This window comes from Anopheles coluzzii, chromosome 2 (assembly GCF_943734685.1).
Source record: "Anopheles coluzzii chromosome 2, AcolN3, whole genome shotgun sequence".
NCBI lineage: Eukaryota > Metazoa > Arthropoda > Insecta > Diptera > Culicidae > Anopheles > Anopheles coluzzii.
In genome coordinates, this window is record NC_064670.1 from 57,117,534 (window position 1) to 57,177,045 (window position 59,512).

Consider the following 59,512-nt stretch of genomic DNA (forward strand, 5'->3'; position numbering starts at 1 on the left):
AAAAAAAACAATAACAGATGTGAAAGATCTTCTCGTCCGACATTCTCTTTGCGTTGAAAATTATAGTTGGCTATATTCAGCTTTTAAACTTTTTTTTAAACTTTTATTTTAAAATTACTTTTCGGTTAAATTAATAATAAATTGTTAAAAAAATTAAAACAGAATAATATTTGATTTTAATTTTTTTCTTGAGTAGCATAAGCTAAAGATACTAATCAGCTAACGGATGAGCATCGGCTTTTAGTCGCGATCTCGTGTGCTGACGAACGTACGAACAAGTAAACGAACGAATAACGAAAGAACGATGGAAGGTAACGATCAGCGCAGTGAGGTGGAGGCGACACGTAGTAGCTGCATTTGGAGCTTATATAAAGATCAGAACATTTGCTCTGATCCTATTTGCACTATTACTCTCCAGCGTACAAGATCTTCTGTTGCAGGGGTTTGTAATAACACCACTATCAGCAAAGATCTCTAGCTCGTTGAACATGATGCAAAAGTAATTTTTGAATCATTACAAAAACTAAGATAATTTCCAGAAGCGTTAATCGTATGTGCATTGATATATTGATAAAAAGTGTATCCAATGATGTTTAATGTGCTTCAAATGTAGTCCATTATCTAATGAGTAGAAGTGGTGTTGAGTGATAGTTGAGTTCAAGTGAAATGTGTATTAGACCTTCATATAAACTTTGAAAACTGTGTAAAAAATTGATCTTAATTTATAGTGAATGTTAAAAGTGATAAAGTGAAAGGTGCAAAGTGAGTCCCTAATAGTAGCTAAGTACTCAAGTAATAGCAGTAATGCAACTTCCAGCCTTGGCAGCAATTAATTATTTTTCATTAGTATTCAATATATTTCAATGATTAAACACAAAATATTGTTATTAGTAATATTTAAAAGTTAGAATAATATGTTCTATTTGCCTGAACAGCGAACGAAACTCATAAAAATATAGCATAACAAACAAAAAAACAAATTCTTTTTCTTTTTATGCAATCTAGCAATATTTAAGATTTTTTTTTTAATATTTCTTTAACTATGACCAGATCAATCAAAACACAAAAACAAAAACTTTTTTTTTACAAAAATTAGTAGATGGGTTACATACTACTACAAGAATTCATTACACTACAGTTGAACTGTTGGTTCGATTTCAAAATTCTTGGTGATTTTTCTTAGAATGCGAAAATATGGAAACCCCATTGGAAACGTGTGGGTAATTACATTTAAATTAATGATATGATAATTATTGATAAAAAAACTCTGATATAATTTCTGATCCAAAACATAATTTATTAACGGTTTAAGTTTGGTTATAGCAAAACTGGTACATTGTTGAGTGCATGCCTATTTTCTTTGTTTTTTTTTTATTTAAGAAAAACATTGCAATTGTTAAATGGTTTAAATACGACAATCTCCATTGGAAAACGATTCAAAATGACAACAACGCCAGCATTCGCGATCGTCTCGAAAAAAAAACGTAAGTAACTTTTTCTGTGTTTTTTTGTTTCACGTGCCTTATTCAGTTAAAAATGTAATGGGTGACATTTTTTTATTCAAAGTCTAGTGTAAAATGTTGAAAGGGTGTATAGTTAGATTAAAAACGGTTCACCTTATTTTAAAGCACTTACATATTTAACGTGAAGTTATTTTTTTGCACTGAATAGTCCGCTAAAAAATCCTCAGTGTTTATAGTAAGTACAGCGAAAGACGTTACGTATGTTAATCGTGTGTGTTTATTACCCTGTGTTTCTTCTGAGTATCTGACCTCTGAGATTTGGCTCACTTGTGTGATATGCGAGAGCAAAGATAAAGGGATAATTTAGAAAGACTGTTTTAATAAATTTACAAAAACGACCAAACTCAATGTTACTTGAGAATGGTTACAGTGGAGGACGAACCTACATTTACTCACATTGCTATATGTTCTTGGCAATATTAATGATGGTCAAAGGTTAACGAAATGCAAAGCCTTGTCTCCCGGAAAAAAACTAGATATTGTCACATTACTAAACAAAAAGTAAAATTTAATTACACAGTCTACAGTGTTCGCCACAAAGATTTGCAGCTTTGTGTAGTAGTCAAGTTTTGTCTAGTATCAAGTGTTTGATTTACTGTTGTCTTAAACGAGAGGGATAAGAGTAAAGCACATTTCGTTCTATGTTAAGCGATTGTAGAATAGATATTGGACACTCTCCGTAAAGCTTATTGTTAGAATTTGTTTTGAATGATTTGTGGAATAAAACGAATGAGGTGTTTGAATGTTTAATTCATCTATTTTATATTATTCGCAAAGGATTAGATCTTTTTCAGAATTAGTAAAAAGTGTATGAAAATTAGTTTGCTTCATTATTGTTTCCATATTATACTAAGCCAACGATCTCACTTGCATAATGTAAGAAACTTAAAAGTCTAGCATCATGGGACTATATATATCGTTATCGTTAAGTTCAGCTTAGTGTGTATGTCAGTCAGTGCATGTAAGTCTAAAAATCCTTGAAACTCTAGACGCCTTGTCCTTCTGACCGTTGTGCAATACTACACTAACGCCATACACACCTACAGTTATCGATAATAGCTCTGAATGTGTATTATATTGCTTTCGTAAGCATTTTAAATCAGTTCGAGTACGAAAGTTTTATCTCGTGAGATATCAGTACCTCAATTAAATGGGAATGTATGATGAGAATACGGATGCCTAAGAATCATTGAATTTATTACAAGATTTATCTTTTCTCACCGTCTATCTCACAAACTGATATGACTCCACACTCTTATCAATCTTACAAAGAAGGAAGGAGCTAATATCTGAGAATAATCAATTAGTACTATGAAAATCAAGGCAATCATAAGATATGTTTTGTCTCTTTTGTGTTATAATTAGTTCGAAAGTATGGGATATGAAAGTCTTTCAAGATGGATCATTTAAAACTATTTATGATGAAAATACTACTGATGGATATGGTCTTTTAGGTACCTATTGTTTTTAAAAACATTTGTTGAAAAGAATCTGAGCAAGGATTTTTCAAGCCATTTAAAATAATAAGCAAGTGTTATTTTTACTTGATATAGGCAGCAAAATTTCGCACTTCGTGTAAATCTTGATTTAGCGTACGTATCTTGCGCTTTAATCATGAACTGAGTGAAGCTAGCTATTAAAATGTGATATAGTCTAATTAGCATTGTATTTCATACATACAAGAAAATAACAAGAAAGTTGTGCAAAAGGGGCGGATAATAAAACGTGCAAGATATCAGACAATTTGCCATCGATCCAGACCACTGTGAAAGTAACCGGTTTAGTAGTTCATTGTTAACGCCGTACGAAGAGTTTTGTGCTACAGGATATAGGACAAAAGCATGCGATAAATGGTAAACTTATAGTCGTTTAATTCTGTTTCGATTACGGGGTTGATCACTCAAGAGCTATTCACGTGCAAAAACGAGCTATTGCAACGTGTTCGACACCGACAACAACAAGCTTGTATCGTTTGATCACTCATATAAACAAAGAGTTAACCACAATTCATTGAGAAAAACTCAAATAGGTCACATAACTAAACTGATGCTAAGGTCGGGTTCGTCGTCTATGATTAACCGTCATGTGTCAGGTCAGTTGCGGAAGTGAAATGATTATCTAGTTCCTTGTATCTTGATCGGAAGGCATAGTATACGAAACATGTGGTACATTTGAATGCAGGAAATTTTTCTGTTTCGTTGTAGAGTGGCTGTTTCAGTCAGTGTAATGATGTGGTATGGAATACCGGTAGTAATACAATTACAGTTATTTTCAGTCGCATATGTTTACAGGTTTTAAATGTGCAATTTACGATATGAGAAGTTTGATAATTATACTATATTATAAGTTTGAGGGAAACGTGCACTTAAAATGTTTATAGCAGGTAGTTCCTTCAGGAATATCAGTACCAACACAACTCTTTTTGATATTGGATTCATAACGCTTCATGGTAACACTGATTATACATGCAGACAACTGATGCGTTAGATTGATTTGCAGGGAACGTCCTGTTACAGTTCATGGGAATCATATTCCAGCTTGTGGCTGGAAAATATGCAAAAATCATAACCACAGGTTTGCGATGCAGTACTTTTATCTTCAGTACAGTGCTAACATCTTCAGGCAGTTAGTTAAAAAAAAAATTGCAGATCGATATGCTAGTTGTGTGCATAAGTAAATCAATAGTAAATCATAGTAAATCAAATAAAAGTGTAAATGAAAATGTTTACTATTTACCTGATAAATGGAAGATGGGAATATATAATATCAGCATCATTACGTAGACGGAACGTTATGTGAGGTGAAAAGGGTTCATATGGATTGTTTATACGGTTCACTTGGTCTCAAGGGTACGAAACATTCAACTTTATTTTTACAGTAGAAAGCCTTTGACTTACCCGGCTGAAGATGAGGATTGTTCAGTTCAATGAAATTAAAGGCCTCAGTCACTTGTTTGAAACGTGACCAAGATCATCTTGTCCCACTTCGTCATACATTGGTTGACACGCATTCGGTTGATTTCCCATTTCTGCCGGTCTTAGGGCATTAAACCTATGGAGTCAACACAAACAAACACTTGCCTTGAATAATGACATTGAGAAGCTATACTTGTTATTCGGTGAATCAGCAATTGTGTTTTTTTAAGTGGATTGAAATGAGTGCACATTTTGATTAGTTAAATTATTAAAAAGGCTATTGTAATCTTTTTTCTTTTTTCTTTTCTCTTTCCTTGATCGACATTTTTAATAATGTTTCATAGGTGTTGTTAAGCTATGTTGCCTTGGAGTGTTGTTCTTGACACTAGCGTATGCAGTCATTGTGATAGATCCCACCGAAGTAATTGTCGAAGACGTATGTGTTAAAATGTGTAATTTCTAGTACTGAGTCTTACCTTTATTTAATGTTAATATTGCATGTTTCTGTATATACATATCTTTAGAAACTGTCCATGTATGAAGGATCCTATTTAAACCGCTTATGGAAGAAGCCACCGTTAGAGGTTTTCATCAGTATTTACGTGTTCAATGTTACCAACCCGGTGGCCTTCATGCGGGGCGAGGAGCGCTTACGTGTACAGGAAATAGGGCCGTACGTATACCAGGAATTTTTGGAACACCGCAACTCTACCTTCAACCAGAATGGTACGCTTAGCTTTGTACCCGTGCGAAGACAGGTGTTTGTACCGGAACGATCGGTGGGTGATCCGAAGCAAGATCGTATTATGATACCGAACATAGCGTTGTTAGGTGTGTCAAGCGCTGCCTATCGCATGTCTACGTTTGCCGCATTTGCAGTAGCCGCTGCTCTCAAGCCTCTCGGCATGTCGCCTATTCTAAACATTACCACTCATGATCTCCTCTGGGGCTACGATGATCCTCTGGTAAGGATTGCGTCAACCTTGCTGCCAGATATAATTCATTTTCAAAAATTAGGCGTATTAGATCGGGTAAGTTACGCCATTTAATAGAGCCCTATCTTTGATTCTGTATCAAACGGAATATTTAACGCTGATATTGACCTTTTCAAACTATACTTAGGCTTTTCATTCTATGGTTGTAGATGTTTGACGATGGATTCGATACGGTCACCATAAATTTACCCCAATCGGTACATAACCAACGACACGATGCGGAAATCGACATATTACCTGAAGATATCTCGGATGATCTGATCGTAGGCTTAGAAGAAGAATATTATCATGATTTAATATCGCGTTCAACAACCGAAGAACTGATCCGTGACTATTCAATTGACGTTTGGAATGGATCTCCTGGTCTAGCTCATTGGGGTTATGTCGCAAAGGATCATTGGGATGCGAATAGACGGTAAAGCAAACATTTGCTTAAATAAATAGAGCAATTGAATTGTATATATATATATTTTTTTTAGAAACACACCATGTAATACCTTACAAGGTTCATATGATGGCTCAGTTTTTCCTCGAAACATTTCTAAAACAGAAGTATTTAAGGTGTATCGTAAAGCTTTCTGTCGCACCTTACCGATAGCATTCGAACGCGAAGGCGAAGTGGATGGCATCAAGGCATACTGGTTCTCAATTAAGGAAAATGCATTCGAAAGCTCTATGGATGATCCGTACACATCGTGCTACTGTAAAAACAATCGATGTTTACCAAAAGGACTAGGGGATTTGAGTCCCTGCTGGTACAGTGAGTAAATTAATGATATACCATAGAAAGATTAGTTCTATTTAACATGTTGCTTTCAAAATGTTTCAGACATACCCGTAGCGGTCTCCTTACCGCATTTCTACAAAGGGGATCCATCTCTTTCGCAAGCGATTGATGGGTTAAGCCCAAACAAGGAAAAACATGACGCTGTTATCATTATGCAACCGGTTAGTTATAACAATAACAAAATGATGCAACTAAACTCAGCTGTACCTTTTCCACTAACTATTGCACCATCTCTATCATTTGACAGCAACTCGGTATTCCTATGAAAGCAAACATTCGTGTACAGATCAGCCTATTAACAAACGTAAGCTTCAATTCAGAGCTAAGACCATTCCACAATACTGTGATTCCGTTGATATGGGCTGAAATGGTAAGACAGTAGACAAACAAGCTTTGATATATTACATTTAATTTCATTAACCATGTAAATTCATATGTCCTTTCAGTCTTTAGAAAAGCTCACGCCAGAGTTAATACTTCTGCTCAACTTACTATTCGGTATTGCACCTTATTTGCAAACAGGATTCGTTTGCGTACTAGCATTGCTGGGAGCTTCTTTAATTGCAACTGCGGCGTTAGTATTGCTGTGCTCATCTGATGCGACTACATTCGAATATGATCCAAGGAAGTCTATCAGATACTCTACTGTAAATATAATCCCATATCCGTTGAGAAAAGAATTAGAGAAATATGGAGAAACTGAAGTTATACGTCGCGAGCCGCTACTTATTGAAAATGTCGCATGATGTTTTCCATGATTTTGATGTGATCGTGAAGGCTTACTGCTCTGCGATTCTATGTGTAATACGAAATAGTTGTGATGGAAAAGGACTGAATTTCTATTCTTATAGAATAGATTACTACCTGCGCCCACGGTTCTAACAAGGGACAGTAACCAATTCCTCCATATGGTTTAAAGGGTTTTGAGTCAAATAATGTACTAATTAATCTACTCGGTGAAATGATTCAAATAGTTCGGGAAAGTTATCAACGTTGCTATGGAGGTTTGCAAGCATATAGGGGAATATAGCCAACTCTCTCTTACTTGAAAGCCGATGGGATTGTCAAATAAGATGGGTTTTCAAATTAGAGACCTAAGTATATAAAATTGAGAGGTCGATGGATCGCTTGATTTTGGTCCACCATTTTCAAAGCTTGTTTTTGACAGTTATATGAAAAGGTGTTCACAAACGATTCCACATAGCCAAACACTGTTTAGGGCCAATTGTGCATTTTCTCTACAAATCCTAGTGTAACTAAAAATTTCCTTCTCATGTACGTGGCATGAAGTAGTTTTTTAAGTACAAACATTGTGAACAAACATTGTAAAAATGACCAAAAAAGCATTCAAACCACTGTATGCACAACAACTAAAACCTCAATGCATGCTGCGATGAAACTATTGAAGCTTTTCCATCTAGTTGTCAAAACTTTCCCACGCTTTTTGATCATATGTTCTGGATGAATCGACCTCTGTATTAAATAGACTTTGTTAGAGACATTGAAAGTGAAAGACAAGTTCATAAATGCTAGAAATATTTAGGGATAGAATATTTAGTATGCAACCTTGATTGATGCTATAGGAAACTGCGAACACGATTTTCAATAAGAGGATGCAGGTATTCCCCGATATACGCCATACTCGATATACGCAAATTCGTTATACGTGATATTCACAGTTCTTCGAGTAAATTGTACTGATTTGACACATCAATAGCCACATGCAAATCAATAGTCCTATAAATTACCTTTCGGTGGAATTTCAAGAATCATTTTAAAAGGTACAAGAGTGTTATCTTCCGTTAGAATCAAATCTAATAACTAATGTAGTGGCTAAAACCAACTACTTAAAGAAAAATTACACGAAAATTCTCTATAGTTTGACTGCAAACTTCTAAATTCCATGTACCCGAATATTCGAGATACGCGATTGCCTCCGGTCCGCATTTGAAACCCTATACAGTCATTATCCGATAAACGCTATCGTACGGGACCGAGCACAATAGCGTATCTTAAGTTTTCGCGTATAGCGGATTCCTATGGAAAATAGTTTACACTACCGGTTCGAGGGTTGAAATATATCGCCACAGATTTATGGATTAATGTTTTTTGTTGTAAAACAGGTATCTTTTGCACAAATTTAATGCAAAATGCTTTAAGAACATTAAGGAAATCCAAAAAGAGCATAAAATATTTCAATGAATTAAAATAATCGCAAACACACAGAGCTGGCAAATTTAGAGGAATCGCGAACTGCGAATTCGCGTATATCGAGTATCACGTACCGCGGATAATTGCTGTACATCATTCAATGGCAATGGCAGAACCGTTTGTGTATGGTAAGAAAAACACAGATTTCAGAGGTTTTCTAAATTCGATGGGCAAAAATCTACTAAAAATGAAGAGACTATGATGGAATGGGAAATGATCAAATAAGAGGGGGATTTCGAATTGGAGAGGTCTTAGGTTAGAGAGCAAGGATTATGTATTAAGAAGGTGAAGTCTTATCGCGTTTGCCTACCGCATATCATGACGAATGTTATCGTTCTCCTATCCTCCCCGACTCTAATATCCGAGCCCCTAGAATTGTTATGTCAAGTCGTGAATTGTCAATCTGTTCTGAATCTGTTCGTTGTATGCGAAACGCTCTGGAGAAGAGTTCAAAACAGGTATGGAGTTTTGCATCCAACTATCAAGCCAAAATGTATAGCGATTTCATTGGATTGGCGGACTGGTAGATATGGAGTAAGGGTTGCTTCCCAATTTTGTTTGAATCTTTGGATTCCCTAGCTGACAAATGAAGACTTGTCAATGTACACTGAACGGGCCAACTCGTAATAATTTATTGACCTTCATCCAGCTATGGAGCGGTCGGTTCAAGGGCTATAGAATTTATGTTTAAGAATCACGTGATGTATTATGAGTTTAAGGTGTATAAACTCTTGTTTTAGGATCGTAATTAGGAAATCGTAATTAATGCGCAATTACATGTAGTAGGACTAACTATTCACTATGTAAGTATTTCTTACATCCTATCCGATTCTACATCATTTTTTATTATTTCTTCTGAACAACATCTGACGTACTTAAACGAAGGTGTAGATTTATAATAGGGTGTTCAAAGTTTTTGAAGAAATTATTTGACAAACGTCTATCTTTAGTCATTTGAGACAGGTGTTTAGAAATAGATTTAACGAAGAAAATTAAAGACGGAGGGAGGGGTGATTTGATAACAAGGTAGGACTATGAAGGACACTATTAAAATATGTATAGTCAAATATGAGGAGAAATGTTGCTGCAGAGAAGATATAGTAGGGTAGAAGATGTAAAACAAAAAAATGTTTCAATAGCAGGACATTACAATTACATACAGTAGAGCGTCGATTATCCGGGCAGCTCGGGACCGGACGGTTGCCGGTTAATCGATTTGCACGGATAATGGTCCGAGAAATGTCAAACGCATATAAAAATTATGAAATTCACTAGTTTTACAGGGTTTCACACTTTATCTCAAGACCGCGGGACCCCTTCCCGAATCTGTCTTAGTCAAAGCCAAGACTGCGGTATGATGCTTGAAAACGTTGATGATACCTGAATTCATCGGATGCAATGCTGAATCTGCGGCACATTTCTCGAAACACACTGGTCCGCGTCGAGGACATGCGGTCGAATATTTTTTTACACGGATAACCTTTGTGTACATCAGTGTACTGAAAACAGTGAATTATTTTTTCGTGTTTTTACCAGAAAAGATGATTTAAATAGTTCAAACTACTTTCTTAACACTTGTAAATATTTTAATTAAACAAATATGCATTCACTCATTTTATTAAATTGTCTTTTTTTTGTAAAAAAAAAACGAAAAGGATAATTGAGTATTTCTAATAGACTGATGTACACAAAGGTTATCCGTGTAAAAAATATTCGACCGCATGTCCTCGGCGCGGACCAGTGTGTTTCGAGAAATGTGCCGCAGATTCAGCATTGCATCCGATGAATTCAGGTATCATCAACGTTTTCAGGTATCATCAACGATTTCAAGCATCATACCGCAATCTTGGCTTTGGCTAAGACAGATTCGGGAAGGGGTCCCGCGGTCTTGAGATAAAGTGTGAAACCCTGTATGATTAATTCACCTGGAATCAATCGATTAATCGTTAAAAGATTATTATTTTAATCAATAACTACAGGTTTAACAACTGTTCATGAACAAAAATCAATTTCGAAAATACCACTAGACATTACAGAAATGCACAAGAGAACTGGTTACCCACTTGACTATCGCTAAAAACTTTCGCCGTACGTATGAACAGCTGTCACATTTATGCTCACGGTTAAGCCGCCCGCCGGTTAATCCGTCCCCGGATAATCGACGTTCTACTGTATGTGTCATTATTTTGCACTACGACATAAACAACGTGTATGTTATTACCCCGAACTCATAAAACATCACGAGGTTCTTAAAAAAATCAAAGTTTAATTTCTACAGCACTTTTATTGCAAATTACTTGATTTGAAATCCTGTGACACATCGAAGAAGTTCGAACACTCATTATTTAAGAATCATTGTGATACTATTATGATAGTTAGGTAAATATACTCGTTTCAATGAGGATGGTAAATTTTTACAACATATTTTTCAATTGTTACAAAGGAATAATAGTGCTTGATAAATAATGCAGCTTTAGTCAATCAAATTAAAGATTTATGTTAGTAGAATATTTCAATGTAAATGTACAAATAGCGAATATGGTGGTGTAAAAATGGTATATTTTAAAGGAACGTTTTTTTATGGATATGCAGTTATGAAATTGTATGGATGAAAAATAAAACATCGAAAAACATAATACTAATCAATAAAGAAAGAATTATGTTGGACTATCGAAAACAAGGTTAAATATGTTCATTCGAATCGTTCCGAGGTTTTAGTAAGGCTTGAAAGGAAGAGTATGAAATATGAATGAGACGGCTAGTTTATTAGCTAGATGCTGAAAGGGATCAAAAACACATTTCAAGTTTTTCGAGGTTTTACGTCCGTTAGTGATATATGCGAAAATGGACAATACACACACGAACATAAATACAGTTATAAACTTAACACTTTGACCGCCGGCCTGACGTCACAGTTTGCGAGTGAGCACGTAGCGCATGACAAGAGAGCGATGAGAGCGACAATTGTTCGTGCGACTATTATCACTCTTTTGTTTCATTTCGATAAGCGGCGTAGCACATGTCGTTCTCGTTCTCTCTTTCCCTCATTCGTTATCAAGAGAATTGGTGAGCGTCAGATACAGAGCTGAGCGGTGAACAAAGCGGTCGTGCGATTTCATATGACGCGGCGCTTAAAGTGTTAACGGATGCTTTATTGCTAACCCAAGTAGCAACCGAAGCTTTTTTCTCCCAGTTTCAACCCCCTCATGTCCACAAACTGCCTTCGCTTACTATTCCTATCCCGTTTCTACATTCCACAACGTTTGTTGCGTTCTCGCTCATCAGGGTGTTAGTCAATTCTCTCTTGCCACACGAAGAGAATTCTCCTGCACACTTCGTGTGTTGGATTCTACCCATCCCTGTTGAACATACGTCATTTTCTTCCATCGCACTCATCAGGGTGTTTGCTCTTTTCCATCCAAGCCAAAGAGCGACTTCAGTGTGCTCTGAACCGTGGATGTGAGAGTGTGTGTTTGTGTGCTGCGTGAACTATTTTTCCTGCGTGAAACACTTTCCATACTGCGCCATCCGCGGTGTTCTTTCTGCTTCATCGGAGGACGAATTTTTATCATCTAATTGTTTGGGTAAGTGTCCTTTTCTAAGTGTCTAGTGCTATGTGACATTTATTCTAATTCTAATATTATTCTAATATGCAATGTTTTGCACATTACAAGCTTCAGATGTGTGCTGCTACCGCTAGCTGTTCCTCAAACTACTTAAAAAGTGTGACACTGTGTGCACAGGCGTTCAAGTTTCAATTGATCCTCAAGCACAAAGGTAAGTTTGTCACATCTTTAAATGAAGTGTAATCTTTTTAACAAAGTGTGTCTATTAATTGTGTATTTTCATCAACAGCCTTCATACAACACCGCGGTTGAGGCGCGCCAAATCTGATGACATCTTTCCTGAACCAAGCAGGCTGAACACGCGCACCACCACGGGCTCCAGCGCGGTGTGAAGAGGGAAGAAGAAAAGGCAGAATTGGAAACAGCCGCACCAGGCTTCCAACCACCGTGTGTGTGTATGTAAGTATGTGAGAACACATGTGTGAATCCTCTTGTGGGAACTGCAAAAAGAAGAGAATAAAGAGTGTGAAGCAGCTAGACTGCCGCAACCAAATCAAGAGAGTGAATTCTCATTTCAATCCGAAAAACTGGGAGAGAGTGATGACATGCGAGAGAGAATAAAACTAGAAACACGAGAGAGGACACGAAGCGCTTTCGGGTTTTTTTTCGCCTTCGCGCACTTCCCACCGGTCACCAGCACTCAGAGATCCGCTGAGATTGAAGCTGGCTTTGAAGCTGAGTTGGCGAAATTATTCAACCGATCCGTCGGGTCCCGAAGCCGAAGCAAACCCGAAGCCGAAGCAAAACCCGAACCGGGTTCGGTACGACCCTTCGTTAAAATAGCCCCCTCCCCCTTTTTTGCCAGGATTTCTTTCCAAAATGATACAGTGCGGACCATTATATTAACATGATTCGATTTATTGGATATCGAACCAACATAGAATACAAAAAAAAAACACACAACACATGCACAATAATCACTGCACTTAATTCTAAATTAACGCACATAATAAAAAAACACTTTTTACACTCGCACAAAGAAAAATTAAAATCAGCACAGCACTTTCTGCTCCACATCGCTGTCGCGCCTAGTTCTTCTCGCTGCACTGTACGGGCCACCATCTCCAACACCACGACACTGCCACAGGTTTTGTTGTCTCCGTTCGCCGTGAAACACACATGAAATGGAAGAAAAATGATATGAATTAGAAGGGGGGATGTTGGTTGATAATTTTAATCACTTTTACTTACCTTAAATTAGAATGATCTCCATTTTTACGGGGTTTATCCGCTGACCACCAAGCGCTGAAACACCACACAAGCACCAACCTCACTGGACTGAAAGTAAAGCCTACTGCGTGAATGTGTGTATGCGCTTCTGCCAAGCCAACCGCGCCGTACTGCATGTGTAGCCAAGTGCGTGTGTGTGTATATTTGCACCACTGGACACAGAACACAAATCTCACCGCACAGCAGAGCGTGTGTCGCCAAGTGTATGCATGTGTGTATTTGCACCACTGAATTCTGAACGTCCGCCGCACCGCACCACACAGCGTGTATCGCCAAGTGCGTGGCTGTGTGTTGTATCACCGTGGTGTGGCCAAATGTGTGCATGTGTGTACTTGCTCCACTGAAAGCCGGTATCGCACCAGATTTCGGGTGTCGCCTTGTGCGTGTGTGTGTTATTGTCACAGCACACTCGTTCGTCATTTTTTTTTTCGTTTTTTCGCTTGAGCCACTCGATTTCGTTCTTCGCTGCCCAACAGTCAAAAGCCGAAGATTTTATATTGACCTTTCACTTTTTCTATCTGTCTCTCGCTCTAATTTGAGCGATTTTCCCCTGATGAGTGTCCCCGAGCCTCCTCGTGTGGTTGTTGTTGTTGGAAGTTGAAACCGAAACCTCTTCGTGCGCTGCCAAAATCAGCGAAGAACGAAATCGAGTGGCTCAAGCGAAAAAACGAAAAAAAAAATGACGAACGAGTGTGCTGTGACAATAACACACACACGCACAAGGCGACACCCGAAATCTGGTGCGATACCGGCTTTCAGTGGAGCAAGTACACACATGCACACATTTGGCCACACCACGGTGATACAACACACAGCCACGCACTTGGCGATACACGCTGTGTGGTGCGGTGCGGCGGACGTTCAGAATTCAGTGGTGCAAATACACACATGCATACACTTGGCGACACACGCTCTGCTGTGCGGTGAGATTTGTGTTCTGTGTCCAGTGGTGCAAATATACACACACACGCACTTGGCTACACATGCAGTACGGCGCGGTTGGCTTGGCAGAAGCGCATACACACATTCACGCAGTAGGCTTCACTTTCAGTCCAGTGAGGTTGGTGCTTGTGTGGTGTTTCAGCTCTTGGTGGTCAGCGGATAAACCCCGTAAAAATGGAGATCATTCTAATTTAAGGTAAGTAAAAGTGATTAAAATTATCAACCAACATCCCCCCTTCTAATTAATATAATTTTTCTTCCATTTCATGTGTGTTTCACGGCGAACGGAGACAAAAAAACCTGTGGCAGTGTCGTGGTGTTGGAGATGGTGGCCCGTACAGTGCAGCGAGAAGAACTAGGCGCGACAGCGATGTGGAGCAGAAAGTGCTGTGCTGATTTTTCTCTGTGCGAGTGTAAAAAGTGTTTGTTAAATTATGTGCGTTAATTTAGAATTAAGTGCAGTGGTTATTGTGCATGTGTTGTGTTTTTTTTTGTATTTATGTTATATAAAATATTCAATAAATCGAATCATATTGATATAATGGTTCGCACTGTATCATTTCGGAAAGAAATCCTGGCAAAAAAGGGGGAGGGGGCTATTTTAACGAAGGGTCGTGCCGAACCCCGTTCGGGTTTTGCTTCGGCTTCGGGACCCGACGGATCGGTTGAATAATTTCGCCAACTCAGCTTCAAAGCCAGCTTCAATCTCAGCGGATCTCTGAGTGCTGGTGACCGGTGGGTCGGCTTTTGACTGTTGGGGAACGATCCACCCCGACCGATCGCTCTCAGGCGCTCACGGCTCGTCAACTGCAGTAAGAGCGGCTTACTGCAGAGAGAGCACGCGAGCAGCTGGCTGCATTCTTTCATCTAACACGAGGTGACCGCTGTTGTGTGCGACAAAAGAGGTTGCCTACCCCTGGAAGCCGACAGGATGAGGGCCGATCGGGACCACGCAAACAATGAGACCCCAAATTTTGAGTGATTCAGGCCGAGGGGTATGAGGGAGCTTGAGGAAGCACGCAGAAACGTACTGCGATGAGAGTTCGAATTCTGTTTTACACGCGCGCTTCACTAACACCAATACAAATACCGTGCTTTGACGAGCCGTCTGTGAATGTGTGTGTGTGTCTTCTTTCAGCGAGCTCAACTTGGAGCTGCTCGTCACATCGTGTTGTCTCGCTTACACTACAGCATCGAACCATCGCTCCGTATGTCCCCCCTCCTACGCGTACAAAACCACCAGTACAGCGCGACGCTTTGCCGGAGATGGTTGTACGCGTTTGGTTCTAAGTCCCGCGCGCAGTGTTTGTGCGTTGATGCGCATTTCGTTCAGTCTCGTGCGCCGGTGTGTTTTGGTGAAGTGTGCAGTGAATAAACAGTGTGCACAGACGCACATGCAGTGCGGGCATCGACAGGTAAGAATTTGCAAAACAGAGTCAACGAAGATTGTCGACAAGTTACCCGCAGCCTGGCTCGACCCAGCATGACGTCATTCGTGAGTATGAAGGATTCTAAATGTGTACTTTAGTGTGTACTTTATGTTTCAATAAAGTGTTTAATGTAATAAAAAATGACCGTGTTTGTGTTTAGTTTTAGAGTAAGTGCATGAAAGAAAGCGAAAAACAAGAAGCTTTTGATGTGTTGGTAGCATGGCTCGAAAGAACACAAACACATTGAGAACTGCAGAGCGCACCGTGCGTTACGGGTGGGGAGGGGGAGGGCTCGCGCGAGGGTGTAACTCATTCGTCGAAGAGACACTCGGCCTCAGCACCATTTTTCGATCGAAAAAATTCGATAGGCGCTCACGCAAAACTGACAGTCGGGGCGAGTACCGGCTTCGAACGACGAAATCCGTTCGACGCTCATGAGAGAATGAGAGTCATGAGATACAACTGTCAAGCATTTAAAGACGTTTATATCTACGATTCAAGGATGGTCATGTTTTGAATTTTGATTTTTCTGCCGTTGGTATTGGATTTCATTCGTTACATCATTATTGGATGATTTGTTATCAATTAGAAGGCAGCTTGACACACTTTGTTGAAATTTGAATTTAACTTATTTCAAATTTAGAAGGGACGACAGGATTGGATTTACTTTATAAAAATGTATAAAAATACTGATGGAATTTATTTTAAAGAGTTATAAACGTTATTTATATGGTGAAAATGTTTTGCGATATTTTTCTATAAATTTTTCAGACATTTTATATGAAAAACATAAAATTTGACCTTTACATGAATATTCATATATATATATATATATATATATATATATATATATATATATATATATATATATATATATATATATATATATATATATATATATATATATATATATATATATATATATATATATATATATATATATATATATATATATATATATATATATATATATATATATATATATATATATATATATATATATATATATATATATATATATATATATATATATATATATATATATATATATATATATATATATATATATATATATATATATATATATATATATATATATATATATATATATATATATATATATATATATATATATATATATATATATATATATATATATATATATATTTAATTAAATATATATATATATATATATTTATTTATATATATATATATTTATAATATATATTTATTAAATATATTATTTATATTTAATTGTTTATTACTCGTTCAATGGATAACAATGGATCCGTGTGAATGTTCTTAAGTCTAATATTAGTTTAAAATAAGTAGTAAGATCATCTTAATAATTCGCTTCTAAGGCTGTTTTTAAAGGATTGCACTGAGGTTCCAAAATCAAACAAATGACGAACTTCGTTAAACACCCTAATCATGGAGTTGAGGGGGTCTCTAGATCCATATCCAGTTCGACTACGGTTCAGGGCAAGTAACGGACGAGAGCGAAGCTGAACAGCAGGCGCGTAAAAGTTTAACTGCTGGAGTAGGGAAGGACAGTCGATGTTACTTTGCAGTAAACCAGCCACAAATAGTTGTTGTGCGATACGGCGTCGGATGTGGAGCGGTTGCAGTCCGAGGAGCAGAAGTCGCGTTTCATAAGGTGGTAACTGACTGCCAGGTGGCCAAGGTAACAAGCGTGTTGCGTATCGGAATAAGCGACGCTGTATCGATTCCATTCTCTCAGAAAGTCTTTGGGTTGAGGGCTTCCAGACGACACAGGCGTATTCGAGTACCGGGCGGATAATACCACAGTATAACGCTTTGATGCAGACTGGGTCTTTGAAATCTCTTGTTATCCGAAACAACATGCCAAGCAATTGATTACCTCGGGTAATCACCTCCTCTGTTTGCTCAAATCGTGTTGGTCAAATGACAGCTTTGAATCCAGTATGACTCCGAGATCCTTCATAGCATTAGTGCGTTCTATTGGTAAACCGTTAACTGTGTAGCTGGTGTTCTTAATTTCTCGTGCTCGTGTGAATGAAATGACTCGGCATTTTTCAATGCAGAGGCTCAGGCGGTTTCGATTCCACCATTGGTGAAAATCGAGAAGGTATTGTTGTAGCTCGGAGTGGTCTGTGTCATTTTTTATCGTCATGTAGATTTTAATGTCATCTGCATACATTAAATGATTCGCTGCTGGTACTACATACGATAGGTCGTTGATGAACAGTACGAACAGTAGTGGACCCAGGTTGCTACAGTATCGGACATTAAGATAGAACCCTGGTGTTTTCAACGCACCGTGTACTTGTTTTGCCACGTTACTTGTGTTTATGTGTGTGTGTGTGTGTGTGTGTGTGTGTGTGTGTGTGTGTGTGTGTGTGTGTGTGTGTGAGTGCGCGGGTTTTTGTCTGAAAAACGTAGCTTGACATGGTTTCATATTGCGTTGAAAGCATTCTGTTTATGTGTGTTATCATGTGAAACAGCGTGTGTTTACACTTGGATAAAAGCTAAAGTTTGCATCGACAGCAGCGCTTGTTCCTCGGACGAGAACGCAGGTGTGCTGTTTCATGAATGTGAATACGACACCGGTGCGAAATGAAAACGCGCACAATAGCAATGAACTCGGCATTCCCTCACAGGTATTTCACCAGTGCACGCCATTGAAAGGCATGCGTGCATCTCTGCGTTGAACGTTGTGTGCGCATGGGAAACTTTGTGTGTGCATTGAGCAAGCGCGCAGGTGTTCTTTTCAATGGGCGTTTTGTTTCATGAGCGCGGCAGTATTCTGTTCTGGTTTTGAATGGGTAGATGCTCACTCGCTTACTCATTGATAGTTTTTATCAATACGCTTTTTTGCTGCTCGACAACGATGTGATTCATCGCGTATAAAAGCAGAACGCAGGGAGTGCACGGCATCAGTCGTGTCCAAGTTTTTAACCAGTGTGTTCTTGACGGTCTAAGCAAGCAATTTTAGTAACAATGGGTCGAGGTAAACATTGTACCGATTATCAGCGCCATATCATTAAGCGAATGGCGGCTGCTGGCATTAAGCGCAGAACGATCGAGTTCGTGATGGAACGATCGCGCACCTTTGTGGCAAACGCGCTTCGGACAACCAAAACGCGCAAGTCACCCGGACGTCCTCGGAAGACCACGGCGGAGGAAGACCGTAAGATCGTAAACATATCGAAGAAACATCCGTTTAGCTCGGCACCAGAGATCCGAGGCAGACTGAAATTGGCGGTGACGCCGAGAACAGTTTAGCGAAGATTGGTCAGTGCCGGGCTACTCGCGCGAGTGCCACGCAAAGTGCCCAATTTAACACCTGCGCATAAAAACGCACGGGTGTTATTTGCAATTGAGCACATGTTCTTCGATGAGGAGGATTGGCGCAGGGTTTTGTGGTCAGACGAGTCGAAATTCAATCGACAGGGGTCGGACGGACGCAGGTTGGTTCGGCGCCCTGTTAATTGTGCTCTTGATCCGAAGTACTGCTTCAAAACTTTCAAGCATGGCGGTGGTAGTCTCATGGTGTGGGGATGCTTCTCCTACTATGGGATGGGTCCGTTGGTTCGAATCCACGGTAATTTAAATCGTTTTGGGTATCGAGACATTCTTGATACTCATTTGCTATCGCATGCTAGGAAGAACCTTCCTCGGTCTTGGATGTTTATGCAAGACAACGATTCTAAGCATACTTCCGGGACTGTCCAAACTTGGCTTGCTGACTACAATGTCAAAACAATGAAGTGGGATATTCAAGAAGAGGCTGGGTAAAAACATACCGGAAGATCTGGATCACCTCTTCGATCACATGCAAGAGGTGTGGAGCAAAATTCCACCTAAAACGATCCAGAATCTGGTGATGTCGATGCGTCAACGCATGATTAATGTCATCATGGGTGACGGCAATAAGATCAAAAACTGAGCTTATTGCATTTTTGAATAGGGATCGCTGCTCGCGAGGGCGGTGGTCCTGCTAATTACAACAAAAACCTAACCCAAAACACAAAAAAAAACTACTAAAAAATCTATCCGAAACGACATACTTGTGAAACAAACACACACACCAATACACATTTAAACATACATACACACACACACATGCACACACACACACACATGTACACACACACATACACACACATGCACACAAACACAAACACAAACACACAAACCACACATAAACCTGTCAAAACGGGTGCATGCTGCGTTGAAAACACTAGGGTCCTATCATTCTGTCCGATACTGTACCTTGTGGCACACCAGATGATGCAATGAAAGACCTTGAATGGCACCGTGAGAAAGATACAGCATACGATCGATTGACAAGGTACGATTCTAACCAGCATATTAAATTTCGCCCAAGTCCTAACTTATTCATCTTGGCTAAAAGGATGTTGTGATCGATGCTATGCTAAAAGCGGCCTTTAAGGCCGGGCTACATTGATCGTACTCTCTGGTGTAATTTTGATTTTCACTAGCGCACCTGGCGGCGGCTGACCGAAGCATTTTTCCAAACAATTTGGAGCCGCTTCAGAAAATATGTTATTTTTCTATATTTTTTACTTGAACTGGTCTGGAAAAGCTATGCAATTGATAGATAAATATGTTGTGCAAGTATTTCAGCCATTTTCGCATCAAAAAACGATGAAAAAACAACTTAAATTTGGGATCCGGCACGACCATTCCCTCGACGACCAAAAAAAGCTTCCTCCAGCCGCCGCCAGATGCGCTAGTGAAAATTGAAATTACACCAGAGAGTACGATAAATGTAGCCCGGCCTTTAAATCCATATAAACTGCATCTGTTTGCATCCTGCTATCCATGTTACGGAGACATTGTGATGTAAAGTCAACAAGGTTAGTAATCGTCGACCGCTTTGGAACGAAACCGTGTTGTTGAGGGCTAATATAGTGATATGAAGCCGTGAGTAAACTTGTTTGGATCACTTTCTCAAAAACTTTGGCTCCAGCACTGAGTGATGTTATGCCTCTATAGTTGGCTGCATCTTCCTTGTCACCTTTTTTAAATATGGGGACAATCAATGAACTCTTCCAAATAGAGGGGAATTCTCCTTGTTGCAGCGAAAAATTAAAAATTTTGGTGAAGATCGGCGCAATGGACTCACAGCATCGGCTGAGAATGATGGCAGGAATACCATCTGGGCCAGGACTAGCTTTGGGCTTGACTGCTTTGAGCACATTTAGAACAGATTCTTGCGATATATTAGTTAAATTAAGGTCGATGACATCATTAGGAGTATTAATTAAAGCGTTGGTGATAATATTGTCGTCAGTAGTTGAGATTGTGTATGCCTCCTCGAATCTACACGCAAATATATCACAAATATCTGAAGCAGTTGAACCAGCTCGGTCATTGTGGTAAATCGATTTAGGTGTCACATTTGTACTATTGTGTTTCTTACGAAAACTCCAGAGAGCTTTGGGCCTTTTGATGAAATTCTTCTCCAACCGAGACAAGTAGCCACCGTAGCGTATTTTATTGTAACTACGGTACAAGCGAGTTGTTTCGTTTAATATGCTTTTGTTAACAGGTGATCGGTACTTCGTATATTTTTTTAATGCAGCTTCCTTAGCTCTTTTAAGTTTTTTTAGGTGGCGGTCAGACCAAGCAGGGCCGCTCTTTGGTGTGATAATTGGTACACACGAATCAAACGAGGATAAAAGAAAGCGTATAAATATCGATAAAGCTTCATCAACAGAATTAAACTGGCTAATTCTGAACTGGCTATTAAAATTAGTTATGAGCTCATCAAGCCGAGTAAAATTGGTTTTATAAAAATTCATCCTAGGTCTACTTGCTTGAGTCAGTGTAGGATTAGGCATTGTGCTTGGAATTCGAACCGTTAAATCGATGGCTGGATGGTACAGGTCAGGAGAGACTAGTGGTGTTGGGCAGGGGTGCAAATCGATGCAGAAAGTTGCGGCAATAAAATTTGCGAATACTAAGTCGAGCTGCCGGTTAAGCGAGTTTTTGATACAGCTTATTTGATAAAGATCGCTAGCATTAATTTCATCCAAAAACCGGGATCTGACCGAAGATGATGAATTTGCCACATAGTGCGCGAACGATGATGAGTGACCAAATGTTTGTTGTATTAGTGACCACGATACTGCCGAAAAATTAAAATCTCCAAACAAAAATATTAGATCATTAGTTTTTGCATGGTTTACTATTGCACTTACACTTTCAATCACAGATGTAAGAGTATCTGTGTCGTTAGCTCGATTAGGAGGAATGTAAACAGTCCCGATGAATATCGTGCAAGATGATAGGCGAACGGTAACCCACACTTGCTCAAGTGAGTTACGAGGTAGAGTGAGTTCACGGGTGTTCATTAAGGATGAGCATGCGATCAGTGCGCCACCACCACGAGTATGAATACTATTAGACAAGCTACGATCACATCTATACACCGAATAGCCCGGGTCAAACAGTAGCGATGATGGAATTGAATTGTCAAGCCAGGTTTCGGTGAGTATTATTATCTGATATTTAGCGTCCAATGTGTTCAATCCGAATTCTGTGAGTTTGGTACGTAGTCCTCTAACATTTTGGTAGTGAAAATGTATATCACATGGTTTCAAAGCAGTGTCAGTCGGTTTGGCATGTGAAATGTTTTTAATATCGCGAACTGAAAACATTTTCAAGTGAGTTGCTGTGTTAGTGCGTGCGTGGTCATTACATGAAGTGTTAGTGTGCGAATAGCGACTGGCTGATGCTTCTTGTGTGCGTAAGCTTCATGAGCTGTGTTCGTGATGAACGTCATTGTTTTGAGCCGTACGATCAGCTGGGATAGGTGAATGCTCCATATCGTGCACTATTGGGTGTACATTACTAGGTGATGAACTATTTGGCTTTTCATTGATGGTTTGCTCTGCCGGTTTCGGAATATTATCGATAGGCACTACATTGATGCTTTGAAGTGGGGTTTCATGTGCATTCATCGGTGTGAGACAAGCCAAAGTATGGGATGAGGCTGGGCGGTTATCACGTAGTATAAATTCACGTACACGTAGATTAGAAGGCCAAACCGAGAACGATAACACAGTTTCACGAAGGTGAGCCGGGATGCGAACCTTAAACGACATCGGTCTAGCCAAAGTGGTGTCGAAATTTTTGCCCATCAAGCTAAATGCAATGACGTCGGTTGTGGCCAGCCGTCGTTTCACAGATTCCACGACTTGTTCACAGGAAGTGCCAGGAGCAATGTTAGCTAAATGAAGCCACATTTTGGGTACAAAGCGGTTTTGAACGGTTGGAAGGTTTGGAGAATCGTTATCCGTGCCATAAATAGCAATTGGCTGGCGAGAAGTGATGTTATTTGTGGTGTTAATATTGTTGTGCTCAGCAAGTGACGGTACGGCTATGTTATTGTTGATATTGTTATTATTGATGTTTGTTGTTCTTTTGGCGATAGCAGGTGAAGTGTTTGTATCACTGACCAACTCGGAGAATAGTCTCTTCGCTGGTAAAACTCTGCGCAATTTGGCAGGAGGGTGACTGCTCAGTGGTGTTCTCTTCTGCGATTCATTAAGCTGCAATAGACCAGTACGAATTTCTTTTGCTAGAGGTTCAAGTGCAGATTTGAGACTATTGGCGACGGCATCCATTGTTGTTTGTATGCTCGACTGGGCCAAAGCTTGTTTGATGTATTTAGTGCGAGGATTAATAATCACATTGTTGCACGCTAGGCAGCACCAGTGGAGTTGATGGTATTCGTTGGTTAGCTTTAGTGCATTCTCGGGAATGCGCGAACAGCGGATGTGGAACGGTGAGTTGCAAATATAACAGCTAATCAGGTCTTCGGTGATCTCGGTTGCGCAAGAGTTGCAAGTATGCTTCATTTTGAAAAGGAATTCACAGGTCGATGCCTTGACCGGTTAATAGACGCACTACGCGGGTGATGCGACCGACGAGCAATTGAAGAAGAAATAGCACAAATGCTAAAAGTATGTACAATACGTTGTGGGCAAGCTCACTACACAACTTTTTTACTTAGAGAAAACTGATTGTTTGTTAAAATAACCGAAATACGGAAAATAAATCACGGAGCTATACGTAATATATATATATATATATATATATATATATATATATATATATATATATATATATATATATATATATATATATATATATATATATATATATATATATATATATATATATATATATATATATATATATATATATATATATATATATATATATATATATATATATATATATATATTTATAGGTATAATAGATATTTATATCACTTTATTATTTTATTATTCAACATGCCCGTCATGGGTTCAATCCCCAAACAGACCGTGCCGCCATACGTAGGATTGACTATCCTGCTATGGGGGGGAATCAATTAGTCACTGAAAGCCAAGCCCACAAGTGGGTACAGGCAGGCCTTGACCGACATCGGTTGTTGAGCCAGAGAAGAAGAAGAAGAAGAATCACTTTATTATTATAGATATTTGTATGTATATTTATATTCCGATATATTTTATGTTTTTAATATTAATATTAATTTTTAAAACTGATGAAAACTTTTTTTACTGGGAATAGATAACAAAACATTTTCAAAATGTTACATACCTCTAAGTTCAGTTCACTTCAATCATTTAAAGCAAAATTTAAAGCAAAACGTTACATTGAAAACAACTTTCGCGCGCTTCTTACGGTCTCTCAATGGTACGTTATTTTAAAATTGAGCGCCAAGTGAGCGCCTTCTGACAGCCGCGGCGAACGGATCTCGTCGTTCGAAGCCCATAGTCGTCCCGAGTATAACTATTTCTTTCATACTCCTGCATGAAGTCGATTCCCATCGAGTTCAGTACTTAGTGTAGGCAAACCATTTTTTAAAATATTTAATAAATGATTTTTTATCACCCAAAATATTGAAAAAGAATCAGAACAATTACCAACTTGCTTTTACATAACGTTTTTCAAAACCATTAACCTTAATTTATGGCATTTTTCTGATATTCGAAAATTTCCGCAGCTCAATGAGTTGCGGATTTTTCGCCATACAAAGCGGAACGATCGAATTTTTGTAGCATAGTTCATTTTGCTCGTGAGTGTCATGGTATACCAGTTTTCAAAAAGACCAGTAAAATGAACACCTTGGCGGCGAAATGAGTGTCAAATGACACCAAAATGACAGCCGGATCGATCGAATTTTTTCGATCGAAAAATTGTGCTGAGGCCGACTGTATTTGGACAGCGTCACTCAAATCACTCAAAAAATACACTCATTTTGCCGGACGGGCAGTCCCGACAGACAAAGAGAACGAAATTTTCAGGCGAGGGGTAGGTAGAAACATGCGGTGGGGGTCCGGCCCGAAGTCGGATCCAAAGTCCGTTGTTTTGGGCTCGAAATTAAAAATGGCGGATGGAGCGCTACCACGGAGAGAATGCGCTCTCTTGCTTGCCTTTAAAATACACGAGGCGCTCTCGCTGTAAAGAACGCTCGCTCGCGCTGTTTCATCGTATTTTCCTCAAACCCCTTCCTTCCCGTTTCTTTCGGCTTGCGCAGCGCTGAACTGGCACCCCCTTCCACTTGATTCCAGCGAATTGCGCTGCGCTGGACTGACACCCCCTCCCGCTCGTTTCTTTCGTAGCGCGCTGTGCGCTTCCCTTCATTCGGACTTGGTGCACCCGAATCAAAACAAAATCTTGAACACATCAAACTTGGTTTATATTTTATCACTTTTATTGCAAATAAAGGAGCATTTTCACACATAGCTTCACACCATCTTGCCACAAAATCACACAAATTCTTAATATAATAAAAATCGTCGTATTTCAAAGAGCCGTCTAACCGCGTGGATCCCGTTGTTGATGTTCGATACAGCAAAAATAAACATTGAAATAAAGCAGCGCAAATCACACATTTAAGATAAATGGTGAAAGAAAAGCGCAGCTTCATTTCAATGTGCACAACACTTCAACACTTAGCGAAACTTCGATCGCCCGGGACTTAGGCTAACACGTGCGCGGCCTTTCACGGCGAACGCTTGAGCTGAACTGACGATTTCGTGTGGTGGCAAGAAAGGGAGCGCACAGAGGAACACTCGCTGCACTAGTGCGAGCGAGACACCGATACCCGCATGCCGCTGCAAGAAAACCAAACTGAGCGCGCAGGCTGAAAGAGAACGCACACATCCACACATGTGTAATTGTGTGAGTGCAAAAACTGTGTAGAAATCAAAACACGCTCGCGCCGCCGCGTAATTCCGCGTATTTCCAACCGTCTCCCCATGCTTCTACATGCCCTTCGCCTGAAAGTTGCACACTTTTTCATTCTCATTGCTAGTAGGGGTGTCTCTTCGACGAATGAGTTACACCCTCGCGCGAGCCCTCCTCCTCCCCACCCGTAACGCACGGTGCGCTCTGCAGTTCTCAATGTGTTTGTGTTCTTTCGAGCCATGCTACCAACACATCAAAAGCTTCTTGTTTTTCGCTTGCTTTCATGCACTTATTCTAAAACTAAACACAAACACGGTCATTTTTTATTACATTAAACACTTTATTGAAACATAAAGTACACACTAAAGTACACATTTAGAATCCTTAATACTCACGAATGACGTCATACCGGGTCGAGCCAGGCTGCGGGAAACTTGTCGACAATCTGCGTTGCCTCTGTTCATCAAATTCTTACCTGTCGATGCATGCACTGCATGTGCGTCTGTGCACACTGTTTACCCGCTGTGCAAAGCGACGGAAGGCGTTATGGCGTTCTGAGAATTTTATCATGCCTTCCTTTTCTCTCCAACGGCAAATTTGTCGAGCAGCTCGTCGAGCTGCCCGTCCCTGACTCCGCCTCATTCCCCTCGCCTGAGCGCGCTGCCGAAGGTTTGAATGTGTTGGTGCGTCAGACGGCCAATCGCTGTCAGCCATCGTCCGTGCTCTTTCCCTCCCTAGCGCTATCTCATTCTCGCGTGTGGTCAATGCTCGCGAGCTGTTGTGGCGCCTAAAAATGCCGTTAACAAACATTGCGGCGATGAAGTTGTATTTTCACAAATCAAACCACAAAATCGCAACAAGTTCAATCGCTGCAATGTAAAAATGACTAAGGAAACGCCAGCTCAAGCTGGAGGGTTTGCTGTGCAACGCGCAGAACCCTAATTCGCATTAACACATTCAGCCCGGCGCTGATTTTCATCAACTTTTCATTCCGTCGGTATCTAGAGCGCAAGCTAAGCTTTTGCTTTCGTCTGTTGTGGATTAAATAGATATGCTAAGCATCCTGCGCATGTTTGTGAGTGTGCGTGTGTATGCAAAACTGTCGCCAAATGTAATTTCTTCCGGAATGTTATGATCCATCGGTCAAAGAAAGGAGGGTGTTCATGAAAGGCGGAAAGACGAATTGAGGCCCCTGAGGAGGGGGTAGTGGCACACAGCTGTTGGGAGATTGAACAGTATACTTAAATTGCCGGCGAGAAGGGGGGTGGCCATGGGACCCCTACGATCATCGGTCACAGGCCCTAAAATTGTTGTCGCCATGGGGGGAGGGGAGGTGCAAATGGTTCTCCAGCCACGGAGCCCTAACGACCATCTTTCCCGGGGCCCTTGTCGCTAATAATCTGTCCACTTGTAGACATACGGCATACTACAGCCTAGAAATCTTCGGCGACCGCCTAGTCCGCCTACCGTTAGGTCCGCCGCTAGTTCATGACGGTGTTTTTTTTTTATCGTGGAGGTGCATCCTTCCCCCTGCCTGCAGGGCCCGCGACACCGCCATCATTCCGCACATCTGTATGCCCGTCGTGGGTTCTAACCGCGTATGAACCGTTCGTCGTAGCAAGAACTGACTATCCGGCTACGTGGTACTCAAGTCCTGAAAAGGCCAGCATGACCGCGTAGGCCATTACGCCAATAATAATAATAATAATAAGAAGAAGAAGAACTTAGCATAGCAGTCCACACTCGGGGAAGGTTTTTGTTTTGACTTTGGTGCTGCCGGGTCTACTGCTGTGACGCGACAAATGCACGGAATGCACTCGACCAAAACATGAACCTACCGATCCGAACCCATTCCAAGGCATTGCCGGTCAATCGGCGTCATGATAACTACTCCAAACCAACAAGCCACCAGATTCTGGACGGACAGGTGCAGCACCATACGCGCACCGTAATAAACAAATCCAGAACCCTCTTTTGTATGGATTCAATTCAAAATGTTGTTTCCACTTGCGCCCGCTTGCTGAATTGTTGCTGAATGAAGAAATAAATGTGCAACATATCGCACGCACGTTTGCTTAGATCGTGTGTCTTTTTAATACCCCCAACAGCAGAGCCGATCGCAAAGATGTCAATACCAATGGTTGTGTTGTCTCTCAGGTAGCGAGATCGAAAATGCGTGGTATTTTGTAGCCGCAGCGGATGAAAATGTACCCATCAGAATCAAATAGTTTTGGGGTTTCCAAACGCACGCACACACACAAACACACAAACACGCGCGCGCAAACTCACACACAAACACGCACGCGCAAACTAACACACACACACAAGCGCAAACTCACACACACACACACACACATTCGCGCGCGCGCACACATGCATGAACGCGCGCACGCCAGCACGCACGCACGCACACACACACGCACGTACGCGCGCCCGCGAGCATGAAAGCGCACACGCCAGCGCGCACCCACGAAAGCGCGCTCGCGAGCACGCACCCCTGAAGTCGGGCAAGCACGCACTCCTCCCCCCCACTAGACCACCCCCCCCCCCTCCACGCATGATCGATTACGGCTACCTTATCGGTAGAACGGTTGGTTCAGCTTTCTTGTAGCATCCTCATCCTTAGCGCCGGGCGGGGTGGGGGATCGCGACATGATAGAGTGAACGGCCACTTTCCCCGCGCTGTGTGTGTGTGTGTGTGACGAGACCCAAAAACTCGAGAAAGATTTCGGCACATTAAAAAAAAAATTTATAGCCACTATACATTGTGCTACATGATGCTTAGAAGGTCGTTGAAGCATCAAACATGTTCAAATAAAAAAATATTAGATTAGTGTTAGACGTTCTCCTACGCTTGTTTTAAATAGGCTTCTTCACCCTCAATTGGCAGGGGCATCGAATGGTCTCATCAGCAGCGGCACGAAATAAAATAAACCATCAATACACCGATAACACTCTGAATCCCAATCCAACTTCTCCCACAGCGTCTCAAGGTCACACACAAATTAATAAATGCTAACACCCACCAATAACAATACACAACCGCAATGCACATATGAGTATCAACGCATACACCACAACAGCCAATCAGCTGGTGGCGGAAGGCACGGGCTGAAGCGCAAGTAAGGCAAGGCAGGGCGAGGGAGGGAGAAGAAGCGGACGAAAAAATGGGCGCCAATTTTTTAACATTTTTTTGACCGTTTTTTTTTTTTGCTCCGCCGCCATACATAGTTCGTCCATTTCGCCAGAAGATGGCGCTAAACTTGCTCGACCCAGCGCAGAAATCGCTGAAGAACAGCGCGGGAGACCAGGCCAAATCTGCGCTGGCCAGCGCAGATTTTGGTGCATTTTCTGCGCTGGAAACTGCTCGAATTTGCGCAGCGGGTATTCACTGCACACTTCACCAAAACACACCGGCGCACGAGACTTATAACGAAATGCGCATCAACGCACAAACACTGCGCGCGGGACTTAGAACGAAACGCGCACAACCATCTCCGGCAAAGCGTCGCGCTGTACTGGTGGTGTTGTACGCGTAGGAGGGGGGGACATACGGAGCGATGGTTCGATGCTGTAGTGTAAGCGAGACAACACGATGTGACGAGCAGCTCCAAGTTGAGCTCGCTGAAAGAAGACACACACACACATTCACAGACGGCTCGTCAAAGCACGGTATTTGTATTGGTGTTAGTGAAGCGCGCGTGTAAAACAGAATGCGAACCCTCATCGCAGCGCGTTTCTCCGTGCTTCCTCAAGCTTCCTCATACCCCTCGGCCTGAATCACTCAAAATTTGGGGTCTCATTGTTTGCGTGGACTATAATGAAAGAAAAATGTTTTGTGGCATATTCAAAGAAATATTCAGTAAATTGCTTAAAATGCCCATTTTGCCCCACTTTCCGTTAAGCAATACAGAACTTATTTTTAAACGCACTATGGGTGTTACAAGTAAGGCGGCCCATATAACAATTTTCACCACAAATTCACCTAAAAACCTCTTGATTTCAGCAAAACAAGAGGTTTGGTGAATATGACGTCATATGCAAACGGCGTTTTGCGAAAAAAGGGGGTGGGGCCACGGCCGTGCGTGGCTTATACCTGTATCCGCTCTGTTCGCTCTGTATTTGTATTTATGTGTGTATTGTGCACAGCTGTTCTTGGTGCGTTGTGGCTTTTAATCTGAGGGCGGATCTTCGTTTCTCTCGCACGTTTTTTTTCGCTGCGTTTCTTTGCTGTGATTGAAGAGAATATTGGAGGAAGAGCGTAATCATTTAGGTTTTCATACTTTACCGGCGTTGTGTTGGATCTATCGTTAATGTTTTCGGCTATCTTGGTTGCACGTACCTGCCTACGCTATGAGTGAACAAAATACTATTCAATGCGTTCTTGTTTCTTGCCATCAATCTCTACGCAAAATAAGTGGCCGAGCGAGTCTTGGAGATCGAAAGGATTCTTTGAGTTCGCTAGAAAGTCTTGAGAAGTAAAACCCTAGCGCGTTCGCAAGTCAATTTGTCTTTGTTTTCTCCTCCATCTGAAAATCATGAATGTGGCCATTTAGGGCCAAGCTACTAGCGATGTATATTCATATTCATATTCATATTTATTTGTCTACCTTTTGGTTACACAAATGCTTAAATAATACTTATTACCTATGTTCCTAACCTAACAAAAATTAACACGAATTATCAAAAATTTGAGAAAAAAAATTTTTTTTAGAAAATTAGAATCTAAAAATTAAAAATTAAAAATTAAAAATTAAGGCAGCACGGGATTATGGAGGGTTCTGATGCGGGATCGGAAAGAGGATAAGGGAAGGTTGAAATCAAACATAGAATATACACAGTTAAATCGACGAATTGCACGAAGAAGGGGGTCATTACGGCCCACTGCAGTTCGGCGGGAAGGGATCACTAGGGGAGGGCGGTTTCGAAGAACACAGTTAGGGGCGTAGAAAGGGATAGAAGAAAGAAGGGAAGGAGAATCAATATTACCAAGGAGTAATGCGGCAATAAAGGAGGATTGGGCATGGGAACGGCGGTTTTCCAATAGTTCCAGGCTAAGCTGCCGACACCTGTCCTCGTAAGGAGGTATGGGGGAGGACAATCTACCCAGGATTTTACATATAGCAAACCTGGTGAACGATCGCTGCACCCGCTCGATACGTTCCACGTGGGTTCGAGCTGTAGGGGACCAGACTACTGAGCAGTACTCCAAAATCGATCTGACCAGAGAGCAGAACAGAGTCTTCAGGCACATTGGGTCGGAGAAATCGCACGCAATTTTCTTTAGGAGACCCAATGTTTTCCGCGCCTGATTGACAACTGAGTCAATGTGGTGGCTGAAGGTGAGGCCTCTGTCAAGCAAGACACCGAGGTCTTTTACGACACAAACACGATTGACTTGTACAGAATTTAGGACGTACGAGTAAGTGATTGGAGACTGCGAACGACTAAACGAAATGACGTTACACTTATCAGGACATAATGTGAGGGAATTACTAGAACACCAAGACGAAAAACGACCAAGAATATTTTGTAGGGAAATGCAATCTCTAGGAGACGAAACTGGGAGAAAGATTTTGAGGTCGTCTGCGTAGCAGAGGAAACACTCAGGAGGGAGGGTGGTACGGACATCATTAATAAAAATTATGAACAGCAAAGGACTTAGAACACTACCTTGCGGTACGCCTGCACTACATGAAAAGGGAGTCGAAAACATATCATTAAATTTAACACTGTAGGAACGATAACATAGAAAAGAACGTAACCAAGATACAAAAAGATTATTGACGTCAAGTTGTGAAATTTTATTTAGAAGTAAGGAATGAGGAATACGATCAAATGCAGATTTGAAGTCAGTATAAATAGTATCAACTTGTTTAACTGACTCTAACTGGGATGATACGAAAGAGGTGAAGGACATAAGGTTAGTTGTTGTAGAACGGTTAGGAAAAAAGCCATGTTGCTGAGGGATAATAGTAGAAGAGGTGAGTTTAAACACATAGGTATGGATAATATGCTCAAATACCTTGGTTATTGCGCATTGTATTGAGATGCCACGGTAATTGGAAATGACAGACGGGTTACCTTTTTTGTGAATGGGAACTAGCCATGCTCGCTTCCACAATAAAGGGAATGAAGACGAGGACAAAGATAGGTTAAATAATTTTACCAATAGAGGGACGAATAGAAAAGGTGACTTTTTTAAAACCGAGGCTGGTATTCCATCCGGTCCAGGGGAGAAGGATGGCTTAAGTTTTTTAAGAGCTTCAGAGACTGTATTAACATTGACAATACCCTCAGCCCATGCGACGGAGTTTAAACCAGGCCATATGCCCTCAGATTCTGTCAAAGGTTGACTCTCCGGTCTAGACAGACCATTGGCGAAATGCTCAGCGAATAGGGAACAGGTGTCAGCAGCATTGTCCGTAGTGACCGAACCGAGCGACATGGAAGTAGGAAGGGAAGAGGGATTACGACGCTTCTTGGCATAAGACCAAAAAAGTTTAGGATTACGGTATAACATGCATTGAAGCCTTCCAAGATACAACCTATAACTGGCCCGATTATAAATACGAAAAGCAGAAGCGGCATATTTGAAAACTCTACGATTATACTCAGAAGGAGTTGAACCGAGTTTTTTGAGGGCACGTGTCCTATCCGCCTTTAATGACCGCAATGTAGCATCATAACAAGGAAGGCGAGAGGAGGGTTTAGAACGAGGACAACATAAAGAGAGAGCTGCCTTAACAATATTACTAAATTGCTCCACCGCTACGTCCACAGTGGAGGGAGAATCGGTTCTAATTTCTAAAAAATTCCAATCAGAGTTGGTTATGATTTCCTTAAATTTTTCTAAGTTCATTTTCCGAAAATTCAACTCAGATTTGTTATCTCTAACATTATTACCATTATGCGGTAAAGGAACATTTACTACGAATTCCAGAGGTGGGTGATAATGATCTAATTTAACAATAGGGTCAATACTACAAGAAACTGGTGAACATGAATATGTCACTAACTCATTAACAAAAACTAAATCTAGTTGCCTCCGAAAAATATTTACGACCCCTGAAAGTTGACGCAGATTGAATTCAGCTAATCCGTCTATAAAGTAGTATGAGGCAGGGTTAACGGCAAGCGGTGCGAAATAATCCTCATTTTGAGACCACGATAGTCCAGGTTGATTGAAATCACCGCATAAGACAAACAAATCCCTATCTTTCATGCGAGATTGTATTAATGTAATTGTATTGAAGAATGAGTCTAACGTGTCTGTATTCGAGCTGAGGTTTGGAGGTAAATACACACCACCAACAAAGAGTGAGTGACCGTTCAGTTTAATTTGAATCCATAAAAGTTCTAACGAGCATTGGGATACTTCAATGTGCAGCGACAAGAGCTTAGCGGAACAGGCAATGAGTACACCACCGCCGCGAGAGCAGCTACTGTTAGCGCTTGAACGATCACAACGATAGACGGTATACTTTCGGTCACAGAAGAGGGATGAAGGAATCGAATCGTCCAGCCATGTCTCAGTTAGTATTATGACATCATAGCTCGCAACTTCGAGAGAGATGCGAAGATCCGAAAGTTTGGTTTTGAGACCGCGAGTGTTTTGATAGTAAAATTTTAACGGAGATTTAGAGTGCGAGTGTGTAAGTAGTGTTGCTATTGCTGCTGTGATGATCGAGGAGGTGACGTCGAGACTGCAGTGTTGTTGGTGGAGGCAGTAATGTTGTTGTTTGTTTCCATATGAATAGATACATCAGTGTTTGTGGTGACAGGTACGTGTGTATTTGTTGGTGCTGTAGTGGTAGTGGTCAGGGGATTTGTCGACAATGTAGAAATAGGAGCATTCCTACGATCCGTGAACTCTTTGAAGACAGTTCCGATCGGCCACGATGAGCATAATAATGCTTTCTCCTTATAATCCGGCGACAAACCGACTTTAAACGAAGAGAAAGTCAGAGTGCGGACATCGCGGTTAAGTGGCACCAGCTTAAAAACGGTGACATCCTCGATGCCGATTTGCTCCTTGACGAAAGTCTCCACTTCTAAGATTGTGGCTGTCGGGCGGCAGCGCGACAGGTACAACCAGAATTTAGGCGTTTCTGGTGGTAGGAGCAATGTGGCATGAGCTGAAGTGGCGATGGGTGCGGTGCCATTTAGAAGCGGAGAGGTGGCGACAACGGACGGCGGAGAACGGTCCATTAAACGACGTTTTGCCGGGTTGCTAAGTTCGGTGGCTGGTGTTGACGAAAGAACTGGTGCTTTGGATGTCGATGTCTTGCGTTGAATGGTGAATGTAGAAGTGTGTGAAACAGGACGAGTATCTGTGTGTTGATCGAGTGAGGATAGCATCGTGCGTTTTAGCGATTCCGCGGCAGCATCCATACGTGTTTGGAACTCAGCTGACAGCTGAGAATTGAGATCGGTGAGTGCCGCCGTTAGCTCAGCAATCATCACTGAGTGTCCGTTGCGGCGATTCTCCGAACAATTGTGGCAAAGCCACAGAATTTGAGAATCTTCTTTGATGAGATCCTTGACTGCGGCACTACTCACACCAAGACACGAACGATGAGCCCATCGCTTGCAGAAGCCGTCGCAAGTGTAAGTAAGTTCCTCGGATGACGAAGCACGGGCGCAGGTCAAACAGTGATCAGCCATGACGATTCAACAGGCTCACCGCGCCAAGGAGTATACACTTTATATCACTTATACAGGCTTTGAGCACTTGAGTATATGAACAGTTTATTGAGGCTTGCACAACTGATAATCAAAACACAGTGCAATGATAGAACCAGATCGGAATTTGCGAAAATAAGTGCACAAAACGGAAATAAAGCGGAGCGAAATGTGGTACGTGCTATCAGTGTGAGTGTAGGCGAAGGAATTTGAAAAAAAACACCGGATTCGCTACCGAATTACTCCACAATAATCGCAAGTTGTGAAATGTAGATGCAATCTCGGTAATGTTTGGTGTCATCTGTTGTAGCCGACCAGGACTGGCCGGTTGCGTTAGTCGGTAACTTCAGCCGTCGTATTCGTTGGATCCATCCGAAGCCGATTCCAAACAGCTCGTGACGGTTGCGGATGGCTTCGGACGGTTCCAGGCGAATGCGTCGATGGGCAAAGGTAGTCATTCAAACTTTCCGATTTTACGTACAAAACGGCCGTAAATACAAACGGTACCGTTTCGCAAAAAGTTTTTTGATTGATTCAAACGATCATCAGCGAAGACCTACCGGCTTTTTTAATAAGAGCGGCATGTATTAAAATTGAGCAAGCTATAGCAAGCGCAAATATTCTTGCTCTTCGTATGTGTGGCTCTTCTCTTATCCCTTTAGCTACACTCTCTCCATGTGTTGTCACGCTCCTTGTTTTATATCACTCTTTCTCTTTCTTTGTCACCGCTCATTATAGCATCCTCGCTCTCCGTATGTGTTGCTGTTTGCTTCCTACATAGCTTCTTCAATTTCTTCCTCATCCTTTGTTACTCCTCGCCATGGCATTCTCGCTCTCCTTATGTGTTGCTCTTCGCTTCCCCCTTTACAGGGTTTACCTAGCCAATCGGGCGTCGTCAAAACGTTATCGGTCGCCGTAAATACTTTTTCGGGCGACGGAAACCCTCAATTGGGCACTGTCATTTCTATTCGGGCCTTGTGAAGTATGAATCGGGCATAGTACAGAATGAATTGGGCCTACTTTATATTTTGTTGCTTTCTAGCTGCAAAACAATACTTTTTTGCGAGTAGTTTAACTGATATGTAAGAAAATTCACTATTTTTTAGTTTAATTGCATAAAAAATTATTCAAAATCCTTTTTTTAAATTTTTACTTCAACGCCGTACAATGCAATTTGGTTTTATATATATTTTTTTAATATAATATGTTTGGTGATTTAATTAGGTAAACATTTTAAAATAACACATAATAAGTTAAACAACATGCAAAATACGTATTTTTAAACTGCTTCATGGATCAAACACACCGGAGCGACCGGATTTGACATCTTCAAGAGTAGGACGCTTTCATTCTGTACTATGCCCGATTCATACTTCACAAGGCCCGAATAGAAATGACAGTGCCCAATTGAGGGTTTCCGTCGCCCGAAAAAGTATTAACGGCGACCGATAACGCTTTGACGATGCCGGATTGGCTAGGTAAACCCTGTATTTCATTCCCCTTTCTTTGAATTAACAGAGCCTCTCGCTCGTCGCAACCTGTTTCTCGCTATCTCACACCCCGTTAGCCATAGAAATAATTCCCCATTGTTATATGGGGGCGTTCTAACACGCCACAACACCACATCCAACACGAAAAAACCAAGGTGTTATAAATGACAAGGTGAAGTTGTTCAGAGCAAAATGACATTTCTCGACTTGACATATCTCTTCCTGGGGCTCTAGCAAGGATAATGTATTTAGAAGGTTGATTTTTATCGCTTTTGCTGGGCGACATTGTGGGGGACATCTGTCACTCTCTGCATACAAATTTCATTACCCCGCCCCAACCCCCTCCCCGATTTTTATACCGGAGCCCCCGGAAGAGAAATGTCAAGTCGAGAAATGTCATTTTGCTCTGAACAACTTCACCTTGTCATTTATAACACCTTGGTTCGGATTGAATCAAAATCCGATCTTCTCAGAGGTGAGCGAATCAATAGTGAGAAAGCCATGGTGAGTAGCCATAGTGAATTATCGAAAAAAAGCCAAATCTCACGCCTTTCAATGTGCGTTTTTGTTTCGTGTGGCCATGGCTGCATATACGTCATACCTGTGGTTCCTGCGGTGTGTGTTGTGTGGTATTGTGTGTCGGTGTGAATTTTGTGCTGCGTGTGGAAGTTACTGGTGGAAAGTGGGTGGAAGGGACAATGTGTAAACTTTTATTGTGTTGAATTTAACGGCGGTGTGGCTGGTGTCGATCCATGTGCTGGTGTTCATCATCCCGGGTGTGCTGTACATAGGCTATTCCTCGCGCGCTAGGACGATCCAGTTACAAAGCAGCAAAATGCGGCGCTCAATGAACGACGGTAGTGCGGTAAAATCATGCATAGCCTGTTACGCGGTAAGGTACTGTTGTATAATTTGTAGTGCTTTATATGTGTGTAAGGTTTTTTTTTAATTATTTGTAGGTGCTTTTTGAAGCGTTTGTTTTAGATTTCTGCTCTGATTTTATAGTTAGTAACAAAGATCAACCTAAATCTGGATTATGTAGGTATTTAAGGTGTTTTTTTGTTTATTATGTAATTTCGTTAAAATTATTTTTGCTTGGTATTTCAGATTAATGATGGTAAATTTTGGATCGTCAAATACGGTTAGTGTAGAGTAGGACATGTCCGTCGCGGAGTCGTAAGTTCAAGTATAGAGTGGATCGAGCCCCGTCCGGCTGCAATGACTGATTTATCCAGCTGCGTCGTAATGGATGAGTCTCAAACGTTGTAATAGGCTGGCATGATCGAGCAGGTCGTTACACCAAATCGATAAAGTTTTAAAAATAAAAAGCGATAAAAACTAATACTGTAGAGATAAATTTGAAAAGAAACCCCGATTTGTGGGGATGATTTGTTTTATTTAAGTTGAGCGCAATATATGTATACGTTGAACTTAAGTTTAGTAAAGTAAATATAACTATTAGTCAAATATATTGGGAATACGCTTAATCTGTGTTCTTTGCGTGTATAATACTCACCGTAAAATTATGTTTTGTTAAACCCGACCCTTTGGCACCAATCGAACCAGACATCCAACTCGAAGAAACGTATAGAGTTATATGGAGGTGCTCTGCTAGACATCTCGAACAAACAAGACTCGAACCTGTTGAATGAATGGAATATTTTTTTATGTTGGATGTCGTGTTAGATTAGTACCAGAGGGCCGGGTAGCTATCGGCTTCAATTTTCCTGTTGAGTGCTATACTTGAACTTGCACTCCAGCTATACTATCCCTAAATATTAGTATAATAAATAGCTTGATTTAGTTTAATATATATTAGGCCGCAAATACACGATATGCGTTTCCGCGGGCGCGTTCAAATGCGCATAACAGTTCCGCAGAGATATTCAGAATGAGCATCTCTGCGTTTCCGTTGTAGCACATTCGAATGACATTTAATTCCTATGGCTGGATTTTATACGCGTTTCCGCGGGCGCGGAAACGCGCGTCGTGTATTTGCCGCCTTACCCTTTTTCAATCTTTCGTGTACCATTATGTTACAATACCTTCTTTGAATTAAACATATAGCTTTGATCTTATTTGACTAAATATTCCATCCTATTTTCTATATTATCCTATCTGCTTGTAATCGACAAGACAAATGTAGTCGTCCTGCGAGTCTATAAAGAGCATGTCTATTAATGATGTGTTTGGTTGATAGATAGCACGATGCTGGGCATGATTTTCGTATTGTATGTTATCCTATCTAGCTACTGTTTTGACCCTTTCCTCATATGTCTATTATATTAAAATTTCAGCTCATAGCGATAGCACTTGAACGTCTTATGAAACTTGGAAAAATAATCGTTGTCAAAAAGTAAGCTGCATTCCGTTATGTATGCTGAAATGACCATATTATTTTTTTAATTATTTAATCACGTCAAAATTTACCATGTACTGGAAAGATATAGTTTGGATGATCTTACCATTTTAAAATTGCACAGTCTGATCATGAGCAATCGAATCAGAAGGGTGCGAGGAAATGGTTGGCAGACCGGGACAATTTTGTGCAGCATACGATACATAAAGAAACAAAATGCATTATTTATATTATTTTTAGTAGGTTCAACAAAAAGAAGTCTGTTTTTTTACCTTCACAGTGTAATTTCCCTTATAATTGTTGGCACAACAATAACGACGGGGATGTATAGTAGTTTAATCGAGTTGGTTTATGCCGTCCGTCCATAGTTGCATTCTTTTTTCACTCGCTTTTTGCCATCAAATATCCGCTGTAGAAGAATCTGAAACATTAGGACGATAAAGCATAACTAATTAATCTTTTAAAAATTCCTGTTCCGAACATCTTCCACTGTTTTAAATGATAATTTCTTATACTTATCTGGTTTATCCAGCTATTGCATTTTGCTGTCACCCTGTTGTCTTACTGCTTTCTTCCTTCTTTATACGTTCGGCTTATCACGGATATATCTTGCAAAACACTTGCACTGCAGTAAAATGAACTAAATAAACACTGTAATTGCCACAAAACCGGTATATTGCACAGGGAATCGCACTAATTTTAAATTTCAGCACGAAACCTTCTTCCAAACAAAACACTTTATGCCGTCTCGCGAATCATCACATATACACACACACACATCACACAGCCACACACGGAGCCCTCACCATACGGCAGACCGTTCAACTCATATGAGCAAGATCGGCAGCCGATCCAAAATCCGACCTCACTATCATGTGGTAAGGCATCTCATCGAATCGACGGGGCGCGCCAGATCGTCTCATGAGACAATTTGGCGCTAGCCAGAATGCTCACCATACAAACTTCTGTAACTCACCATGCCGATGAGAAAGACAATGCTCGCTCAGTATGGAGGAGGCAGCCGAAGACAGCGTCTCAGTATTGAAACGTCAAGCTGTCATCGGGCTCGCTATAGTGAGATGCTGTCCGATTGTCATTTGGGATGATTCAACTTTAGTCGGTGTCGTAACCGCAGCCCTTGTCATCGTTGTTTCTAAACATCCTTCAATACGCCACTTGTAGTTTTCTGAAACACTCCTTTATTGCGACTCTCCTTTACTACGTCCGTCCAAAAACTGATCGCCTTTTCGCGTATCGTTTCCATCCTGCCGCTCTCACATGCGATCTCACCGAGTCGCTCCTCTCTTGAAATCGCGCTTCTCTGTTGATCTCTTCTCACCGATATCTCACCGTGAGATCTGCGAGCTGCGAGTCTCTCACTTGTCGATAGGCTTCTCGTTCTATCGCTATTTCTCTCTATATCCTTCCCTCTCGCGACCATCTCTATGCTACGTTTTAGTGCTAATAATTCTTTTATTTTAAATTTAAGTTCTAACTTATTATTATTATTATTTTTGTTATTATCATTATGATTATTATTATTATTATTATTATTATTATTATTATTATTATTATTATTATTATTATTATTATTATTGTTATTATTATTATTATTATTATTATTATTATTATTATTATTATTATTATTATTATTATTATTATTATTATTATTATTATTATTATTATTATTATTATTATTATTATTATTCTCTACAGTCGTAACCCTAGAAAACCCCGCTGCGCAAATTCGAGCAGTTTCCAGCGCAGAAAATGCACCAAAATCTGCGCTGGCCAGCGCAGATTTGGCCTGGTCTCCCGCGCTGTTCTTCAGCGATTTCTGCGCTGGGTCGAGCAAGTTTAGCGCCATCTTCTGGCGAAATGGACGAACTATGTATGGCGGCGGAGCAAAAAAAAAAAAACGGTCAAAAAAATGTTAAAAAATTGGCGCCCATTTTTTCGTCCGCTTCTTCTCCCTCCCTCGCCCTGCCTTGCCTTACTTGCGCTTCAGCCCGTGCCTTCCGCCACCAGCTGATTGGCTGTTGTGGTGTATGCGTTGATACTCATATGTGCATTGCGGTTGTGTATTGTTATTGGTGGGTGTTAGCATTTATTAATTTGTGTGTGACCTTGAGACGCTGTGGGAGAAGTTGGATTGGGATTCAGAGTGTTATCGGTGTATTGATGGTTTATTTTATTTCGTGCCGCTGCTGATGAGACCATTCGATGCCCCTGCCAATTGAGGGTGAAGAAGCCTATTTAAAACAAGCGTAGGAGAACGTCTAACACTAATCTAATATTTTTTTATTTGAACATGTTTGATGCTTCAACGACCTTCTAAGCATCATGTAGCACAATGTATAGTGGCTATAAATTTTTTTTTTAATGTGCCGAAATCTTTCTCGAGTTTTTGGGTCTCGTCACACACACACACACACAGCGCGGGGAAAGTGGCCGTTCACTCTATCATGTCGCGATCCCCCACCCCGCCCGGCGCTAAGGATGAGGATGCTACAAGAAAGCTGAACCAACCGTTCTACCGATAAGGTAGCCGTAATCGATCATGCGTGGAGGGGGGGGGGTGGTCTAGTGGGGGGGAGGAGTGCGTGCTTGCCCGACTTCAGGGGTGCGTGCTCGCGAGCGCGCTTTCGTGGGTGCGCGCTGGCGTGTGCGCTTTCATGCTCGCTGGCGCGCGTACGTGCGTGTGTGTGTGCGTGCGTGCGTGCTGGCGTGCGCGCGTTCATGCATGTGTGCGCGCGCGCGAATGTGTGTGTGTGTGTGTGTGAGTTTGCGCTTGTGTGTGTGTGTTAGTTTGCGCGTGCGTGTTTGTGTGTGAGTTTGCGCGCGCGTGTTTGTGTGTTTGTGTGTGTGCGTGCGTTTGGAAACCCCAAAACTATTTGATTCTGATGGGTACATTTTCATCCGCTGCGGCTACAAAATACCACGCATTTTCGATCTCGCTACCTGAGAGACAACACAACCATTGGTATTGACATCTTTGCGATCGGCTCTGCTGTTGGGGGTATTAAAAAGACACACGATCTAAGCAAACGTGCGTGCGATATGTTGCACATTTATTTCTTCATTCAGCAACAATTCAGCAAGCGGGCGCAAGTGGAAACAACATTTTGAATTGAATCCATACAAAAGAGGGTTCTGGATTTGTTTATTACGGTGCGCGTATGGTGCTGCACCTGTCCGTCCAGAATCTGGTGGCTTGTTGGTTTGGAGTAGTTATCATGACGCCGATTGACCGGCAATGCCTTGGAATGGGTTCGGATCGGTAGGTTCATGTTTTGGTCGAGTGCATTCCGTGCATTTGTCGCGTCACAGCAGTAGACCCGGCAGCACCAAAGTCAAAACAAAAACCTTCCCCGAGTGTGGACTGCTATGCTAAGTTCTTCTTCTTCTTATTATTATTATTATTATTGGCGTAATGGCCTACGCGGTCATGCTGGCCTTTTCAGGACTTGAGTACCACGTAGCCGGATAGTCAGTTCTTGCTACGACGAACGGTTCATACGCGGTTAGAACCCACGACGGGCATACAGATGTGCGGAATGATGGCGGTGTCGCGGGCCCTGCAGGCAGGGGGAAGGATGCACCTCCACGATAAAAAAAAAACACCGTCATGAACTAGCGGCGGACCTAACGGTAGGCGGACTAGGCGGTCGCCGAAGATTTCTAGGCTGTAGTATGCCGTATGTCTACAAGTGGACAGATTATTAGCGACAAGGGCCCCGGGAAAGATGGTCGTTAGGGCTCCGTGGCTGGAGAACCATTTGCACCTCCCCTCCCCCCATGGCGACAACAATTTTAGGGCCTGTGACCGATGATCGTAGGGGTCCCATGGCCACCCCCCTTCTCGCCGGCAATTTAAGTATACTGTTCAATCTCCCAACAGCTGTGTGCCACTACCCCCTCCTCAGGGGCCTCAATTCGTCTTTCCGCCTTTCATGAACACCCTCCTTTCTTTGACCGATGGATCATAACATTCCGGAAGAAATTACATTTGGCGACAGTTTTGCATACACACGCACACTCACAAACATGCGCAGGATGCTTAGCATATCTATTTAATCCACAACAGACGAAAGCAAAAGCTTAGCTTGCGCTCTAGATACCGACGGAATGAAAAGTTGATGAAAATCAGCGCCGGGCTGAATGTGTTAATGCGAATTAGGGTTCTGCGCGTTGCACAGCAAACCCTCCAGCTTGAGCTGGCGTTTCCTTAGTCATTTTTACATTGCAGCGATTGAACTTGTTGCGATTTTGTGGTTTGATTTGTGAAAATACAACTTCATCGCCGCAATGTTTGTTAACGGCATTTTTAGGCGCCACAACAGCTCGCGAGCATTGACCACACGCGAGAATGAGATAGCGCTAGGGAGGGAAAGAGCACGGACGATGGCTGACAGCGATTGGCCGTCTGACGCACCAACACATTCAAACCTTCGGCAGCGCGCTCAGGCGAGGGGAATGAGGCGGAGTCAGGGACGGGCAGCTCGACGAGCTGCTCGACAAATTTGCCGTTGGAGAGAAAAGGAAGGCATGATAAAATTCTCAGAACGCCATAACGCCTTCCGTCGCTTTGCACAGCGGGACCGCTCCAAGTGTACATGAAGAGATAGAACTTCTCAAGAAAAAACTCGAAATACTTCGAATTCGAATTAGTAAGCAGCGAATTAGTCTCCTCGATGCTCCGGTTGTTACACATACAACGCAACAACCGAAATTCATCAAGTTCAATGAATTTGTCGATGTATTCAGCGGTGGTAAAAGAGAGCATGTTGAGCGATGGTTCAAGGAACTTGAGCGTGCATTTCTTCCCTATCGCATGGATGATACTATGAAGTTCCACAGTACACGCCAATTGCTTACCGGTACTGCTGCTTTGTTTGCTAAATCCCTAGACGTTACAACATATCATGAGTTGAAAAACAATCTGATACAAAATTTCGGCACAACCACATCTTTAGAGAGTGTGTACAAGCAACTGAGAGGACGACGACTTGCACGAAACGAACCCGTCATAAGGTATATTTTGGACATGCAAGCTATGGCATGCGATGTACCCATCCCAGAAATGGATTTAATTAATATTATCATCGATGGAATCGGTGATCCCATCAACGAGGCATGGATTAGATTTTCTGCAAAAGCTATGGGCGATTTAAAACAACTGCTGAAAAGATATGAGGAGATTCGTCCACGTAATGCTGCCACACCATCATCATCAGGGTCCATCTGCCAGCCGTTAGGATCATCGAGCAACCAACAAAGTGAAGTAAGATGCTACAACTGTTCGAAATTCGGGCATTATAAAAGTTCCTGCCCAATGCCGCGTAGACCACCAGGATCGTGCTTCAAATGTCACCAAGCTGGACACGCTGCTCGTAATTGCCCGAACAACATAATCATTCCATCGGCAGCAGCTCATCACTCAGTTCAGAATAACGTACAACAGGAAACATTTAATACGGATCTAGAAGAATTTCAACAGGTGAGTGTTGCCTTTAAAGATCAAAAAGGTCAGAGTAGTGTGATGACATGCATACGTTCTCTTTTCGATACATGAAGCCCAGTGAGCTTTATCGATTCTGCTGTAGTGCCCAAAACTCTTTTGCAACCACCTTCAATTTCACTATATCAGTTACTCGGAAACCAGAGATTAGTCGTCTGTGGTGAGGTGTTATGCCAAGTCAAGTTTCAGAAGAATCAATTAGAACATCCATTTATTATCCTACCCAGTGAAAGTATTGCTTGGCCGATGATCATAGGTCGTGATTTATTAAAAAAATTTAATATTTTTCTTTGTCAACGCAATTTAAACAATGAATTCAATAAAGAAAATCTCACTCCTAATAGCGATGTATGCATGTCTTCACCTGCTCACAGTATTTCGTTGGCTCAATATACACTAGAATCAAAACCGACTAAGCTAGAAAGATTATGTCCTGAAGAGTATCATGACAGTCAAAGTGAGGCATTTGCAGAAATTTGTGCTATTGATTTACCTGACGTGAATGACGTGGAAGAATTAAAAATAGGCAAACATATTAGTAGCGATGAAAATACTGCTCTATTAAGTTCCATTCATCAAAATTACATTAATTACCCGCCTGATAAAATCATTTCACCCGATCATAGAATGAAAATCAGTCTTATTCATGATATGCCTCTATATACAAAACCTCGCCGATTGTCTTACGGAGAACGGAATCAAGTACGAGAAATAGTAAATGATCTTTTAGAAAAAAAATTATTCGTCCCAGTAATCCGCCATATGCCTCGGCACTTGTTTTAGTTAGAAAGAAGAACGGAGAATTCCGTATGTGTATTGATTACAGACCTCTTAATAAAATTACGATCCGAGATAATTTCCCCCTGCCGTTGATCGAGACATGTCTAGAGCATTTGAGTAATAAACGAGTTTTTTCTCTGCTGGATCTAAAAAGTGGCTTTCACCTAGTAAAAATGCACGAGGATTCCACCAAGTATATTTCCTTTGTGACTCCTGATGGTCAGTATGAGTATCTAAAAATGCCTTTCGGATTGAAAAATGCTCCTTCTGAGTTTCAACGTTTCATCAACACGATACTCCGGGAATTTATCGAAGCAGATAAACTAGTTGTATATCTAGACGATATTATAATTGCTTCAACGGATTTTAAGTCCCATTTGAACACACTTAGTGCCGTCCTTAGAAAAATACGACATAACGGATTGGAGCTTCGACTAGACAAATGTCAGTTTGCTCAACAAGAACTGGATTACTTGGGGTATAGAGCAAATTCATGTGGAATACGCGCTAGCGATAGGCATATAACGGCTATAAAAAATTATCCTATGCCAACAAATACCAAACAAGTACGAAGGTGCTTGGGACTTTTCTCCTATTTTCGCAAATTTGTCCCTTCCTTTTCCAACATAGCAAAACCCTTGACCAATTTATTGCAAAATGATAAGCGTTTTGAGTTCGATTCATCATGTGAAGAAGCATTCTGCTCGCTACGTGACAAACTTATACAGTTTCCTGTCTTGGCAATTTTTGATCCGAAGCGTGAAACGGAACTACACTGCGATGCCAGTTCTTCTGGTTTTGGAGCAGTTCTATTACAAAAACAAGATGATGGAAAATTCCATCCTCTAGCTTTTTTCTCTAAAAACACAACAAAAGATGAAGCTAAGCTTCACAGTTATGAATTGGAAACGCTTTCTATTATATACGCATTAAAACGATTTCACGTTTATGTCCACGGAATTCCGATAAAAATCATCACAGACTGTAATTCACTTGTAGAAACCCTTAAAAATCGTAATTCCTCTGCAAAAATTGCTCGATGGTTGCTTTTTCTCAAAAATTATGAATACTCCATCCAAGATCGTTCTGGTGCTTCAATGTGGCATGTCGATGCCCTGAGCAGACTGCAAGCTAGTTGTGCTGTTCATTAAATTGATTTAGATTTTCAATTGCAATTAGCTCAAGCGAGAGATCGTGCTATTGAACAGATGAAGTCCAAGTTGGAGCTAGGAGCTGTTGATGGTTATACGTTGTAAGATGGATTAGTGTATCGAGAATCTCCAACCTAGGGACTTCAACTGTATGTGCCTCATGAGATGATAGATAACATCATTCGACATACCCATGAAAAGATCGGCCACTTAGCAGTAGATAAGACATGTGACAAAATAAGCAATCATTACTGGTTTCCTTGTATGAAGCCTCGAGTGGAACATTTTATAAGAAATTGCTTGAAATGTATTGTATATTCCGCCCCTCCCCGCATCAATAATAGAAATCTGCATAGCATCCCCAAGGAAGGAACACCATTTGATACACTTCATATTGACCATTTGGGTCCCTTGCCATCAGTGAGGTCGCAGAGAAAATATATTTTGGTGATCATCGACGCTTTTACAAAATTTACTAAAATTTATGCTACTCGCACTACAAATGCTCAAGAAGTCTGTAACATTCTCAATCAATATATGTCTTATTACAGTCGTCCGAAGCGAATTATTACCGATCGAGCAACATGCTTTACTTCCAATCTTTTTGAAAATTTTCTTGAAAATAATGGCATTAAACACGTCTTAAATGCAACATGTTCACCTCAAGCGAATGGACAGGTCGAACGAGTTAACCGCATTCTTCACCCAATTCTTAGTAAACTCTCAAATAGTCCTGATCATTGTGATTGGAGTTCACATTTACGCGCAGCCGAATATGCATTGAATAATACCAAGCACGCATCTACACATTTTGCCCCTTCTATTCTCCTTTTTGGCGTCGAACAAAGAGGCCATGATGTTGATGAATTAACCGAGTTTCTTGATGAGAAAAAAATACCGGTATCCCAAGTGCCACAAATCCACTAAACGACCACTAAACGGCTTCTAAACGACTTAAGTTCTCTACCTAAACGGAATATAGAAAGACTTCGTTTAGCAGACGGCAAACGACTCATGCATTCTAAAAATAGCAAAAAAGCTGATGGCGCTATCTGTTGGTGGGATACCCCAACCAGTTGAGCTTCATCGCTTGGAGGAGAGCTTTCTCATTTCCTCTGTACTGTTGTATGGTTTCGCATTGAAGTTATGCATCGCTAGAACTAGAACGGCGATACGATTGTTTAAACACCAACGGAAACCACCAGTACTGAAACAAGTGAGATTTGAGTAATGGTCGTTGGTGTTGATACCCACGTATCTGACCACACGACCATTCATTTAGATTTTTGCTCAGAAAGTTATAAGGCTATATAGGTCATGATAAGATGAAACTTGTCGAAACACATTTCAAGAAAAGGATAGCAATATAATGATGAGTTGTAATACGCCATCTATTGATCAGACCAATGAAGCTGTGGAGCTTTCATTTTTTTTCTATGGATATTCAATTTTCCAGTCGTTTAAGCTTAATCTGTGGCGCTTGGGATAGCTCGAGACCTAGCTGAAAATCGTAATAAAGCATTAGAAAATATAAAAAGATCTCAGGAAATTAATGAAACCTACTTTCGTAAAAACCACAAACCCGCTCCCGAATTTGAAATAGGTGATTTTGTTGTAATAAGAAACGTTGACACCACCGTGAACCAAAACAAAAAGTTGATTTTAAAATTTAAAGTACCATACATTGTACATAAGATTTTACCTAACGATCGCTATGTTATTAAGGATATAGAAGGCTGTCAGATAACCCAAATTCCATACGATGGAGTTTTAGAAGCTAATAAATTAAGAAAATGGATAGAACCTTCCGAGGTTATTGAGACCAACGAAACTTAACGGCAACATTCACTTAAAATTAGATTTAATTGAGGGCAATTAAATACTCAGGATAGCCGAGTTGTAGACAAACAGAATCCGAACTGTCATGTGTAGGCATTAAACGTCAAATGACACATATGTACATACCTTTGCATTTATACAAATGTCAAAAAAGATGTGAACTGTCAACAAAAATAATAAAGAAGTCAATTCACGCTGAACTGTTAACAGAAAAACACGTGAATCTGTGTCTACTGTCCTTACGTCCTTATGTCCCTACGTTCAGCTCGCCTCCTACAGTATTTTATTCAAAAAACGTGAAATTCGACTTACGCGGATATTCGAGTTACGCGGATTCGCCGGGAACGCAGAAACCGCGTAACTCGGGAACAGACTGTATATTCGTTTTATCAAAACATATGTCATTTCGCATAGCCAACCCTAAGCTATAAATGTCATTTCCATACAATTTCAGATTGCGCCAAGATTTCGCATAAATTTTTAAGATTACAGGCGTCCCCCGAGTTACGACCCCCTCGAGTTACGACGATTCGCAGATACGACGATTTTGATTTTAACAGTTAAAAGTTGTCATTGACAAGAAATGAATGTATTTTTTTGAATTTCTGGGATAATAACCGTTATACACACATTTCCAAAGATTCTACAACTACTCTATTGAATATCTATATTGTGTACGTCTTTTAAAATATAATGATTACATTATCGAACATTATTTTAAATAAAATACACGATATCATAGATTCCAACTCTTCAACTTCGGTTATAAACTTTATATTCATAGATATTCGACATACGACTTTTTCGACTTACGCCTTGTTTTGGGACACTTTTTTGGTCCCAAATACAGTCGTATCTCGGGGGACACCTGTATTTGTCACAGATATATAATTTTTTTTTACAGATAAATATATCAAACCGAGTCGTTTGACAGATAAATATATGCGCAATCTGAGATTGCGCATCGTCTATTGTTACGGTAATACAGGGTTTTCGAGGATTATATAGACATGTTCAGCGAGTTGTAGATTCGTTCAGGCATATAATAGACTCTTTCAGCGAGATATAGAATTGTTCGGAAGTAGGCGTTGACATGTTCAGCGATTCTGTAGAGCTGTCATTTGTTTTGTTTACACACTGTGCCGCAGGGTTCAATTTTTCATTCTTAAAAGTCCCAAAAGTAGCTAATAATCATTCTCCAAGCTGTTTAATACATAAATTAGTTGAAAAAAACATATTTTTTCGACAACCGTTTGTTTACCTTCTGATGAGAATGATCCAACTTGCAGTCCAAGGGGTACGAAAGTGACAGCTCTACAGTATAACCGAACATGTCTACACCTACATCCGAACAATTCTATATCTCGCTGAAAGAGTCTATTATATGCCTGAACGAATCTACAACTCGCTGAACATGTCTATATAATCCTCGAAAACCCTGTAAGGCCTTTACACATCAAACAACTAATAGGGCACCTATCGAACAGAGTCGTATTTGTTTGTATCGTTCTATTGGTGCCAGAATGCCGCTTTACCTGGCGCTCTAGCACCAATCGAACACGACATCGATCATGAAAAATGTGTGGTATTTGATGTTTGGTCTGTTTGTTTGTTTGTGTCTGATAGTGCACCTCCATATGATTATATGGGTTGGTTCGTGTCGGATGTGGTGTTCGATTGGTGCCATAGCGCAGCCTAACCCGGCGCTCTAGCAGCAATCGAACATGAAAAATGTATGGGATTTGACATGTTTGTCTTGTTTATTTGTATGTGTCTGGCAGTGCACCTCCATATGATTATATGGGTTTTTTCCAAGGACAATGTATTTAGAAGGTTGATTTTTATCGCTTTTGCTGGGCGACATTGTGGGGGACATCTGTCACTCTCTGCATACAAATTTCATTACCCCACATCAGCTCCCCGATTTTTATACTGGAGCCCAAGGTGTTATAAATGATAAGGTGAAGTTGTTCTGAGCAAAATGACATTTCTCGACTTGACATTTCTCTTCTGGGGGCTCCGGTATAAAAATCGGGGAGGGCTGGTGCGGGGTAATGAAATTTGTATGCAGAGAGTGACAGATGTCCCCCACAATGTCGCCCAGCAAAAGCGATAAAAATCAACCTTCTAAATACATTATCCTTGCATAAGACACGAACAAACCCATAGAATCATATGGAGGTGCACTGTCAGACACAAACAAACAAACAAGACAAACTTCGAGTCGAACATGTCAGTTGATTCTGTCTGTGATGTTCGATACCCACCTGTGCTGTGAGTACCTTGGCTGTCAAACGCTTCACAGCTACAGTAGATAGATTTCAATGCGGGACATCTTAAAGTTTTTTTACGTAGTTTGTCTCTTTGTCTTCTTAAAATTGCGTACAAAATATTTAGAATAGCTATCAATAATATTTGCAATGCTTCACAATCAATTATAACATCAAATATACAGGTTTGAAACGTATAAAACTATTACGTGTACACAATGCATGTGTATGCACTGTATGTGTTTTGGCATGGACGTTTGTTTACATTTTTCAATAATAAATTTGTATGATTTTTATGTTATTTTTGATATGAATAACTAGTATATTATTTGTTGAATCTTCCCCCTGCAGATGGAAGTTCATTTAAACTATGAAAATGCTTCATTTCGAGATGATAAGATAGGCGTATTGCAGTGCATCATGACAGGTCTATAAGACATCGAACAGCTGACAGAGCACCTATCGAACAGAGTCGTGTTTGTTTGTCTCGTTCGATTGGTCCCAGAGCACCGCCTGAATTGACTTCTTTATTATTTTTGTTGACAGTTCACATCTTTTTTGACATTTGTATAAATGCAAAGGTATGTACATATGTGTCATTTGACGTTTAATGCCTACACATGACAGTTCGGATTCTGTTTGTCTACAATACTATTCATTAATCAGAGTTTTTGATTTTATTTAGTACTTTTATACACTGTATCATTTATTTGATATGATTTGTGCGAAAAATTATAATATTTCTGGCTTTTAAGCGGTTTCAATATGTTAGCAAAAATGCAATTCATACTGAGTAGTAGTAGTATTTGTTTATTGAATAATTACATTATTGCGTGTATCGCATTTTTCCTACAATTTATAAAACGTTAGACGTTAGAGTTACGTTAGACGTTAGGAAAAACCCACTGAAAAGTTTTATGTAAGAGCTAACCTATAACTATTTATGGCCTAAAGTAACCTTTCTAATCCTACGTAATATCTATATCTTACTAACTAACTAAGACCCAAGCGCCACAGATTAAGCTTAAACGACTGGAAAATTGAATATCCATAGAAAAAAAAATTAAAGCTACACAGCTTCATTGGTTTGCTCAATAGATGGCGTATTACAACTCATCATTATATTGCTTTCCTTTTTCTTGCAATGTGTTTCGACAACTTTCATCTTATTATGCCCTATATAGCCTTATAACTTTCTGAGCAAAAATCTAAATGAATGGTCGTGTGGTCAGATACATGGGTATCAACACCAACGACCATTACTCAAATCTCACCTGCTTTAGTGCTGATGGTTTCGGTTGGAGTTTAGTATTTAAACAATCGTATCGCCGTTCTAGTTCTATAATGCGATGCATAACTTCAATGCGAAACCATACAACAGTACAGAGGAAATGAGAAAGCTCTCCTCCAAGCGATGAAGCTCAACTGGTTGGGGTATCCCACCAACAGATAGCGCCATCAGCTTTTTTGCTATTTTTAGAATGCATGAGTCGTTTGCCGTCTGCTAAACGAAGTCTTTCTATATTCCGTTTAGGTAGAGAACTTGAGTCGTTTAAAAGCCGTTTAGTGGTCGTTTAATGGATTTGTGGCACTTGGGTTTGTGGTGGTCGATTCAGTCGTTAACCCACCAAATTTTAGAACAATCGGAGCTGCCAGTTCCGAAATAAAAAAAACTTTGTGGAAAAGTTTGGTCAAGGGTTGGCTAAGGTCAATATGCTGAACAGGATTTTAACTCCTCGATTGATTAAATTCATTCACTTACATCACAGCATAACTTCGGCAATATTATTAGTCTATAAACTATACACTGACCAGCGAAATGGAAGAGTTCATTCGCAAGTAAACAAACACACGCATCCGCATCTTACACAAATATGTTTCACAACAAAAGAACTATAACACACAAGCTTCATTGCTTTCTTTGCACAATTAAACACATTTTGGAGTGATACATGTTGAGCAAATGAATCACCCGTGCATAAAAAAAAACTGACTTTACAAACATTCAAGTACCGCTTCTGTAGATGTGTGGTTTAACCCACCAAACTGACAGTTTTTTGGCTTTGTTCGATGCAACTGGATTTTTAGTACAGGAAATTGGTGGCATTTTCGGTATCTTGGTTATTTGGGCACGCCCGGATATGCGAATAACACGGATAATGAGTCAAATGATATATTTTGTCACCAATTCCTGATTAAATTGTGGAAAATTCGCTTATTTTTTGATAAAAATAACCCAGTTTTTATTAACTTCATGTTTGCTCAATGAGAAAATTTGTAATTTGCCATGAAATATAGTGTTTTTTGTTACGATAATGTGCTCTTTTAACCGCTTTTTCAAATATCCTCCTCATATTTCATATTTCATATTCATATTTATTTGTCTACCTTTTGGTTACACAAATGCTTAAATAATACTTATTACCTATGTTCCTAACCTAACAAAAATAAACACGAATTATCAAAATTTGAGAAAAAAAAATTTTTTTTTTTTAGAAAATTAGAGTCTAAAATTTAAAAATTAAAAATTAAAAATTAAAAATTAAAAATTAAAAATTTTGCTCCTCACAACGCAATGTCACCTTTGTATTTCAACAGCACGGATAAACGGAAAGCCGGATAAAAGGTACCCTGTATTTTTTTAATGTATTTATTTGCGTGTACAGAATAATTTATATTTACTAGAGTAGATATTTACAAAAAAATCTAATATAGCTTTACATTTACAAAAGTAGTGCACACTTAAGGACGACTCTATCTCATCATCGTTGTTATCAACGATGTGGAAAATGTAGTTAGCAAACAACCTAAGAATACATATACGTATTCCCAGACTAACTCCTGCTAGTTCTGGAAATCGCAGACTGTTTATTTATTTATTTATTTATTTTATTTTATTAGTTGCTCGGCCACGTTGGGTTACAGCAATAGTGCTTACTGACTATAGTATACAATTATTCGCGAAGGAGTTGGAAGGAGTTTATGGTACGGAAAAGGAGCGAAGACGGGATCGGTAGACAGGATAGGATAGATTGAAATCGAACAGATCTGAAGTACTATTAAAAGACGACATAGCTCTTACAAAAGGCTCATTGCGAGCAAAACGTGTACGACATATATGTAACTGGAGACGAAAACGATAACGTAAGGTGCGACAAGGTGCATACCAATGTATGCGCGATAAAAGGGAAGGAGTAGCAGTCGTATTGAGCAATATGCCAGCAACGAAAGAAGCCTGGGCGACCGAGAGGCGGTGCTTCAACTTGGTAAGGCCTAATAGGGTGCATCTATCGTCATACGAAGGAAGCGGAATAGAGTGATGACCTAGCGACCTACGAAATACGATCCTTGTAAAACGTCTCTGGATCCTCAATCCTTTGGAGCAAAGATAGTTGGATAGGAGACCAGATGACACAGGCATATTCTAGTACGGAACGGACCCAACAACAATAAAGGGACTTAAGACAAAAAAGATCACGAATTTCAGTGGACATGCGACAAATATAACCAAGACTTTTGTTGGCCTTGTTGATGACATAGTCCGTGTGCTCTTTGAAAGAGAGACTCGGGTAGAAGAGACGCCAAGATCCTTAGACAAGAACACACTGGGAATAGGGGCATCACAGACACTATAAGCATGAGTTATACTTGTAGATGATCGGAAGAAAGACAAGACAGAACATTTTTCAGGACACAGGACTAAACCGTTAGAAGTACACCATGTAGAGAATTTACAGAGCCAGGATTGAAGGACTAGACAATCAGCTGTAGAAGATACAGGAAGAAAAATTTTAACGTCATCCGCATATATCAAGAAGCCGTTAGGAGGAAGGATCGAAGTACAGTCATTGAGGAAGAGAATGAACAGTAAGAGACTAAGGACACTACCTTGTGGGACACCCGAAGAACTAAGAAAACATTCAGAGAAAGAGCCATAGATTTTAACTACATGTGAACGATTCTCAAGATAGGAGTTGAACCACGGCAATATAGAGCCACCGAAACCTAATTTTCGAAGCATAGCAACAAGTAATGATAGAGGTATACTGTCAAATGCCGCTTTGAAACCGAAGTAGACAGTGTCTACTTGCTTACCACTAGACAGGTTGTGATATAGAGAAGACAAAAAACACATTAGGTTGGTGGACACTGTGCGATTGGGCATAAAGCCGTGTTGTTCCGTAGAAATATAATTTTTTACACAAGGCATTACAGATAAATGGACAATTGACTCGAGGATTTTAGAACACGCACAAATAATAGAAATGCCTCTGTAGTTAGATGCTAGTGTGCGATCACCTTTCTTATAAATGGGAACAAGCCAAGCTAGTTTCCATTGACTAGGAAAAATCCCTGCACTAAGCGATCGAGAAAAAAGACGAGTAAGAACAGGAGTGAGGGTATTGCCACATTTTTTCAAAACACAGGCAGGGATGCCATCGGGGCCTGGTGAAAACGAAGTTTTAAGTTTGGATAAAGCGGATTTTTCTAGACTTTCGCTTACAACGACTGAATTACATGATATCACATCAGAGGGCGTGTAAGACAAGCCTACGTCCAAAGGAACCTACAAAGAACTGGGATCGACAAATACACTAGAGAAATGTTTGTCAAACAGGTTACATATATCAGGAATGGACGTAGCAGAGGACAGATCAAGAAACAGGGTGGATGGAAGGCTAGCAGAGCCTCGCGTAGAGTTCGCAAAACGAAAGAATGGCCCAGGATCAATAGAGAAGCGCATTTGAAGACGCCGGATGTAGCGACGATACAGATGGCGATTAAGAAGACGATAAGCCTTAGCCGCATATTTATATACACAAAGATTGTGTAAAGTATTATTTAAACGGTAGGCGCGTTGAGCGCGGTTTTTGTCGGATTTTAATAGACGTAAAGTTCTGTTCGACCACTTAGGATTAGGAGCGGGCTTAAGGAGAGGACAGCAGGAAGGGAAGGCGGAAGTGATTACCTTAGTAAACGCAGCTACAGCATAATTTATGTCACAGTCAGCATCAATAAAGGACCAATCGGTATCAGCTAAAATAGGATGAAGCTTTTGGTAGTCCAGCTTCCTAAAATTGAACGTACGAGCCGTAGGTATTCGTTGAGAGGATGCAGGGCGAGAGTGCGCAAGGAGCACACTTGTCTCAAGAGCAGGATGATGATTGTCTAGCGCGACGAGTGGAACAGGCGAAACTATGACGGGGGAGCAGCGCTCCAAGAAGGCAGCATTGGCAAATAGAAGGTCCAATTGTCTTCCGCGTATATTTTTTATGCCAGATAATTGCAGCAGACCGTTTACCGACATTCCATCAAGCAGAGAAACATTTTCATACGCCAGTAGGAATGAAGTGATTAACGCACGACGGTATGCTGGATTAAGACGGTATGCATATTGTATTTGTGTGTGCCGATTCGAAGTTTCATTTTACTCTCAGTGTTTAAATGAAAGTAAATAGGACTTCTGTTACCCAGTTAGAACATGTACTGTGCTGTTTTATGCCTGTTAAACTTTTCGTTCTTCCAGCAAGACCGTTGCAAACGGTAGTGATTCGTGGCCACGGAATGGTTATCTGTATACAGAGTAGACTGCAATTACTTCTCCTTTATTCTCCAGAAGTGATTGACCGCAAGAAATTTAACCAATATAATCTTCCTAATAGTAAATTCGTCCACTTTTCCACGTTAACTATTAGCCGTTTTTTTGTAAACACTTTTTCATGAAACTGTCAAAAGCGAGCTGAAAATGGCAACCTAGCAACGGGCTTTGCATCGACCTATTCTCCTTAACACTCTGGGCGCTGGCATTTTGCATCAGCTTTCTGCAGAGAAAACAGTACAAGATAAGAGAGCGATGAGAGCGTTTCATTGGCTTACGATCGTTCACTCTCTTTCCGATCCTCACATACGATGCCACTTCTGCAATATGCGCTCTCTCTTTCTTCCCGCTGCAATGCGCTCTGCTGAGAGTTGCTGAGAGACCAATCACAGAGAAGAGGAGTGAACAAAGCTGTGATTCCAAAGCGAGCCACACAGCGCCTAGAGTGTTTATAGATCTTGGCTATGAGTGACAAGTGACAAGTGAAAAGATAGGGGCCTCCTGGAGCTATTGACACAATTTCTTGCTGCAGCAGTACCCAAGCCACCGCCACTCTTCTACAGCAAGCAAATTTGTGTTCCAGACTTTCCATTTGAGGACAAAACGAACATTGATTGGAAGCCCTTCTTCCCATCCGAAACAAGAGCTCTCCATGTTAGACTTTACCATTTGCCAGCATGTACAAGTGTGGCTCGTTGTTGTGCTGATAAATCAAAACTTTGAATATTATCCCAAATTCTCCAACAAAGTTGCTGATTTACATGTGCTACTTTGGCATCTGATAGCTTGTCCACAAGCATGCGACGAAGTTTACTTGAAGAGGAGTTTGAGACATATTCAGCGGGTATATATGCCAGTTGTCTTACCACAATTTCTAGGCAGGGATACCAGGTTGGAATGGTGGCCAGATTCGGCGGAATACCAGCTTGGACGATATGAGGCTCGCTGTATTTGAGGGAGCTGCACTCTGCTCGGTATCGGTTTGTCCAGAGGGCATATGCAGTTATTCCTGGTATGTGCAGGTTCAGTCCACCTCGCTTCCGTGGTGAAGCCAGTTGCTGTAGTGGAAATCGGATTCCTTCATTGCCATGCCAAAGAAATCCTCCTATTATGATGGAGACTCTTGCCGTGTCTAATGCTCGAGCACCACATATTGAAGTCACGTACCATAGCTTGGGGAGTAGAAACGTGTTCAAGAGTAGCACTTTTTGCACGATGTTTAAACTCCTCATGCGATGCAGCCAAACTAACGAGGCGAAGTGCTGGATCACGGCATCCCAATTGTGTCCCATATCGTCACGGATATTCTTCTTCTTCTTCTTTGGCTCAACAACCGATGTCGGTCAAGGCCTGCCTGTACCCACTTGTGGGCTTGGCTTCCAGTAATTGATTCCCCCCATAGCAGGATCGTCAGTCCTACGTATGGCGGCGCGGTCTATTTGGGGATTGAACCCATGATGGGCATGTTGTTAAGTCGTACGAGTTGACGACTGTACTACGAGACTGGCTCAAACCCGGTACTACGAGACCGGTCACGGATATTATTAGAACATAATATACCAAGCAGACGCAATATTTCCACGTTATGCAGCCACGGAACAGATATCCTTGATGGTGTGGTCAGTCCTATGTCGAGCGCTGTGGTTTTCTGCACGTTGAGACGGGCTCCAGAGACACAGCCAAATGCCTCAAAGAGGCTCACACGCTCGCACACGCTCTATTTTGTCGGGAGATGTTGTCACCACCGAGATGTTGTCGGCATATGTATTGATCAGGTTATCCTGATCGCAACAAATACTTTATAATCTTGTGATGCGGGTTGAAGGTAGAGGATAAAAAGGTGCATGGAAAGGGGATCTCCCTGATGGACGGAACGAAGGATCGGGAAAGAAGGAGAGAGGATTCCATTGATAAGGATACGGGAGGTGGAATGTTCACCAATTGTTCTCAAAAACCGTACTAGTCCTGAATTGAAACCCCAAGAGAGCATATTGTTGAAGAGAAAGTCTATATTGACGAGATCACTTTCGTTTCCTCTGCAAATCTACCACCCTCTCCATAACGGAAAGAACAGCCTGAAAAATGTTGCATAGTTTATTACAACACTTTTGCTCTGTCGAGATTATCTCCCACCTACCGATGATGCCATCGATTCTGTGTTTGACAATCCGCGACAGAAGCTTGTAATCTACGTTAGGCCCGTGTCTGTGCTCCATCGGATGTGATTTTATCGGAAGGCCTGTCAACATTTTATATGAAATTTGACAGATAGCGTCGGACGTGCGATTTCGTCGTACGACGGAATCAAATTTTTTTTGAAAAGGAAAGGACATGCATACCGGACACTTTTAGCTTTGTTTTCAGTGAGGAAGAAACATAACATAACATAATCAATACGTGATCCCGTACCACTGGTGACATAAGAAAACTCTACCGCGTATCCTCGGAGAGCCCAGCTGTCACACAAACCCATGTTATTTACCGCGTTTCGCAAAGAAAGGCTGAAATTTATCGCGCCCGTCACATCCTTCGATTCCAACACACAGTTGAAATCGCCCGCGAGTATAACATGATCACATGCATTCCGCATATAGAATGGTTAATGATTTGTTTGTATCCATTGCGACAAAATTAAAATCATGGTTGTGTAGTGGTGAGCCCCTTGGGAGGCCGACCAGGCTTACGCTTGGTCACGCTCGTAAAGCTAAGTGTGGATGAACTTGAGGCGTCACTCTCGTTATCCGTCTCCGAAAATTGTTTGCGTTTTACTGCAAACTGTTCATCTAAGGAGCAGATGGGAAAGGAGGAGGAAGGAATTATGAGCGGTACTTTGAACATTTTAGCCGTGCAGTCCACTCTCTTGTGTTTGTGTGCCGTGGCGGCTAGAGCGGTGGCATCAGCAGCGGCAGCAGAAGCAGCAGATGAAGCGGCAGCAGAAGCAGCATGTGCAGCGGCAGGAGCAGCGGCAGGAGCAACAGCAGCAGCAGCGGCAGGAGCAGCGGCAGGAGCGGCGGCAGGAGTGTCGGAAGAGGCAGCGGCAGGAGCAGCGGCAGATGCTGTGGCAGACGTAACTGCAGCATGCATAGCAACCACCGTAGTGCTTGAAGCATAATCATTAAAATTCGCTTTTCCTTGGGGTTGCTCTTCCTTGGCTATTTTGTTAGGTTTGGGGCTTGACGGCCGAACGTTAGAAACCGGCACGATCGGGATCACCAGTCGGTTAGCTATTTTTGATGCGCCTGCTGGACGTTGCGGAGCTGCGTTTTGAGCAGCACTTGACGAGGGCGGTGTTGTATTAGTAAGCGTAGTGATTCTTACCTTTCCTCCACGTCCGCATCCTTTAGTGTTAGTGCTTGCCACTGATGGTGAAGTTGTAACTTCTGTTGGTGTGGGAGTCTGCCGTACGGCTCCAGCGTATGATTTTTCGTTGTTCCGAAAGTGACACACTGTTTTGGATGCAGCTGAGACCGTGGTGTACGGCCTCATTGCAGTGATGATGTGATCCGTGATACGTGATGTGATGCAGTGATACGGCCTCAACATGGTATGGGCTTAGCCAGTTTAATGCAGACTATGCGCACACCCGACGGGATTCCAGCTAGCCGCGTTTCTGAGCCCCAAACGCCGGGAACAATCGTGAGTACCTCAACAAAACCGCCCAGTTCAGCGACAACATCCGCGTCGGGAATCCCTGGTGGCAGATCGCGCACTTTTACCTCTGTCGCATCATCCACCATCTCGATTGCGATCTTGTGCTGCTTCCCCTCGTGCGTGACGAAGTGAATCCCGTTGTGCGCGTTCACCATGGCCAATGCACGTTCGAGTGTTGGCATGGTAACATATACTGCACTTTGTGCAGTGTTCCGTTGCACCATCTAGACATCCGCGCCAGTTTTAAGAACGGTAAACAGAAAATCTGCCGTTTCGTCTAGCGTTGGTCTAAT

At 41.1% G+C, this 59,512-nt stretch overlaps 1 protein-coding gene and 2 long non-coding RNA genes across 4 annotated transcripts; all 3 read left to right on the top strand.

Annotated features, from left to right (window-relative positions):
* Positions 1–410: 410 nt before the first annotated feature.
* LOC120952007 (scavenger receptor class B member 1) lies at positions 411–9,718 on the top strand. The gene is made up of 9 exons (XM_040371054.2): positions 411–762; positions 1,381–1,484; positions 4,783–4,874; positions 4,963–5,469; positions 5,583–5,848; positions 5,913–6,193; positions 6,263–6,381; positions 6,468–6,590; positions 6,667–9,718. The coding sequence occupies exons 2-9, from the start codon at positions 1,442–1,444 to the stop codon at positions 6,964–6,966; spliced, it is 1,731 nt and encodes a 576-aa protein (XP_040226988.2). The 5' UTR covers positions 411–762; positions 1,381–1,441; the 3' UTR covers positions 6,967–9,718.
* Positions 9,719–10,356: 638 nt separating this feature from the next.
* LOC125906931 (uncharacterized) lies at positions 10,357–12,550 on the top strand. Of its 2 annotated transcripts, none has more exons than XR_007452258.1 (3): positions 10,357–12,015; positions 12,106–12,208; positions 12,287–12,550. It is a non-coding gene; the product is annotated as an uncharacterized LOC125906931 (long non-coding RNA). The 2 variants fall into 2 exon arrangements; XR_007452259.1 differs by having other exon boundaries at positions 12,112–12,208.
* Positions 12,551–36,494: 23,944 nt separating this feature from the next.
* Positions 36,495–37,357, top strand: LOC120949662 (uncharacterized). The gene is made up of 3 exons (XR_005751055.2): positions 36,495–36,946; positions 37,009–37,087; positions 37,157–37,357. It is a non-coding gene; the product is annotated as an uncharacterized LOC120949662 (long non-coding RNA).
* Positions 37,358–59,512: the final 22,155 nt, after the last annotated feature.

What these genes read in the sequence shown, in the direction of transcription:
- LOC120952007 (XM_040371054.2), top strand. Translation starts at nt 1,442, where the DNA reads ATGACAACAACGCCAGCATTCGCGATCGTCTCGAAAAAAAAAC. An exon ending in CATTGGGATGCGAATAGACG is followed by an intron (nt 5,849 to 5,912) that starts GTAAAGCAAACA and finishes TATTTTTTTTAG; the next exon opens with AAACACACCATGTAATACCT. An exon ending in CGTTGATATGGGCTGAAATG is followed by an intron (nt 6,591 to 6,666) that starts GTAAGACAGTAG and finishes ATGTCCTTTCAG; the next exon opens with TCTTTAGAAAAGCTCACGCC.